We start from the raw sequence: 72,089 nt of genomic DNA, 5'->3' as shown, positions 1-72,089 counted from the left end.
TCCCCCTTCTATCCTCACATAAAAGAGGCTTTAAGACTATCCATGAACTCCTCCAGGAAATGAAGTCTAAGACTCTCCAACTTCTTCTTTGGGGATTTAGCCCTACTTGGGGCCACCCAGTACCTGTTGGTTTTGTTAGAGCCATGGAAGCCATTTAGGTATCCAAACAGAATTTTCATTCCCTGTTTTATGATCTCAACACACCATAAAATATGGGCTGACCACATCATTTGACGTGGCAGAAAGAAGTTGGCTCTTATCTGTACTAATGAATTTTCATTTAAGGAGATCAAACAGCATGAATTTGGATACCACACTTAGAAGTGAACTCAGACAGAACTAGGTTTAAAATTCTTTGCTTAACTAGAGAATTTTGGAGAACTTCCTTTATTTCATTTTTCTCAAATGTAAAATAAAAATGAGGAAAATGATGCTCAAAGTGCCTGGCCCATAGTGAGGGCTCAATATAGGCATAAAGATATAGTAACATTGTTAGTGTCATTCCTCTCTCGAGTTTACCTTTTCTTTCTAAGTATCTGCTGTTGCAGAGTCCAAGTTTCAAGTTCCAGTTAGACCTTTGTTCTTTATCCAATTTACTTTAAGGTGTCTTTAGTTCCTGATTTTCTTTTTTTTTTTTTAATCAATGCAGGAAATCTCCTCTATTTTCCTTTGGCTCCACATACCCACGTACTCCTTAGGCAAGGCCACTCTGATACTTCACATCTTAGTGATTACGAAAATAATAATTATGTAAAAAACAAAGTTTTTCCACAGAAGACATTTCCTGGATATGCTTTCCATACTAATTTTGCACACATACACGATGTTATGAACTTTATGTCATGGATAAAACTTGGTTCCATACATGATATATAACTGGGTCATAGGATTGACCCTTGAGTCAATCTGAAGAAAACTGTCAAGCTAGAGTTATGATGCTTGAATGGAACAGGGTGGTATTCCTCAACAATTTTAGTTACTGTTGTTAAGTAATACCAGTAAGAAATGAACATTTTTGATTTTTCAAATAAGCATGTAACACAACAATGCTTGACTTGTGGTTGAAATAAAGAGCTACCACTTATTGATACTTCATCAGTCAGCACATAGGCAGAAAACAGATGGGGCCTTCCAATCTGGGAATCTGCAAAGGGTAATTTAATGAAAGGTCTTTTGGGGGCATCTGGGTGGTTCCATCGGTTAAGTGTGTACTCTTGGTTTCAGCTCAGGTCAAGATCCAACAGGTTTGTGAGTTTGAGCCAAGCATCAGAATCCTTGCAGTCAGCAGAGAGCCCACTTCATACCCGCAGTCCCCCTCTTGCTCCCCTCCTCCGCTTGGGTGCACACGCACTCTCTCACTCTCTCTCAAAATTAACAGATAGACTTTAATAAAAGGTGTTTTGTAAGTTCTCAACAGGATGTAGGGACACCAAAAGGGATAGTGCTGAGGAGCTACAGGGTTCATAAGGGTGTAGATGGTCCATTACCATTCTCAGGCTTCAGGGTGGAAAGCGGGAGCCATCGCACAACCCAGAATGAAACGGCTGAAGGGACAAGACTATTTAACTTTAGCTACAGACTTGGTTTTGGGAAGCAATAGACCCACAGAGACACTAAAAGGAGGAAGCAAAAGAAATAAATACCTGACCTCACTCTGCTCCCTCCCTCCTATCTCCAGCAAGGGCCCCTTTTGGCTAAATCCAACCAAAAGGCAGAAACCAAGAGTGCCCTTTGTGAATAAGACTGAGTGAGAGTGGGTCTGAAGGAATATAATCAGTAAAATTGTAATTACTTTTAGTCAAAAATATTTTTCCAGAAATAAGCATATTAACTGCCTTACTTTAAAACTTTAAGTGATTAGCAAAACCTGATGGCATCTTATAGTAATAAGAAAAAAAATGAAAAAAGTAATCACTTCCTTGATGTTACATTAGACTATAACTATTAATGAAAATATGATAAAGATATACATATATATTATTTCATTAAACATATTAGGAAGGAAATTTAAAATATTAATTGGAGTATGTATTGAACACTAAATATAATGATGAAAATCTGTTTTTTTAACTGTATATTAAGGAGGTTAAAACACGTCAACACACTTAGTGTGACACTATCTTGATACTTCAATTTCTAAGGATTTCTAGATTATAGGATGTATAGACTATTTTGTTATCCAGTAGAGTTACTGAGTAAATCATACCATGATTCTGTTCTCTGCTCTCACAAACATAAACTTAATTAACTCCCACCTTATATTTCATTCACATTGGCTTCTTCATATTGGTGGACAAGTGGGTGGGAAATATAGGTTGGAAGCAAAGCATCGGAAGGAAGTTAAGCAAAGCCCACTCTTCACTATCCAAGCCCTATGCAAACTCTCCAGGCACTCTATAACTGTTTGCCTTGTATCGAACAGGGGAATAAAATCCCAGTCAGCCAAACAAACTAACAAATAAATGAAAATACAAAATAAATTTTAAAAAACAGAAAAAGGAATAAAAATTTGGAAAGGAAAAATCAAACATGAAAATACCTTATTCCATTTGATACAGATCATATTCATTGCAAACAAGCAGCAATGCTCTGACAAGAGAAGAGTTGGTGATTCATTCCATTCCCCTCCCTCAAGAGATGTTGCCCAGGGCTAATGGAATAACGTTATAGGATAACATGATGACTGAATCTAGAAAGCTTGCTACTCCATTACTTGGTAATAAACGTGTGGATCTTCTTTTCCCTAGTGCTTCCAGACACTGTAAATGACAGTAAGGGCAAAAATGATTTGAAAGTCTAGACATCTCCAAGTGGTTTATATAGATCACCTTTCAAGAGGTGACAGAATATCAGAGGAGTAAGATGGGGTAGGACAAAAAAAAAAAAATGGACAAAGAAGTAAACGCTGCTGCCATTATTTCTGCTTTGACAAAATTCTTTATATAATCTTAGAAATACACTGAGAAAGATCCTCAACAATGATTTTGTTGAGAAGGTATCCTTAGCCATCAAATAACAATCAACCATGACTGACACAGATACTGTCCCATGGTATGTGCTCAATTATGTTGAATTAATGGTGAATGGGACAGGCACTGAACAAGTGCTCTTGTTGTACTCATCCTATAGCTAAGGGAACTAAACACAGAGAGGACATGGTCTTTCCCATGTTATGCAGGTGTTATGTGCCAGGGTGGATGTACAAACCTAAGCAAACTATGTTGTTAACACAATATTGTGCTGTTTTTTTGTTTGTTTGTTTGAAAAGTGAATAAAGACATGGATGATCAAATCACAAGATGAACAAACGACTGTGGTCTTCACTACTAAAGATTTGTTGAATAAAGACAATTTATAGGTACTGATTTCTTTGGATGGTTGATAGGGTTGGTGTTAAATTGTAAATGTTGAAAAGGTAAGATAATGTGCTTAACTTCTGGATAAATGAGAATAGCAACCATTTATTTATTTAGTGGCCATTGTACACTAGGCATTATGCATATACCAAAATATGCTTCACCATCCCTTGGTTGCAAGCCATTTTCCGATTTTTCAGATGAAGAAACTGAGGTACATAGTTGTGGAGTAACTTGCCTCAGACCACACAGTTTGATGAAGACAAATATAACATCAAGCTTTAATAGAGTCCAAAGGCTTTGTGCATTTCTTGTAAGACACATCAGAGCCAATGCACTAACAGCGTGGTACCTGGACAGAGGCAGACAAGCCAAGTGGAATCAATTTGTATGACTCCTTGAGAAACGATCAAAGTACTCAGGAAAGGGGCAAGACTTGAACTTCTAAGGTGACCACCATGTAATAACTTGGCTATCCTAGTCTCAGTAGTAAAAAAAATAATGTCAAAAATAAGAATCAAATTCATTTTTAAAGTCACTGAAAGCTCCACAAAGTTCAAGGCAAAAGTTCTGCATTTGGCTTCAGGGTCAGCAATTCATAGGGCAGGAATGTCTCCATGGCCCCCTTTCGCTATTTCTCTGCCTCATTCACTTCTCCTTTTTAAAATAAGGTTATTCTTCTTGGAAAGATCTAAAACTTATGTTTTTGCATTTATTGTACTTAAATCTCAAGAGTTTTTACTATTGTTTAGAGATATTTAATTCTCAATTAAGGGATCTGGCAAAATGAATTTTTCCCTTTGCACTGAAACGAAGGATAAGTAGGTAAGTTGATACCAGCAATGAGTTGAAGAGAACCATTTCTCTTTCTTAATCAAGTTTTTTAAAAAAATGTATGTTAGATAACTTGTCCAACATATTTAAGGTCCACATATCTTTGTAGAGTGCTGACTCCCTTCCTCTGATGGACACTGCCACTCTGGGTGGGCTGCAAAGACATCCACGTTTGGGATTGTCTCCAGTGACTACAAACTTGATCAAAGGGCACTCCTGTCCCAGCTATGAAGGTCTCATTTCTTTGTGCTCATTCCTCATCCATACAAAAGCAGCCTTCTTGTTCTTGTGTTCTACAATGCTCAAGGCACTAAGAGCAACAATGCATCAGAATTCTGTGCTAGATACTTATAAGAGGGATGATGATTAATCCCCACCCTCAAAAAAGTCAAAGTTATTTAAAAGTGATTATGTCAAACTTATATATGACTAAGAGATTGGCCCATCAGTTAGTTCTAAAAGGTAATCATAGTAATAGTAGTAGTAATAGAAGTATAGCAATAGTAATAATAGAAACAGTGATAGATTACATTAAGGGCTTACATTGCAATATTACATGCATTCAGTCCTTTAATGCTATGCCCATGAAGGAAATAGCTAATTTGTGGTAGCCAAGAAAATGTGTCCTGCTGACTTCCAACTGCAGGAAGCTCCAGTGGCTGTACTTTCAAAATCATGGTCATCATTGTGTGGGTGCGGCTCCCTGTTGATAAGTGAACGCATGGGGAATATTAAGGAACCTACTTCTGGCGGGGGGGGGGGGGGTGGTAGGAGGCCTCTGATGACCAGCTTTGGCTTCAAGACTCCCTCATGCATTAGCTGAACCTTTCATAGATAGCACGGCCATCTACAACACTTCATTCAGTCTCAACTCTCTCATTTCTTCATGTCTGCATCACATCTTATGGTTTCTTGGTCTTTTTTTCCTCCTTCCCTTCCTGTCCTCACAGAGTGATTTACGGTCATACAATCCTTGCCCATTTTACCCAATCTTGGTGTATGCTTCTCAGAAGACCTGTACTAGCGCATCATTTTTCTTAGGTTATTACAGAGAGGCAAAGACAAGAGAGACTCCGTGTTTCAATAATGCTTGCCCAAGGCCACATATCCATTACGTTACAGAAACGGTATTTACTCACAGATTTCTGACTTAAGCACTCACATTTGTCACCACTCTGCAACCTGGGATAATTATAGTGAGAAGGGAAGCAGACAGGAGCACTCTTCGAATCCTAAGTGAGCTAATCATCAGCTCTATCAGGGGTAGGAAAGAACCTTACGCCATAACTTGTGGTTACTGGTGATCCGTGTCTTTGCAGGTAAATCCTTCAATTTAGTATTTGTATATTTCCACAATGAATCCTGCATCTATTTATATCCCCATACTTGTATATCCTATCCTCGGGAATAATATACTGAAAATTACTGAAATAGAGTACATATGTTGTTACATCACTGATTAAAAAGTTTATACTAAAGGACTAAATTAATATTTTGCATCTCTAGCAAACCATCTTTGCCTCATGCCACCAAATGATTTATATTGTGTCTTATGGAGTTAGTTCACAGGGGTCAGTTATATGTGGTATCAGTCAAGAATAGAATCCTTTGAACCAATTACCTGCCATGATACTTAGATTTTCTATCTATTCCTCTAAATGCATAAGCTTAACCTTAATATGAACTCAATCAAATGAGACCGGGCACATTCTGCTTAGCCTACCCCCATAGAATTAAATTTTCATTTTTTTTTTTTTTACCAGAGTAACTCTCATCCTTCCTGTCTTCCTTCCTTCCTCCCTTCTTTCTTTCCTCCCCCACCCATTCCCCCTCATACTCTTTCTCTCTCCATCATGGATATTACAGTCCTGTCTATGGGCATGTATATGGGTAGTAGCCAAAGTATCACAAAATGAGGTCATTGATTATTTAGCATTTTAACATGCAATAGATTTCTGCTAGCATTTTTTACTTTACCAGGTTGGAAATTCTAAATATACCCATTGTATCATGTAACTCAGCAGTTTTTCCTTGCAAATGAGACAAAGAAATACATTAGGACTCTTAGGCATGACACTGAATTTATGGCTTTTAAGTTATCTTCCAATACTTTCTATGAAAAACATCTCAGAAGATGTACTTCAGTACAATGATAACAGCAATAATATAACCACTCCTGTGTTGAGAGTTTCCCCAAATCAAAGAATGTTATTCACTACTCTGTGAGAACTATAATCTAAAGAGATGAAAAATAACAAGTATTTAATTCTTGAAGGTCAAGATGTGTAAAATTTCCAAGCTTACTCTTTCCTTTTGAGGGTCAAGAGGTGAGGTGATTTAGTCACACTTTATGTCACTAATTAAGCCTAAATGCCCTTAACTTCTCTCCATACTACCTTCCATTCTTCCTCTCTCTTTGGAGCTAAGCCTGATATTTATCCAGATACCTTTGTAAAATTCCCTCTCACTTGGTTCCATCAATTATGTTCAAATGACTCTTCATTCCACTTTAAGCATACTGAGGAGAATGCCATTTTGGAGCAAGCGAGATCTTTTGATCTATTTGGAGTCATTTGTGCATTTCACCTTCCTGGTGACCCTACCCACATCTCATGTGCACCTTCCCTTTTGTCGTTGACAGAATCTTTACTATCATTTATTTGGGAAGAATAAATATGTTCACTGACCTGTTTGAACTGTCAGATATTGCTTCTAACACTTGTAAAGATCTATGTTAGTATATTGACGGGAGGGGAAAAAAAGGATACTGTATGGTGGCTTGCTAGGTATTTTCGAAGATTAAAAGAGAGGGAAAAAAATCAGCTTTACTCCCCTGCAGTTCTCTTCTTACACATTCCATAACCCTTAATGAAAAGAAAGATGCAATGTTATTTGTCGTTGATATTACTTCAGATAAAGAAATGCCAGAATCTGAATTACATATATGACTACTGATTAAGCTGTTTACCATACAAAACTTACAGCAATACAGGAGAGGATTTGCTGGCCTCATTCAGAAAGACACTGCTTCATTATTTACAGTCAAATATCCCCCAAATTAAGAAAAAAAAATTAGTATGTTTAATGAGTCAATTTAGAGGCAAAAGTAAAAGACTGATTTGCAACAAGTTTTATTTACATGGGAAGTTACTTTCCTCTGAATTTTCATTGTACAAGTTGCATTTTAAAAGTGTTATATTAAGTGGGCACATTTTAAACATATACTAATTGGATCATATAAGTAAATAGTCTCAATACTGAAGTGTTTTAGTCAAAGAGGTTTTTTGGACTAGCGTGAGTGGTTTTAGGTTCCTTCAGCTCAAGCAATGGTGGTAGTTACTGCCTTCCCCTAGACATACAGAATTCAGGATGGTTAGAACTCTGGAGACTGAAGTTAAGAATAAACTGTTTTAAAACTAGCCTGATTATCTCAAATGAATTGCATGCTCTCTCCTTTCTCATGGATGCTTGCGTGTTTTATCTTCCTTCTCTTGTTCTTGCTTTAACTTGTACTCTTTCCTGGCTTCTCCTGTTTTCAGACAGCCCAACATAAATTCTGGGTCCAAAAAGACCTATCAAATCTACTGCCCACTACACACTGGCTCTTGGTATTAGACAGTGAAGGATGGGAATCATGTGATAACAATATATTCACTGCATCTGCTGTTTTCAACATCAGCTACAATTCAGGAGAATTCCCACAAAAAAGGAAATAGAGAGATGGACTGTTGAGCAAAAATAATTCTCATATAAAAGTGGCTTCAAATGGAAACTAATAATTCTATTAATTCCCTCTTTTATTTTTCCTGACTTTTTATTTAAAACAATAACATAACAAAATCTAATATACATTTCCTAATTCCATGCTTTCAAAAATGGAACATTCAACTTACCATAAAATTTTTTATCCATCACCCCCTGGAATTTTTTTCCCTTCCACTTATTCCTCACCCTCCATTAGTCTTGTTTATATCTATCCATCTTTTTCTTAACAAGTACAATAGGGAAGGAACTAATAAATTATCATATGACTTATAAAAGCTTTGATGAGGAAGAACTTCTACTTCCATAGATGATTACTATTTTAAATCATGTATGGATAGTTTAAAACCTAAAATACATTTTAAAATATGTATTTTACAAATCAGGCAATTGTTTTCACTCACTTGAGCAGAGTTTTATGAAATGTAAAGACAAAAATAACAATAATAATAAACAACTACTAGTGATCTGCTGGAAGTTTTTTTTTTTTTTTTTTTTTTTTTTTTTATCAGAATCACAAAAAGTTCAATTTGCACCATAACTTCCTCTAGAAAGATACTGAATTTTAGCACTAACCAGTCAAAATGGAACAAAAATATCACTTCCTCGTATGCCAGTGATGTGTAGACCAGAGTTTTAAAAGGCCTAAAGCTCTCTATGTTGTCTTTCCCATGTTTATGGAAAGATTAACCATCAGAATATCAAAGGATGCGTGAGCCAAGATCCCAGAGGTCTGAAAAAAGCTGGATCAGAATGCAAAGGGGCAAAACAAAACAAAACCATGAACTAGGATACCACTTTCCATTTATAAATACTGTTATATTATGCAGTACTAATCTCACCTAGTCTTCACAACTCTCCATGTAGATGTAATTATGCCTTTTTCTAAAATATCTCATTTAAAACATGAACAAGCTGAAATTTAAGGCCACACACCTAATGATGTAGATGAATTCTATCTGTTAAGTTGGAGAACCTGGTTAAGTATTTGTGCTACCTTATATACAGCCCTGCACTTGGTAAGTGCTCAATAAATACTTTTTAAGTTATGGAGCAAATCTTACTATATGACAAATTATGATAGAAGTTTTATATGTATCATTATCTCATGTAAACATTCACCTAGAATGGACTATTGTCCAATTTTTACAGAAGACAAAGCTTACTTTAGAGAAGTTAAACATATTGTTCAAGGCCACAAAGTGAGAAATATCAGAGGTAGAATTGTAGTTCCAACAATCTGATGCCTAAACTCAGGGTATTAACCATTATACTGTATTGTCTCCTGAAAAGCCTTCCAATTCCATGGTCTTTAAGCATGGCCCAATACAAATAACATGTAAGCCACACAGGAAATTTTAAATTTTCTAGAAATCGCATTAGAAGGGTAAATTGAGAGGTAAAAATTTTAATATCTTTAACTTTTTTCTAAAATCTATCATTTCCATATGTGATCTATATAAAATATTAATGAGGTATGCATTCTTTTTTGGGGTTGACTTTGAAAATATTTTATACCCATATCCCACCTCGATTGGGATTAGCCACACCTAAAGTGATCAACAGCCACCTGTGATTAGTGACTGACATAAGGATATTGTAGCTCTAAGCTTAGCATGAGAGTATGAGTGTTTGTGTGTGTGTTTTAGGCATGAATCACTCTTCTCCTCAAATAGTAACTTTACAATCTCAGGATTTTGTCATTACTTATATATTTAAAAACATGTAAGGCAACCAGAGTCAGTCAAGCTTTTTTTTCTTCCCCTTGAGCCTGAGTGATTTTGTTTCTGTAAAATCCTATCAACAGCTTTACCCTGATGCCCCATCTCTGCAGTATCTTAGCACACAACCAAGTACCTTCAGACAAGTTTTTGTTGCCTGCCTTCCCAGTGACAGCTTTTCTCTGTGAACCCCATATTAGATGAAGGCTGGAAGGAGTTTGACACCGGATGATGGCCTCCAGTAATAATCATTCTCCTTTCAATTCCCCATCAGGCCAACTCCAAGTTTTCTTGGAGACCAAAACTGACTTTGGTCTTTGAGAGAATGTTCACTTAGATTTATAAAACGATGACATGAGGGGATATTGGATGAAGGCTCCTTTTTTGTAAGAGATAACCCATGACTACTTCAGAACGATAAACGCTATGGCTACTATGCCATGTGCCAAAATGGGCTAAGCAGGCAAATAAGTAAAAGCTGAGAAGATTATTTAAATTATCCATAAAACATGATTTTCCAAATTTGAATTAAATGCCTGTCTCCAATCTTTCTTATACTAATTACTAAATAATGATTTTTTTTCATTAGTAATATATTTAAATAACTGAAGTTTTATTTTGTTTTGTTTTAAACCAAGTACTGTTTATGGGAGTATAGTTCAGGGGCATCTGGCTGGCTGACTCAGTAAGTGTCCAACTGCTGATTTCGGCTCAGGTCATGATCTCACAGTTCCTGGGATGGAGGCCTGTGTTGGGGTCTGTGCTGACCACAGAGTCTGGTTGGGATTCTCTCTCTCCCTCCCTCTTTCTGCCCCTCACCCACTCACACAGGAGCATGTGCACTCTCTCTCCCTTTCCAAATAAATAAAGAAATGTTTCAAAAATATATGCAAGTACAGTTCCTCTAGAGGGGGACTACAAGCATGGAACAGAGAGTTTTGTAAACCACATACAAGTTTCTTGTACAGCTCATACACAGCACAAGTAGCTGGGAGTCTTTTGTTTACTTTCTTCATTAATACTTGGCTACTAAGTCTTTTTTCTTATCAGCTACGTACCATACTAGGTAATGGATTTACAATGGTCAGGGTAGAGACATATGCTTTATTCTGATGGTTTTGTAATCTAGATAGAGGGGATAAAAACTTCTAAAATTATTACACAAATTGCTACAGAAAAACAACTGCAAGTGATTAAATAATTCCAAGGTCAGATAAGTGTTTTGAAGGGAAAATAATGCATTTTAAGAAGAGTTTATAACAATAAAATCCAACCAAGAATAAAGAACCCAGAAAAACATCCCCATAGAACAGACATTTGAGCACATGAATAATGAATATGTAGGAATTAACTTGGCAATAGAGAAAAGGATAAGAGAGATAAGAGAGAAGCAATTCCAAGCACAAACAAGAGGCCTAAGTAACAGAGCCCTGGGTTAAAAATATTTTAAAATGTGAAAGGATAAAGTGGGAAGTGATGTGACATTAAGGCTGGAGATGGAAGAGGATATTAGACCACCCAAGGAGGGTCTTGGAGTATATTAACATTTTTAACTTTAACGTATTTACTGATGTTACAATAGGTTTTTTTTCCTCTTTTTTGTTATTTCTGCTAATATGAAGGGTCTATGAATTTTATTTGTCCTGAAAAAAAGACTTTAATTAAAAATTAATTAAATGCATATTTTTGTAAGGTTGAGGTAAGGGTTCTTTCACTGGTTTATCTACTCATCTTAGGTAGCAAATGGAAGACATGATGCTGAGAACTGGGAATGTAGCCTTAAGGAAGATGAAGGACAGGATTACCTGAACTGATCTGCAGAAAGGGGTTCTCTGTGCACTTTGAACATTGTGTGACTTGGAAAGCAAGGCATATTATGTTGCCATCATAGGTCTTAAGAATTTCTTTTTTTTTTCTTTTTTTTTAATGTGTATTTCTTTTTCAGAAGGAGAGAGAGAGAGACAGACAGAGCATAAGCGGGAGAGGAGCAAAGAGAGAGGGAGACACAGAATCTGAAACAGGCTCTAGGCTCCAAGCTGTCAGCACACAGCCCAATGCAGGGCTCAAACCCACGGACCTCATATGACATGACCATGTCCATGACCTGAGCCAAAGTCAGACACCCAACCAACTAAACCCCCCAGGTGCCCCTAGAAGTCCTAAGAATTTCTTAATAGGCAGTTGGCTTTCTCTTCTCTCCAAAATGAGAACAAAGGCCCTTTATGATGCACAGAAGGTATATTTTCCGAGTTTCCCCTGTTAAAATACTATATATATATGTGTGTGTGTGTGTGTGTGTGTGTGTATATATGTGTGTGTATATATATGTATATATATATATGTATATTTTATTTTTTTTTAATGTTTTATTTATTTTTGAGACAGAGAGGGACAGAGAGAGAGGGAGACACAGAATACAAAGCAGGTTCCAGGCTCTGAGCTGTCAGCACAGAACCTGATGTGGGGCTTGAATTCACAAACCACGAGATCATGACCTGAGCTGAAGTCGGACACCCAACTGACCAAGACACGCAGGCAGCCCTACGTATATATATTCTTAAAGAATCACTTCATTTATATGGCTTAAAGTGTAGTACTGTGCTATATGCTTTAAACACATGGTTTTAATACAAGCCAATCTGTACAAAGTGTTGGCCATTACATAAAATTAAGCAGTAATATGTTCTAATAATTGACCCTGACTCAGTGGTACTAATTCCATCAGTACCATCCAGAATCAAATAAATAAATAAAAATCTTCCCATAGCTTAACATCACAGCAATTTTTTATATATAAGTTAAAATATCACTAAACCAGTTATGCTGTCTCTGTTGTTACTTTCCAGATTGAACTCAGAACAATTTCAAACCAATGCTGGTCAAAGTTTAAGACGGTTTAAGCACAAAAGGTATCTGTAAGATTTTTAAATAGGGCTTCAAGGGTGCCTCAGTTGGTTACGTGACCAACTTCAGCTGAGGTCATGATCTCATGGCTTATGATATCATGCCCCGCATAGGGCTCTGTGCTGACAGCTCAGAGCCTGCAGCCTGCTTTGGATACTCCATCTTTCTCTGCCCCTCGCCTGCTTGTTCTCTAATATAAACTAACATTAATTTTTCTTCTAAATTGGACTTCCTTGGGTTTTTTCAGAAAATCTGAATCTTACTCACCCATAGTGACAATTAAGGCGCATCCACTTTGTCACAAAATTCACTGGGATATTCAATGGCTAGAAGGCCATTTGTTGCATTCCAGAAATGGAGTGATAAAGAGGAAACTTTTCATGAGTCAACTGAAGAAAATGTCAGAAGGGTGGAACATTTTAGCAAATTGTTGAAGGATGACTATGCATTTGAAATGAGTCTCAGGAACTGGAGTTTAAAAACACAAGAAGGTGTTTCAGCCTCAGCAAACAGTGTGGGAGAAGCATGAATGCGTGAAAGGACAAGGTCTGTTCTTTATGCAAATAGAAGAATTATGTGCTACCTCTCAATTAAATGAAACATTTTGATTACCAGAAACATGTATTTTATGCAGAATGTGTAAGACTACAGTATGCTTTGGGAAGGACGGGAAAACTAAAATCTATCTAGAAGGTTCTAAATGGAGTTATTTCTGTCCAATCCCATGAAACATTTCCTAGTTGAGCTGTCCAGGAAAAAGGAGGCAGCATCTAGAGATTTCAGACACTGAAGATATTCAAGGAAAAGTGGGCCCAATGTCGATGAACAAAGATTTGTAAGTAGTAAGTATTACATAGAGTAAGAATCCATCCCAAACTGAGAACCTGTTATATTTTAATTTTTAAAGACAACTTTTTTCAGAGAGGGAGAGAGATTGATTCTTAAAATACTGTGTTGGTTTTAAATATAATTTTTTCCATTGCTTAAATTTTTAATAAACTCCACAATCCAAAGTAAGTGGGAGGCCAGCTGAAGTAGAGAAGTTTTAGAAATAGATACCTGATGTAGTTACCCACTATGAAAAACTCTGAAAATGGTATAGAGTTTTAGAAGCATGCTGCCATATTCCACCATTAAAAGAAAAAGGCAGATATGGCATAATAGAGACAAATTACTTAAGTTAGTAATACACTAAAGTACATAATATTTTTTATTTTAGGTCAAATTGCTCAAAAATACAGTGGCAGCAATGGTGAAGGATATCTTTCCCTAAGACTTAATCATTTTAAATTGGAAAATAAATAATTTTAGATGCTGTGACAGTTCATTGGTAATTATATAAAACATTGAAACATTATCCATTGCACAGTTCAAATGCAGTCATTAAAATAAATTTCATTATACTAACTCTTGATTCAGGAAACATTATTTAAAAATGTGTCTTTTCTACATAAACATTAAGCAGATTATGAAAGTCATAAGACTATTTTCCTACCTCAGAAGTAATAACTGGACTTCAGTAAATGAACCAAATGTACTGGGCACCATCAAAATAACTTTTCAAACTGTTTTATACAACAGCACAATGTATGAAAGAACAGCAAGTATACAGAAGGACAAATTGTGAGGAGCATCTATGTGAGGCTAAGGAATGTGGTCTCACACAACTCACACATCATGATGTTCTAATGAATGATTCTATTTTACAACATTTCTAGGTGTTATCTTGTTTTATAAGGGGAAATGTTTCCCAAACTCAAAAGTATTTTGAAAATCTTGAGGGGAAAACCTCACAGAACAGGCTTCTTCACTGCAAAACTTACAAAAGTCAGAGACGGTTAATAGGTATCATGGATCAACGAAGTAGAGTCTGGGATGTAACACACAGCATTTCTCAAACCTGTTTGAGCCCACAACACTTTTTTATTTTATTAGTAGTAATAATATAATTTTGTTTAACAGTTATTAGTCTCTCATTTAATAACTTATATTCAGAACACAATATGGGAAATACTCGAGAGATGGATATACGAAAATAACCATGGTCCAATCCAGTGTCGTGCCCAGTTTACAAGTATTTTCTACTGATAGAAGTTACCAGATATAGTTGAACCACTCTGACTCTAAAATTCCATATATTCCTGTACCTAGGAATAAAACTAACCAAAGGATAAAATATCTATACACTGGAAACTGTAGAAAGTTTATGAAAGAAATTCAAGCAGAGGCAAAGAAATGGAAAAACATTCCATGCTCATGGGTTGTAAGAAGAAATATTGTTAAAATGCCTACACTACCCAAAGCAATCTACATATTCAAAGCAATCCCTATCAACATAACACCAGCATTCTCCACAGAGCTAAAACAAACAATACTAAAATTTGTATGGAACCAGAAAGGACCAAAGCAATCTTGAAAAAGAGCACCAAAGCAGGAGACATCACCATCCCGACTTCAAGCTGCATTACAAAGCTGTAATCATCAAGACAGCATGGTACTGGCACAAGAACAGACACTCAGATCAAAGGAACAGAATAGAGAACCCAGAAATGGACCCACAAACGTATGGCCAACTAATCTTTGACAAAGCAGGAAAGAACATCCAATGGAATAAAGACAGTCTCTTCAGCAAATGGTGTTGGGAAAACTGGACAGTGACACGCAGAAGAATGAACCTGGACCATTTTCTTAAACGAGACAGAAACATAAACTCAAAATGGATGAAAGACCTAAACATAAGACAGGAAGTCATCAAAATCCTAGAGGAGAAAGCAGGCAACAAACTCTTTGACCTCAGCCACAGCAACTTCTTACTAGATTTGTCTCCAGAGACAAGGGAAACAAAAGCAAAAATGAACTATTGGGACATCATAAAGATAAAAAACTTCTGCACAGTGAAAGAAACAATCAGCCAAACTAAAAGGCAATCAACAGAATGGGAGAAGCTATTTGCAAATGACATATCAGATAAAGGTTTAGTATCAAAAACCTATAAAGAACTTATCAAACTCAACACACCAAAAACAAATAATCCAGTGAAGAAGTGGGCAAAAGACATGAATAGACATTTCTCCAAAGAAGACATCCAGATGGCTTACCGACACATGAAAACATGCTCAACATCACTCATCATCAGGGAAATACAAATCAAAACCACAATGAGATACCACCTCACACCTGTCAGAATGGCTAACGTTAACACCTCAGAAAACAACAGATGTTGGCAAAGATGTGGAGAAGGGAATTATTTTACACTGCTGGTGGGAACGCAAACTGGTGTAGCCACTCTGGAAAACAGTATGAATGTGCCTCAAAAAAATTAAAAACAGAACTACCCTACCACCCAGCAAGTGCACTACTAGGTATTTATCCAAAGGACACCAAAATGCTGATTCGAAGGGGCACAAGCATCCCAATATTTATAGAAGCACTATTGGCAAGAGCCCAAGTATGGAAAGAACTCAAATGTCCATCAAGTGATGAATGGATAAAGAAGTAGTAGTGTATCTATACAACGGAATACTACTTGGCAATCAGAAAGAATGAAATCTTGCCATTTCCAACAATGTGGATGGAAGTAGAATGTATTATGCCAAGTGAAATGTCAGTCAGAGAAGGACAAGTATCATATGATATAGGGGAAGGGAAGCAAAAAGAAGATAAAAACAGAGAGGAAGGCAAACTGTATGAGACTCTTAACTATAGAGAACAAACTGAGGGTTGTAGGAGGGTTGTGGGGTGTTGGGTGTTGGGATGGGATAAATGGGGAATGGGTATTAAGGAGGACATTTTTGGGGATGAGCACTGGGTGTAATATGTAAGTGATGAATCGCTAAATTTTACTACTGAAATCATTATTACACTGTATGTTAACTAACTTGTTTGGGGTTTTTTAAATGTTTTTTATTTATTTTTGAGAGAGGCAGAGTAAGAGCAGGGAAGGGGCAAACAGAGAGGGAAATACTGAATCCAAAGCAGGCTCCAGGCCCTGAGCTGTCAGCACAGAGCCCAACACAGGACTTGAACACATGAACTGTGAGATCATGACCTGAGCTAAAGTCTGACATTCAACCCACTAAGCCACCCAGGTGCCCCTAACTAATTTGGTTTTAAATTAAAAAAATGTTTTAATGAAAAAAAAGCGAAATAAAATAAAATTCCATATATTCCTCAATTCTTAGATTTACCTGTTTATCCTTCTCTGAGTTTCTCTGTCACTCCCAGATCTAATACCAAATTTAATCACAAAACTACATTGAATGTTTAACTAAAATAATTCCACAAATGTAATTTCTTCAAACAAGAGATCTACTTACCTGATTGGCTGGCCCTTTTGTTGGCCAAATCTGTTTTTCTGCAAATCCAAAGGAGACCACACATAAGTTAAGACTGATCCACGTAAATGCTGTAACACTGCATTTGAATTTCTTCCTTTCTCAGTTTGGGACAGTTGAATATCCTTTTAAAGTTTTTTTGGTTTTTTGGTTTTTTTTTTTTTTTAACAAAATAGCATGAAACAAAATCCAAGCAATGTCTATAATTCCTAGCACATAGTAGGCATTTAAAATTGGTAGCTGTAGTAATAGTCTGCAGGATCCCTTAAAAAACCAGTTTAAAAAGCCTTCCTACTTATTTATTTTTAACAGAGCAAATATTAATGCATGATTTGGGGAAGGGATGTGTGTCAAAAATACTTTCAGTGTAAGTTTGGGAAAGTGTTAGAAATAGCAATGAACTTATGCATGGGTGATGGGTAAAATTAGTTATGTCTGTGTAATTAGGTTGAGAAAGCTGGTATCTATCAAAATATTTCCTCCCATCTCAGCTGAGCACACTGCTATTTTTTTTTTTTGCAAACATACACAGTATATCTGCCATGGAAATCAGCATATATTCAGTATCTAAAAGAAATAAGGCCAGTTAGAATGTTATAAAGGTAATCAGGCATCAGCCTTAAAAAAAAATTTCAAAATGCTTGTCCTCTTTATGTTTCCATCACTGTTTAAAGGTGTTACTGAAGTAAGTGGGTAGAAAGAACTTCTGTTTTGGGGACATTAACAAAGTAAATAATTATTAGGAGAAAAGTAAAACTTAGAAGGAGATATAAGAGAAAAAGAGAGAGAAAATCATGCAGGCCAGAGGTCACAGGTAAAATGAGTCACTACAAGGTGAATAGTGGAAGTGATTTGGGACACACTTTGATTTGTGAGATGAAAAACTGATATCCAGGAAGAGATGGAACTAAGCAAACTGGCACAGGAGGCTCCGAGATCTGCACCTTGATGGTCAAACTCGAGTGTTTGTTGGGCACTCAAGGTACCAGATAGTCGTGAGTCTTTCCATTTCTTCATGTTCCTTTAGTCTCAAGCCACATATTTTCTTAATTGTTTCTCTTTCCCTTGTCTGTTCTACATTTCTCCGTAACACATAACCACATGGCTTACTATGATTTTTTTCTTATTTTAATTGACTATCTCCCCTCACCAGAATATAAACGCCATAAAAAAAATGTATTTTTTATTGCTACATCCTCACAGCCTAGAATCATGTATGGCAACCTTCAGAGTCCAATAATTATCCAATGAGTGAATAAATAAAGTGCAGAGTACAAAGGATCTGTTCTAACTAGAATAATACTAGTTAATGTGTTTTACCAGCCGCATAACATTAGATGAGTTACTACCTACCCCCAACTTAGTTTTCTTTCCTATAAAATCTAATTCCATCTGCCACAAAGATTATTATTAAGAAAGAGAGTCCTAGTTACCCACCAGATTGTTTAAATTAAGCAAGAAAATCAAGGGACGATGCAGCAAAGCCATTTGTGATTTTTTTTTTTTTTTACTAAGCTCTTTAAAGTTACATTTCATTTGATCTTAACCCAAAACAAACCAGTAAAAAAACATAAGAGAAACATACTGTCTCATTTGCCAGTTGAAGAAATGAGAGAGGAGCAGAAAAATTAACACCCTCAAACGATAAGGATAAAAAATTAGCAGTAAAGATACAACTTCATGTATTCCTGACTCAATATCCATGTTTTTAAACTGCTCTGATATACTGGGAACTTTTTTGTCAAGCACCATCAAAGCTAAAAGCCAAGACAGAGTGGCAGGATATCTTGGCTGGGAAATAATGATTGTGACTCTGATAAGCCTCTATCTGTCCTCCAAGACCAAATATAACATGATATGACAGCAGGCATCAGAGTATGCTGATGCTTCTGACCTGCTCTACTCTCCTCACCTCCAACCTGTAATCCTTCTTGGCTTCTAGTTCATTCTTTTCCAAATAATTTCCTATATCCTGCTATTTCCATCCTTAATTAATCTTCAATCTTCATTTTGGTGATGGAAAAATTCTTAGCACCCAGGAACATGTAATTCCAACCCTATCAATCCTGCTTCCAGCCTGCTAAGGCACTATGCGTATATTGTACATGGTTAGGAGTGAAGAAGATGTTTTCTTCTTGAGTGCTAACATAAAAATTCAAGGGACTAAGAGAATTTAGGAAGATAATTTGGGAGTAATCCAAGGCTAACTAGTCCCAGTATTTTGATATATGCAGGGAAACTGTGCAGCAATATGCGATTGTAACAGACAATATACAAGGATATATTTTCCCCAAAATTAATTATTAGAAAAGTCTGATCAGACATTAATTTCTTACCATATCCTAGTCATCGGGTAATTGTGGATTACAAAATTGTGTTCTTAATCTCAAACTTGGACAGGCAAGCGAGAATTTTATGATTTTTAAAAATAACAGGTAAACACAAATTGCTAATATAATATAGCAAATAGTTTGCTTATATTTTACCCCACTGCATCCAGGCCCATGGATCTCCTTTCTCCAAGTCCAGACGCAGCATCAGAATCCTTCCTATCATGGTGTTCGAAAAAGCAGCTACCTCACAATCAAATTGTTATAAAAGATGACATCTACCTTGAGATTTTGAGTTATAGGAATAAGGTTAACAAATACTAATTTAAATGACTGAACATGAAGTAACAAAAAATTTTATTTTTCCATCCTCTTCAATAGAAAAAAAAATCTATTAAGAAGCAACAGGTATAAGGGCACAGAGGATTAACATGCAATAGACATATATATGGGTAACACTGTTGAGCTAGAAGCTAAAAAAACGTGCATTCCAACACCGGAGGATACTGTAATTAACCATACTAGATTTTGTAGACACTTTTGGTGCCCTAACTCTATACCTGGGACCTCATCCTTAACACATCCTCTAGCCAGCTTCTTCATGTTAACACCTATTTCTCTTGGCTGCAAGACTGTCCAAATCATGGCAGGCACAAGTGCAAAAGTGCTGCCAAATTAACAATCCCTGGTAGTGGACAATGACACCAGTGAGATGCTATATAAATATTTTATCTCCTTCACTCCTCAGTTATGTTACCTTTGACTTATGTATTTAATACTTTTTTTCCCAGAGTTTCCCCAAAGCATTAAGTACCAGTCACATGCAGTGTCAGTTAGCTTGATAATAAACCCTCCTTTGGTTGCCTTGGCTTCTCTTTGTCATCTCATTCTCTCCTTACTGTTTCCTGAAATTACCTCCCGAATAAAATACTTGCATTTGATTTTCTGTATCTCAGTAGCCACTTTCCAGGGGGACCTAAACTAAGGTTAACCCTCTCTTTGCATTACCTTCCCATCTACATATACACACACACATAATCTATCAAATCCACACAATTCTACCTCCAAATTAACTAATAAATCTTACTTCAGCTCCGTATCCCCTACCATGTCTCAGAGTAGACCCTTATATTTGCCATAAGATTAACTTCAATAAAACGGAGTTTATCATGTCACCTGTCTGAGAACTTTTAACTCCCTGTTGCCTATAACTTGAATTGTAATTATGTCTGGCCTAAGACATTCATCACCTGTAATCTGGCCCTGAACTGGGACTGCCAGTTTTACCTTCCATGAATACGTCTCCTGTCACATGGACACGCCTTATGCATGCCAGGAAGTTTCAGAATTTACTGCCATTACTTTTCTCCACAGAGAATTCTGCCTTTATGCCTCTCCTGGAAACTCCAAGGATTTCTTCAAAACTTGTCTCCAATTTCCTCACATCGGTATAGATAGGCACGTAGTGTTCTATGTTTCCAAAGCATTCTCTCCATACCCTTATAACTGCATGTGCTGCATTACAAGGCCTTTTACAAGCTTCCCAGTTTACCTGGTTCACTAGATTGTCATCTTTTTTGTGAAGTGACCATATCCTGTTGATTTTGTAACCCCCTGCATTAGAACTATCTCATCACATAGGCAATGGTCAAAGAATGCAAAATATGCAGGATGAGTTTGGTTTTCCTAGTTCTTTTGTATCCAAACATTTCTCAGTAAAAAACTTTTGTGAGCAGTATAAAAATATATCATAGAATCCATAACATTCATCTGACATTGGTGGCCATTTTCCTTACATTTTATCTAGGGAGTAAAGAAAGAGCCTTCTTTTTATAAAGGATCCTCTCCAGTTTGAAAGATCCACCCTCCTACATGGACCTTTAGAGAAAGCTGGAAACAGCTAAAAGCAGCTTAACCTACTTCACAATTTTGCCTTCAGCCAGCCCTTCCTGAAATTACCACCAAATGGGAAAGCATTTGACTTAAATCAATATTAAATCAGGATATAAATTTGTACTCTCTAGTTTAACTAAATGTTCCTTTGTTAACATATTAGCAACCAACTTTAAGTTCTAACAAGCAGACTTTAGGGAACACTTGAGTTTTAGTGTAGAGATGAATGTAAGCACCAAATACTACAGGCTCACAGAACCTACTGACATAAAAATAACCAACTAGATTTACAAACAGACTTTTCAGAAAGGGTGAGGGTTATTTAGTTCCAAACCTACAAAGCCTGTTAAGGTATTTGTACATGTGAAATAGGTATAAAATGCTATTCAAAGATTCTCGCAATACCTTTGTTACATATTTTGCAGAACTAAAATTTGGAACTATGGAGATTTAAAAAGGCCCTTCAGAAAATTTCAATTCAGTTCAAGTCAAACCTGGTCAAATTGCTGAAATTTCAAAGCTGAGACACAAACCTAGAGTCATGGCTTTAATTAATGCCATGGACCTCTGTGGAATGGAAATACTGCCACCTAATTAAAGTGAGTTCTTACTCATTTTTTTGTAGACAGCTGAGATTTAGATTTTAGAAGCTGATTCTGAAGACTTCCTGACCTTTGGCAAAACATTCATTCAGTTTTGCACTCTGAGTTTTCAGGTGAGCTGAAATGATTATGGAACTTTGAGGTCATCTACAAAGCAGACTCATTGCCCAATGGAGTCTGCTTCACACAGTTCCATTTTTTAAAGAAATTTCCCCTTGAGTGGCAGGATCAGTGCACCCCAGACCTAGAGGGCTAGGATAACTACTCAATCATCGCACTCAACATACTTCTAGAAAGCAATACTAACAGCAGAACCAATTACCCACATTTTCATTTTTGCTTACAGCCAACTTTGTTAATACCTATTTCTCTTAAGCTAGCAATATTATAGTCAAATATCAATATATATTCTGTCTTATATGGCTTTTAGCTCATTCTATACACCACAGACATTTAATGATTGCATACTGTATTCTCAATCCTGGGATAGAAACATGAATAGCTTCCTGATATCAAGGGGTTTCTCTGCAATGGAGGAGACAACTAGGCATATGCTAAACACCATAATGAAGTATACATATATGCACTGTGAGTGTGAAACCACCCTGAGCAGTGTGTGAATGTGCACTATTCAAGACTGATTTAAGGAGAATGTTACAATTAACTCCGGCTTTAGATGGTGAGTTTATAGTTGGAGAAGGACAGTGGGCGAGTTATGCACAAGGGTGGTGAGTTATAAGAGAGCATAGGGTTTTTTCTAAAATGGTTAGTGATTTTATTACAGCTGTGTATAAGAAGGTTAAGAGCTGGAATGAAAAGAATCTGCTGCAATGAGGCCAAGAGTAGAGATAAGGCAACAGTGAAGAGTTATAAGATGAATAACACTTGATTATTTTGGTCTGAATTTAGATTAATTCAATGTTGAAATGAGGACATGGAAGACTGTGAAGGAATCACAGTAAGGATATTAGAATACTCTGAATGAAAAGGAAAGTCTCTTTAAATAAAAAAAAAAATTATAGGAACACCAGGGAGAAAAATGAGAGGAACAGTTTGAGAGAATTTAGAAAACACTATGGATGTGTAAATACTCATTTAAGGTAGATGGGAACGTAAATATAGGCAGTATTTAAACCAGCTTCTCAAAAATATAGTAACCATGGGCCCACAAAAAATGGCAGGACCTTTTAATTTTTATTTTACTGAACTCTAGGAACACTTCATAGTGAGAATTTTATTCTTTTTTTGTTGATCAATTAACTCCATCAAGTATGTCCACTGGAGCTAGGATTAAGATCCAGATTGTTCTAACCCCAAAATATCACTCTTAAACCAGCATATTGCTTCCTGTTTTTAAAATAGGTTAATTTAAAAATCAACATGTGATAGTTTTGCCATTGGGTATTTAGTGCTCAAGATAATTAAATTAGCATACCTTTCTCTCTACATCCAACAATGTACTTCACTTGTCAGGCAGAGAATGTAGATTTTTTTAATAGAGCACTATATTTCAGTTAGAAAAGTTTGCTTCTTGACTCAAGCGACCTAGTAATTATCTCCAAATGTCTCCCAAATCCCTGAGCCTCGTTATTTCTTTCATGAATTAAGAAAATAACCTAGGTCTCTTCTTACTCTATTTTTGACACAATTCAATGAGATGAGAAACAATGCCATATGAATCTGAAGAAAATTAAAAGACATTGAAATCAAGCTTCCCAATTTCAAACTCAAAAATGCACCTAGCAATTCGTGATATAAAATATTCCAAACACTGGCAAGAAATGTTTGTGGATGGTGGCATATAATTTCAAATGTGGTTTGGTAGAAACATGTCAAAAACACAAGCACAAATTTTTGCTTTTTTTTAAAGAAATATATATATTTTTTGTTTTTCTCCTCTTCACCAAATGTTTTTCATAATAGAGAATTAGCCAGCTTAGGCAATTGTATCATTTTAAAACCATATTCTACTCTTTGAGATACTCCAATTTAATCCCTTCATTTACAAAGATAACCAGAGAATGCCATATTTAAAAACTCACCTACTTCTCACATTCTGTATTTGCCATCCCATGAATCGTCTCCCAAGATTTTGTTTGACATTATGATGTGGGTTGACCACAGGGTATATATATGAAAAGGATCTTTACACTTTTGGCACATATTATAATCTAGGGTATAGACAATTACACTGTTCAATGATCCTTACAGGAACATCCTCAGGACAAATTCTTCTTCTTTTGGACAGGAATGTTACTCCCTCTTGGTCAATCTATGAATTTCATTCTTAGTAGAAAATGAAAACATCAAGATTCAATCTTTACCTTACTTATAACAGATATCCTTTCCTATTACTTAACATGCCATTTTAAGTCTCTTTCTGTCTCTCTCTATCTTTATAATTTTCCTTTTCAACTCTCTATTATTATTCTGAACCACATGATTTTGTCTCCTATTCTCTCAATTATCAACTATAAACTCTCAAGCCCTTTGGGAAGCAAAAGTTGTAAGTATTTACCTTCAATTTATAATTCGCTAAGAAAAGTAAAGTGAGTTTTATAACAATTAGCCTGCTTTCTATATTTCATTTTATATTTACAATCCAATAGATACATGTAAACCCTTATCTTAAGGATAGAAGAGAATGTTTCAGAAAGTCTAAGAGTTAGCTCTCTGTCTTTGAGGTTTTACCATGGTTATCAGGCAGTACCCAGTCACGGATTTATTTTTATTTATGTAACATGGAATCTGGAATGTTTGTTTCTTCAGTCTAAGGTTATATTTCTGTCCTTAAAATGATGTAAACTTATTTCTGCTGTTATTGCCCCTCCTATATCACCCTTTCCCTATATATGAAGACCTACAAGAAAATTTAAGATTATCTAGGGGAGAAAAATATAACTTTTCCTTTATCCTTTTAGGTTCTTGGTTGAGACATCCCTGTAATAAAAGACAGACTAGAGGAGAAAAGCAAACCAAAGTTTACTTACATGTATACCTCCTGCACACATGAGAGATACCCAGGAAATCTGAGTAACTCCCTGAAATGGCTCCAGCTGTCACCTAAAACAGCACCTCCAGCTAAAGACAAAAGATGTTGAGAGAAGGCTGGAAGCCAGTTAAGGGAGGTTACCAGGAAAGTCTGAGCAAACAAGGTAAGGTTGTTATGCAGATTTAAGTTGTAGCCTTCTCCACTGATAAGTTTCTGTGATTAAGTCATCCTCCTCTTCCCTGTATATAGAGGGAGACAACTTTACAAATGAAAATTTACCTTAAAATTACAAAGGTACTTTACAAAAGGGTAATTTCTACTCAGTTTTCAGAGCTTCTCCTGGGTCTGCTATTTCTTAAAAATAACTAGCTTTAAAATAATTCTTAAATCAAAAAGGCACATTTTTTTAGGGGGGGGGCATGCAAATTCTGCTCCCATTTGATCATTTCATTCTTTTACACTTCTTAATTTCTCTTCCATGATTTCACATTATCTCTTCTTTCTTTTGAGTGATTTTTGTCTAGCAGAAAATTCATTAATTCTCTCTTTAATCTAGTGTTCAATATTGCTATTGATTTTTTCCACTTTTTATGTCTAAAAACATTTCTGCATTTAAAAATCCATTTTGTCCTCACAGAAATGTCTTTTGCCTCACAAATTCTCCTCCCTAGAAAAAAAAATTTTGAGATATTCAAAGAATTACAATCTCTTGGAGGTTGTTGCATCATCATTAATTTTGGGGTGTGAATTTTGCTGATTGTTACAGTATCTAGTAATTTTTGGCTGTAAGCTTTCAGAGGAACTATTTTTCTGGGAATCCATTCATCCGGGTCATGGATGCACTCCTGCAGAATGGTCTCGCATTTGTCACTGCAAATGTTTTCATATTCTGAAATTAGATTTTATGTTTATTCTCACCTTGAGATGTCCAACACCACCTTGTTAGAGTACACTGAGATTCTTTTTCCTAAACCTCAGTCTCTTTTTCCATCTATGGCACTAGCTTTCCTCTAGTTTCTTTGCCACAAGCATGACCAGTGTGAATAGTCAACATGTTACAGAATCACATACTCCTCAAGGTCTGGGGCACTGATTTCTCTTCAAGGATGAGAGACAAGATCTCAGATCCATTTATGACAGGAGCAGGAATTACAGAAGTCTTTGCTACCCACACAGAGACCCTGAAAAAATTTCACCTTTCTAAAAGGATAATTGTTTTTTAAAAGAAAGGTAAAATTATGACTCACATGGATATAAAATAAACTCGTGTTAAATGCTGTATTTAACCCATTGTTTAATGAGTAAACGTGACATAAGTTACAGCAGGTTCTAAGGACAAATTAAAGAAGAAATCACTTATGTAGAATAAAGAAACTTTGGTATGAATTAACATAGGGATGCAAAATCAGTTTTGTTCTACCAGGTAGGGGGAGTCAATTTAAACCTCCCCTGAAAGAATAAACTTGCATGTCTATCGACAAGAATTATTTTGCATCGTTATCTGTTTTCAATTTATAGAACTGTAAAATAGCTCAAAGGCAATGAAAGATTTGGGTCAGATACCTCAGAAGAGTGTGTTTAAACAATGCGATTTTCTTTTGGAGGCAGTAATCTTTTTTTGTTTATTCCAAATGTTTTGTATCTTAAGTTTTAGTTTCTTCTAAGTTCTAGTTCCCTGAGACTTCTTGTTTTTAAGATTGAATGAATATATTTAAAACAAATTTTAATGTTTATTCATTTCTGAGATAGAGACAGAGTGCAAGTCAGGTAGGGGCAGAGAGAGAGTGAGAGAGAATATGGAGCAGGCTCCAGGCTCTGAGCATTCAGCACAGACCCCAACGTGAGGCTCAAACCCACAAACTGAGAGATCACGACCTGAGCCTAAGTTAGATGCTTAACCAACTGAGCCACCCAGGTGCCCCTCTAAAATTGACTGAATATTTTTAAAATGCATTTTATCTAGCATACCTGTGGACTTGTCACAAGAAAAGAGATATGTGAAGTCAGCTTAGTCCACCATATTGACTAACTTGACTTCTCTTCTCAAAACCCTTCATTTGCTTTTGTAGTAAAAGTTCCTCTCTGTCTTCCTCCTAATGTTTAGATTTGGTCTTCTACATCTTCACTGAATTTTCCCCCAGGGCTAACTTTGGCAAGGTCTTCTAGGTTTTTCATCTTGGTATTTGTTCAGTGTACATTCCTGTTTGTACTTTCCATGGCTTCCTCTATGCTGATGACCCGGAAATTGACACCTCAATCTATGCATTGTTTCGGCACTTCCAACTATGCAGTGCCTATCATCACACACACACCTAGGGGCAGTTGAAATCTGACAAGACCAATAGTGAACTCATTAAACACCCTCTACCCACTCCTCCAAAACACAGTTTTTGAATTTGTTCCTCCACTTCTATTTTCTCTATATCATGTTTTGATATTACAATATAATCATTCAAATTAGAATCCTAAAAATCATCCTCAATGTCTCCCCCCTCTACTTTAAAATCAACTGTTACATGTTAGTATCTTAGAATCCTATTTTAATTCCTTTATTAGTGTCATTTCTTAAGGGATATTTTCCATTTCTCTACTTCTTCTGGGAATGTATTAACTCACCATACTAGCTCTTATTTTTAACCTATAATCCACCATCTACTTGTTCAACGAAGACTTCTTTCTAAAATATGAATTTTAGCATATCAACATACAAAAAACTCATACAACTCAATACCAGAAACAAACAAACAAACAAAAAAAAAACCAAAACTATTTAAAAATAGGTAAAGGACTTGAATAGACTTTTTTCCAAAGAAGGCATACAAATGGCCAACAGGAACATGAAAATTCTCAACACATTACTAATCATCATGGAAATGTAAATCAAAACCACACTGAGGTAGCACTTCACACCTGTTAGGATGGCTATTACCAAAAAGAAAAGAAAAAGCAAATGCTAGGAGATTGTAGAGAGAAGGATATCCTATATAGTGCTGGGAGGATTGTGAACTCACACAGCTGCTATGGAAAACAGTATACAGGTTCCTCAAGACATTAAAAATAGAACTACCATATGATCCAGGAATCATGCTCTGGGTATATACCCATGGGAAACAAAACCATTATCCATGGGAAACAAAACCATGTCTCTACTCCCAGTTCACTGAAGCATTAGTAAAATAGGCAAAGAATGGATCAAGAATGTGTCACACATACACAGGAATTATTATTCAGTCTTAAAAATAAGGAAATTCTGCCACTTGCAGCAACATAGATGAATCTGGATGTCATTATGCTAAGTTAAACAGGACAAAGAGAGAAAGAAATACTGTGTGATATCACATTTGCAATCTAAATTTAAATAGTTGTACTCATAGAAACAAAGTAAAACTTTGTTTGCCAGAGCATAGGATGTGGTGGAAATAGGGAGAGATTGGTAAAGAGTAAAAACGTTTAATTGTTAGATGAATAGTTTCTGAGGATCTAATATATGACATGGTGACAAGTTGATAACATTTTATTGCAAATTGTTTTAAATGTTTATTTTTGAGAGATACATAGAGTATGAGCTGGGGGAAGGGCAGAGACAGAGCAAGACACAGAATCCGAAGCAGGTTCCAGCCTCTGAGCTGTCAGAACAAAGTCCGACATGGAGCTCGAACTCACCAACCGTGAGATCAAGACCTGAGCTGAAGTCCGACGCTTAACCAACTGAGCCACACAGGCGCCCCAGTAACATTTTATTGTGTAACTCATGTGTGCTACAAGTGTAGAACTTCAGTGTTCTCTCTCTCTCTCTCTCACACACACACACACACAAATAATTGAGTCTAGGCTTGTGTTAGTTAAATCACGGGGAAACCTTTCATAATGTTTATGTATCAAATCATCTCTCTGTATACACTACATACTCCGCAAATTTGTCTGCCAATTTAGCCCAAGGAAACTGAAAAAAGAAATATAGGTACAGTGTTGAGAAAAGCAACATACAACAGTTAGCCTGGTTAGGTGTAATTCAGCTCCACCCTTTTCCAGGTGTGTGAACTGTGACAAGTGACAAAAATGTTCAAACAACCACGTCCTCATTTGTTAACTAGATTAATAACAATATACTCTAGAACTTGAGTAAAGACTGAGTGGAATTTGGAAGCATGCTCCCAGGAAAAAGTAAATATATAAATAATGACCATCATTACAAGTGTTTATTTTAATTTCTATAGAAAAGTATGCTTATATTACATAAATAAACAATTTTATTACTTTATCTATTCTAAGTTCCTTTTTTATTATTTCCTCCTAGTCATGCTTCTGCCTTGCTCCCCATGGAGCATTTAATAACAGGGTTTATCAACCAGCTTTTTCCTCACATATGTAAAACTTCAGAGGTTTATATCATATACTTAATGCAGACATCAAGTTTTTCAATTTTACCTTTTCCAGTTTTACAACAGGGGCATTGTGTTATTGACTTTATATTCCCTTTTTCACTGAAAGATAATTTTTGGAAATTCAATAATCATCCGACTAGGTCTTAGACCTTTATCTTCTACTTTCATCTTTTATCTGCCTTATGAATATATTCCAGATTTAAAACGGCATGTTAACTTTGTGATATTCCTTGAAAAATACTTTGTTATTAAAAACAGATGAATAAAGTTTGATTATCTAATGACAACATGGTGGCTATAGTTGATAATAACATATTGCATAAATGAAATTTGCTAAGGGAGTAGACTAAGTGTTCTCATCAAAAAAAAAAAAAAAAGAAATTACTCGTGTTTTATGTATTCAACAAGAACACGGGAAAATGTATACATGCCTTTTTTCAATGTGCTTATTGTTTTAATAGTACTTCATTTTAGAATAGTTTTATCATACATAATACAAAGCTTGGGGGCGCCTGGGTGGCTTGGTCAGTTGAGTGTCCGACTTCGGCTCAGGCCATGATCTCATGGTCTGTGAGTTCGAGCCCCGTGTTGGGCTCTGTGCCGACAGCTCAGAGCCTGGAGCCTGTTTCAGATTCTGTGTCTCCCTCTCTCTCTGCCCCTACCCTGTTCATGCTCTGTCTCTCTATGTCTCTAAAATAAATAAACGTTAAAAAAAAATTAATACAAAGCTTATATTCAGTCAATGCTCTGCCTAAGGCTTTTATCAGTGATCACAAATTGGGGTGATGAATCATCCTAAGAAAAAGTGTGTGCACAAAACACATGTTACATTTTTATATACACATATCCACAGGGTACATATCAATATTCAAAAATCAATTAGCAAGCAACTCAAAAATGAAAGTTAAAATTGGGTTAAAAAGAACACAATCACAGGGGTAGCTGGGTGGGTCAGTTGGTTAAATGCCTAACACTTGATTTTGCCTTAGGTCATGATCTCATAGTTCCTAAGATTGACCCTGCATCGGGATCCACTCAGATACTGGGGAGCCTGCTTCGGATTCTCTCTTTCTGCTCCTCCCTCTCTCCCTGAGGGGAAGGGGCATACAAACACCTGTGTTTGTGCACTCTTTCTGTCTAGTAAATAAACCTTTAAAAATCACAATCAATAAAAGCACAAAATTACAATAAATAAAAGTACAATCACAAATCAGTAAGTAAAATATTTAGTAATAAGTTTAATAAAAGTATGTCTAACTTGTATACTAGCAGCTACAAATGCAGGAATGAGAGAAGTTAAGACCTAAACTAATGGAGTGATATACCATGTTCATAGAATGAAAGACTTAGTGATGTTAAAAAGGACAACTCTCTCTCAGTGCATAGTCAGTCAATGCCAGCATGATTTTAAAGTCAACTTGAGAATCTGATTCTAAAAATCTATATGAAAATTCAAAAGACCTAGAATAGTCGAAATAATTTAAATAAAAAGAATAACAGGGGCTCCTGGGTGGCTCAGTCGCTTGAACATCCAGGTTCGGCTCAGGTCATGATCTCATAGTTTTTGAGTTTGAGCCCCACGACGGGCTCTGTGCTGACAGCTCAGAGCCTGGAGCCTGTTTCGGATTCTGTGTCTCCCTCTTTCTATACTCCTCCCCTGCTCGTGCTCTGTCTCTCTCTCAAAAATAAATAAACATTAAAAAAATTAATAAAAATAAATAAATAAATAAAAGAATAACAATGTTGGAGGACTATTAATCCTGATGTGAAGACTTACTATAAAGTTAGAGTGATTAAAATATTTTGGTATTAGCACAATGACAGAAGATAAATCAGTGAAATAGAACTATGAGTCCAAAAACAATCTTATACAAAAATTTCAAAATAATAAAGAGACAGAAAATAGTCTTTTCAATTAATGGTGAAGTAACTGAATGTATATATGGAGTAAATCTCGACCCTTTTATAAAGCCTTGTACAAAAATTAATTCAAAATTCAAAACCCATACAATTTATAGAAGAAAATATAAAAGAAACTAATTGTGATATGGGCTAATCTAGTATTTCTTGAATTATAAAAAGGAACAAATCTCAAGAGAGAAATTCAAACTTCATCAAAATTTAAAGTTTTGCTGATGCACACACAATTAGAAAAGAAACAGGGCCACCTGGGTGTCTCAGTTGGCTAAGCATATGACTCTTGCTTTCAGCTCAGGTCATGAGCTTGAGCCCCACATCAGACTCTGTGCTGACGATGCAGGGCCTGCTTATGATTCTCTCTCTCTTCCTCTCTCTGCTCCTTCCCACCTCATGCACACATACCTGTTCTCTCTCAAAATAAATAAATAAACTTAAAAAAAAAAAAAAAGAAACATAAAGGTAATCCACAGACTGAGAAAAAAATGTATCTGACACAGGACATAAATGTAGAATATATAAATACCAGTCACAACTTAATAAATAATCCCATTTGAAAAGTAAACATAGATTAAAAATGTCCAGCCTAAGGATATGCTACAGAGAAATGAAAACATCTCCACAGAGAGACAGGTATTCAAATTTTAATGGCAGCATTATACTTAATTACCAAAAATATGTAAACAAGCAAAGAGCTATCAACTGGTGAATGAATAAATAAAATGTGGTATGTCCATAGAAAAGACTATTACTCACTAATAAAAATGTATCAACTTCTAGTATATGTAATGCGGATAAATCTCAAAATACTTAAGCAAAAGACACCAAATGTAAAAGACTATATACTGTTTTGATTCTATCATATCGCAGTTCTACAGAGGCAAAACTGAAGCACAGAAGAAAATATATTATCTTAAACCAAAGATCAACCTGAGTGTTTTAAATCTTAATATTTTTTGGTGGTTGCCTGACTATATTCACTGTTGAGAACGCATCAAACTATATACTTACAATGGGTAAATTTGGATGCATGTAAACATATTTTTATGAAACTTTAAAACACTTTTATTTATCTTGTCCTTAAAATACTTTGCACCAAAACCCTATTCATGACTTTAATCTTGAAACCTTTACCTTAGCATTCCTCAATTTTCTTCTGCATTTCTTAAAGTCAACTTGAGAATGGAAGCACCCTCTTCTCATTGCCCGTTCACCCTCAAGGATAATGTTGCTATTACTCCTTCCAGCTCTACCAGCAACATATTCTCTGAACTGGGCTAAGCCAGGTCATCTTTTTGAACAATTCTTTCCTTCCATTCCACATGACAAATGCTACACCAGTTCATTTCCAATCAACCTTCTAGTTCTAACTATCTAATGAATAGTGTTACAAGAATTCACCTTGCAACACTGTTACCTTAACGGAAGAACCATTCCAAGTTTGAAACAAGATACTTTGGAAATGAGGTTTTCTTCCTCTTCTATGACCTCATTGCATTAGCTTTCTTTCATTTTCAAGTATTGCCATATACCTGGATGCTAGTGCTATAGCTTAGGACTCTAAATACAAAAGGCATTGTACTTGTTCATCAGCTTGGTCAGCACATTCCCTGAACATAGGAGAGAAACAACTTTTGTCCTTTAGAAGCAGTTCTTAAAACAGTGAATGTGGTTACCCAAAGGACCAACAGCAAAAGTAGAATCTCCACTATAATAGGAAATGGGCAAAGCAACTCTTTTCAGAGAATACTATCTCAAAGACCATTTATACATAACAAATGCTGTTCAACTGGTCAGCTTAACCATGACTTTACTAATCTCATTTTCTGAAATCAAACAATTTCACTTATATTATTAATACTCAGTTTAAAAAATTACTATAATAATACACACATATCCCTATATTTCACATTTTTCTAATAAAGGAAGACCTTAAAAACAAAAAGACATCCCATAGTGAAGTGACCATATGTCCCTAAAGCAATTAAGATCATTTTCATTAACATGATGAAAGGTTGTTAATTAGCCATATTCAAGGTGTCATGCTGAGCACTGTGTCTTACAAAAAGTACACATGGGACAATGTTCATCACATCCATGTGTTCAATTAGTTTTTAGGGTCTTCTATGACCCACCTTTAGCAGCTTCCTCTCTGTACATGCCTTCATCTTTAGTACCACAACTTTTTTCCTCAATAGCTAACTTACCTTCCTTGTAACTTAACTAAGTTCTATATATTCTTCAAAGTACAAACTGCATGTTACCCTCTCCTCTGTAAAAAGCCCCCATTATTCCAATAAAAAGCAATTATATTTCTACTGAATAAGCAATTATGATACTTACAATTATGTTGCTTACCTTTTTCTAATTCAATGAATTATTAGTATAAATGCTTTTTAGCAGCTTTGTATCAAAAATCAATTAATATCCTAGTATGTGGAAGATATTTTATGATATACCTATCACTCCCATCAGTTTCAATCTATCAATTTGAGAGAAAAGATCATGTCTGTTTAATTTTATTCCTCATAGCACCAAGAAACATTACCTTAAATTTAGTAAATATTAGTTCAATAAATGAATCAAAGCTATACATACTTACTCTGAATATGATATTAAACAATAGCTTTGATTTTTTAAGTGAAGTTTCTCCTAAGACATTTTTTCACCTTTAGGATGTGGTCATTGATTTAACAAGTACTGATTGAGCACAGACTATGTGCTTCCTCATGGAAGTTTTGAGGATGTAGGTAAATATTAACTGTGATAAATATTATATATAATAAATTAGAAAGTGGCATTGCTATAAAAAATGAAAGCCACTAGGGAGGACCAGGAGTTCTTTGGGAGTCAGGTTGTAAATTAACGAAAAAGATAAACCTTGTTTAACAAAGTCCTAAATGTAGCCAGGTTAACTAAGAAAAACAGAAGGCATAAATTACTAATATCAGAAACGAAAAGAAGTGGCATCATTACCATACCTATGGACATTAAAAGGATAATAAAGGAATAATTAATTTTATGTTCACGATTTGATAACCTAGATTAAATGAACCAATTTCTTCAAAGACACAATTTGTGAAAAGTCACACAAGAAATAGACAATCAGGGGACCCTAGGTGGCCCAGTCAGTTAAGCATCTGACTCTTGATTTCAGCACAGGTGATGATCTCACAGTTCATGAGATGGAGCCCCGCAATGGGCTCTGCACTGACAGCCCAGAGCCTGCTTGGGATTCTCTCTTTCCCCCTCTCTCTCTGCCTCCCCCAGCTTGCTCATGCTCTTTCTCTTTCTCTGGAAATACATAAACTTCAAAAAAAAAAAAAAAAAAGAGAGAGAGAGAGACAATCAGAATAGTTATGGATCTATTAAATAAGTTGAATCAATAATTAATAACCCTCCAAAACAGAAAGCAGGAGACCCATATGTATATACTGGTGAATTATACCTAACACTCATGGAAGAAATAATATTAAATCTCTATAATCTCTTTCAGAGGGTAGAAGCAGATGTATACATCTTAACTCATTCAATGAATTCAGGAATACCCTAATACCAATACCAGGCAAAGAATTCTTAAGAAAACTACATACCAATGTCCCTCATGGTAAATGTAAAAATCCTCAATAAAATATTAGTAAATTTAATCCAACAATGTATATAAAGAAATATATGCTGTGACCAAATGGTATTTCAGATATGCAAAGCTGATCCATCATTGAAAAAACAATTAATGTTATCCATCCCAGCAACCAGGAAAAAAAGAAAAATGACATGATTACATCAGTAGATGCAGCAAAAGCATTTGAAATAAATCCAGTATTCTTTCATGATAACAACTCCCAGTAACTTAGGTATAGAGGGGAACTTTTTCAGCTTTATAAAGAATACACACACACAGCCTACAGCTAACATCATACTTAACAGTGTAATACTTAAAGCTTTCTCTGTAAGGTGAGGTACAAGGCAAGGATATCACTGCTAATCACTCCTTTTCAACATTACACTGGAAATTCTAGCTAATATAACAGGCAAGAAAATAAAATAAAAGGTATTCTTACTGGGGAAAAGAAAAACTAAAGTTGTCTTTCTTTTAAATAATATTACCATCTAAACAGAAAATCTGAAAGGCTAGAGACACCCATGCATACAAATATACACATACACAGAAATTTTGGAATAAGCGATTAAAACAAGGTTTCAGGATACAAGGTTAATTTATAAAAGTTCATCACTTGCCTATATACCAGTAATGAACAAGTGAAATTTGTAAATTTTTAAATCTCCCTTGTGTTGGCACCCAGTTTGTGAAATATTTAGATATAAATATAGCAAAATATGTTCAAAATGGATATAAGAAACACCACAAACCTCTGAAGAACAAAATCAAAGAACACCGTAAAAAATAGAGAGATATTCCATGTTCATGGATAGGAAGACTCAATATTATCAAGATGTCAGTTCTTCACAACTTGATCTATAGATTACACGCAACCTCAATAAAAATTCCACAAAGTTTTCTATAGATAGTGACACAACAATTGTGAAGCATATATGGAGAGGAAAAAGACCCAGAGTAGACAACACAGTATTTAAGGAAAAAAGATAAAGTTAAAACACTGACACTCTCCAACTTTCATATATCCAATAATGCTACATTTATCAAAATACTGTGGTATTGGTGAAAGCATAGACAAAGAGATCAACGAAAGAGAATAAGAACACAAAAATAGACCTACATAAACATAGTCAACTGATCTTTAACAAAGGAGCAAAGGCAATACAATGGAGCAAAGATAGCCTCTTCAACAAATAGCAATGGATCAGGTGGACAGCCACATACAAAAAATGAACCTGGACAAAGACCTTACATCCTTCACAAAAATTAACTCAAAAGGATCACAAACCTAAATGGAAAACACAAAGCTATAAAACTCCTAGGAGATAAAATAGGAGGAAACCTAGAAAACCTTAGGAAGGGTGGTGAATTTTTAGATATAGCAACAAAGCATGACCCATGAAAGAAATAATAAGCTAAGCTTCATTAAAATTAAAAACTTCTGCTCTGTGAAAGACAATGTCAAGAGATGAGAAGACAAGCCATATCCTCAGAGAAGTATCTGGAAAAAGGACTATTATTTAAAATATACAAATAACTGTTAAAACAGTAAGAAAACCACAACCTGATTGAAAAACAGGTCAAAGATGTTAACAGACACCTCATCAAAGAAAATATACGACTGGAAAATAAGCATATAAAAAGATACTTCGCATCATATGTCATTGGTGAAATGCAAATTAAAACAATAATGAGGTAAAATCCACCCATCAGAATGGTCAAAATCCACAGTACTCACAACACCAAATGCTGGTGAGGATGTGGACCAAGCATGAGAAACTCTCATACACTCTTGATGGGGATGCAAAATGGTACAGCCACTTTCAAAGACAAGCTGGCAGAGGTTTCTTTTCTTTTCCTTTTCTTTTCTTTCTTTACACAAATAAACATACTTTTACCATATGACATAGAAACTGTGCTCCTGGGTACTTACCAAAAGGTGTTAAAACCTTACGTGCAAGCCTGTGCAAGCATATTTGTAACATTTTTATTTGGAACAGCCAAAATTTGGAAGCAACCAATATGTCCTTCTACAGGTGAATGGATAAACTGTGGTACATCCAGGCAATGGAGTATTATTCAACACTAAAAAGAAATGAATTATTTAGCCATGAAAGACATCAAGGAACTTTAAATGTATGGTACTAAGTAAAAGAAATCAGCCTGAAAAGGCCACATACTGTATGATTCCAACTACGCGATGTCGAGGAAAAGGAAAAACTATAAAGATGGTGAAAAGATGAGTGGTTGCCAGACATTAGGGAATGGAGGTAGGAAAAGGGATGAATAGGTAGAGCACAGAGGTTTTTAGAGCAGTGGAAATAGTCTACATAATACCACAGTAAGGAAACATATCATTACACATTTGTCCAAACTCGTAGAATATACAGCACCAAGAGTAAAACATAGTATCAACCGTGCCCTTTGGCTGATTACAATGGGTCAATGTAAATTCATCAGTTGTAACCAATATACCAATCTCGTGGCAGGGGGGGGGGGGGGGTTGGATATTGATAATATGGAAGGAGCAAATGGGAAATTTCTATTCCTTTCCTTTTTTCTGTGAGCCTAAATCTGCTCTAAAAACAAGTCTAAATTTTAGTGAAAGGTAATTAACAAGTCATTACTTGAGGTAGTTAGCCTAGAAGACATCTCAAAGAAGATGGGTACAGAATATGTGTATCATATAACAAACACATGTTTTATAAGGTTAAAATATCTTTGGAAGTATACATTAGAGGCTGATAACATAATTTCCCTCTGGGTAAAATAAAAAGGCGTATTTAGGGGATACACACTAGAAGGAGAATTTTATTCTGTATCCTTTTGTAACTTTTGAATTTTGAATCATGTGAATGCAATCTATTCAAAAATTAAATAAAAATATTTCTGTAGCAAAGTTGTGAAAAATTCCTCAAGTAGCTCAAAATACTAAGCAAGCATTTCACAAAACTAGGACATTGCGATAGTTATGACTAATTTTTATCAGTCAGCATTTGCTCCATAACAAACCACCCCACAACTTAGTGAGTTAAATCAACACCTATTTATGTAGCTCATGATTCTGTAAATCAGCAGATTAGGTTGAGAGCATAGAGACAGTTTTTCAGGTTTGGTCCTGGCTTAGCTGATTCCAGCTAGGCTTTTAGATTTGTGGTCACTTGGTGGGGTACCTGGGGGTGGATGGTCCACGATACGCCTAGGTAAGGATGGCTGCCATAAGGATGGGACCTCCCTCCATGTGGTCTCTCATCCCCTACCAGGCTTGCCTTGGCTTGTTTGCATGGCAGTTAAAGTAGTTCAAGAGCAGCCAGAATAGAAGCTGCAAGGTTTCTGGAGGCTTTACGTGAGAATTCTCACATGATTAGAACATCACAAAGTCAGCCAAGTTTATGTGGTAGGGAAGTAAGCTCCATCTCTTGACGGGAGGAGGCAATATATTGCCACAATGTCACAACCTTTTGTACCTATAAAATGATAACATATTACTGCTGAATTACTGTTACAGATGTAAGCCGTATCACTGTTTCCTAGCCACGTCTTAATATTTTCCTGAAGGGAGAACTACAGTTTACAATTAATCATCTGAAATGTGAATGTGATTTGAAAACATGTCTTTGTTTCTAACTTCAGACTATTGGGGATATATCTATGTCCCTTTGCAATAACCTTCTGTCATGAAAATTATCGTGGAAAAAACATCTAGAAGGGAAACTGTTTAACCTCTAACACGACATAGCTCTTATGTCATTATGTCCTCATATTCCATTTTCCAAGAATATTCACCTTTTCTTATTGTGTGTACATGTGAAAATGGGCACATGTATTAAATTTCAATCTGATCAATACAAAATACAGTCACAAGATGAATTTCCTACTTTCATATGCCATTTTCACAACACTGTTTTTAGGTTTCAGAATACACAAAGAAACATTCTCGTTCCTGATGTCCTCTAACACCTGCGAATTTTATGCAGCATATATTATTGTTGCTTTCCTCTATACATTCTTTGGTTCATCTCTCAATATATACTTTAACCAGATTGTACTTCATGAATTCTTCAAAAGGTCACATAGCTTATGGAGCTTTAACCAAGACTTAGAAGGAGCTCCACCATTCTACCACTTACTAGTTCTTTGCAGTTAGACTTCATTCACCTCTGTAAGGTTAGCTTATTTAGCTATGCAGTACAAATGTTTCTGTCTCCTTCATATCAATTTTGTAAAACTAAGAATAAGCACAAGCTGCTTCCCTCCTTTGCCACTACATTTGTGTTTTTCAACCGTTTGCCACCTCTTCTACCTCATGTCACGTAAGTCAAGAAGAGAGGATTAAGGGTCAGTTGCTCCACACAGGTAGACCCACAGCAATGATGCACACAATCCACTCTGCATCCACATCTGGATTACGGTTTCACATCGAGGGAATCCCAATCATGTGCTTATTCTGATAACTGGAATTTATGAAGATAAATGAATTATGTAGATAATTCTCATCTACATAAAGGAGAATAATGGTAATAACTGATGATAATATAACAACATAACATTTCAGTTTAATACTAATAACCATTATATCAAGAAAGCTCTATTCTTTATTATTTTGAGAGAGAGAGAGAGAGAGAGAAAGAGAGAGAGAAAGTGGGTAGGTGAGAGAGAGAATTCTAAGCAGACTCCACATTTAGTGTGGAACCAAACACAGGGCTTTATCTCACAACCCCAGGATCATGACCTGAGGCTGAAATCAAGAGTTCAAGAGTCGGTCCCTTAAGCAACTGAGCCACCCAGGTGCCCCAGGTAAGCTCTATTCTCATTCCCATTTTAGAGACACAACAATGAGTTTCAGAGTTGAACTGCCTGGGATTGCAATAGCTACTAAGAGATGGAACTAAATTTTAAAACCAATTCTACTACACTTCTGATGCTTTTTTTTTTAATATGAAATTTATTGTCAAATTGGTTTCCATACAACATCCAGTGCTCATCCCAACAGGTGCCCACCCACCTCCCATCAACCCTCAGTTTATTTTGAGTTTTTAAGAGTCTCTTGTGGTTTGGCTCTCTCCCTCTCTCTCTTTTTTTCCTTCCCCTCCCCCATGATCTTTTGTTAAGTTTCTCAGGATCCACATACGAGTGAAAACATATGGTATCTTTCTCTGTATGACTTATTTCACTTAGTTTAACACTCTCCAGTTCCATCCACGTTGCTACAAAAGGCCTTGCTCTTAACCATCACTCCATATTATAAAAATGAAAATAGTTATGAATTTTTCATTGATTTGCTGACATTAAAGCTGTCACTAATCATATGTATGATTTTTCAATAAAAACTTTAAAATTTTTTCTAGCATTGGGTGATATGCAGACCCAACAGAAAACATGAATTTGAGAAAAATGACTACAGCCTTCACTGGATCAGATATAAATTAGGTCTAATTACTTGAGTCGAGTAAGATTGGCGATGGGGACCTGCAGGGATGATAATGGGATTCAGTGGACATACGTTCTGGGCTCTGGAGAACGGGGTGATAGGTGGCAATTATCATTAGTGACTTTTGAATAAAGATGTTGGAGTCTTCTCACTCATTAGACCAAACAGTTCAATGGTCATTAGAAGTGGCTGTAAAAGGCACTGAAATACCATCAGAAAGGGGTAATGATTATCACTGTAGCAACGTATTATTTCCATAATGGTGGTGTGATTAAGAAATCAACATCAGACATTATTCTCCATCAGCTGTGGCTTTTAAAAGCTGATGGCAGTGGTCACAAATCAAGCTTGGAATGGTTTCTATACCTTTAGTGTAACTCATATGGCACAGGCCACTTTCTTTTCCAACTGTGACTTTAATTTGAATATTATCAGGGGCAGGTCAAAACAGATGTGCTATAAATCACTCCAGAAGTTTGGTCAGAGTTGGAGGCATACACACAACATTCACTATGAAAAAGAGACTGCAGTTTTACAGTCATGGTTTGTTACAAATCTCTCAGGAACAAGAACACAGATGCGGCTGTCACTTTTTTTTTTCTCATATGCACTAGTTGTAAATACAAGATGCGGGGCTTTGTTGAAGAGTAATACATCACATCATGAGGAGAACACCACCCAGACTCTATGTTAGGAGAAGGATTTGGGTAGAATACATAGTAAATTAAAAGATATAAAAACTATACTAGAGGACATTATGCTTAAAGAAACAAATTCTCATTATTTTGAATAAGACTTTGAATTCTTAAAGTCTGACCTAAATGACAATTATAATTGGATATTTACAATGAAAAATATGTAAAAAACCTACAAGCAATAAGTCAGTGATTATGCACTTGCTAAAAACATGTGCTCGGCATTTTTTTTTTAATTCCCTAATTAAATTCTAATTAGGATGTGCAGTGGAGTGTTAATTTTTGCTAGCTATACCTCCAGGGCATTTTTTACACCTTCAGAAGCCTAAGCTTATTCAGATACGTAAGAGATAATTATCAATAAAAAGGACCACTGAATTATTGGCTTGGAGAGTTGCTTATGTGCGGTTTCTATCTCTACCTCGACAGCCCAGGGGACCTGTGTGTGATGATGAACTGTAACACCGTCCTCCACTGCCTAATAGGTAAAGTATGACTCTTTCTGCATCGTCTAGCCCGGGCTTGCCTTCAAGAGCAAAAGAATCCTATGAAGATGCTTAGCAAATCTGAATATAAGGTGGACTCCCAGTCAAGAATATTCAAACTTTGGCTCCACATAACAACCAAGAGTGCTAACGTTCAATTAGTTGCTTCAGTCTCAGAATCCATGAAATCTGGTTTGACTTGAAAATGTTTGGTCACCTTATACATTTAGGTCCCACATTAGGTAATGAGTAAGACATGTATAAGGAAAACCAAAGCTCTGTCCTCAAGAAGCTTGGAGTCTAGAAAGGAAAGCAGGCATAGTCATAGTTATGATAATAATGCTATAGTACTAATAACATCAGCCTTAACAGTAATAATTGACCATCATTTCATTGTTGCTCTATCCTAGACATTTTACAGTTTCCTCATACACAGCCTTCTCTATCATCCCTTGCAACAATTTTCAGATGCAAGGTATGCAATAACTATATACTTGATTCATATGGAACTGAAAATCAGAAAAGTTAAGGAAACTGTCTGGAAGTAGCAGAGTCAGGATATCTGACTTCTTGTCCATTTTCTGGACAAAGACAGGTACATGATGAGACATCCTGAAACCATAATACATGTAGTGGTTAAGGAATGTGGGTGACAGAAGATTATGAGTGTGGGGGTATTAGTGGTGGTGGTGATGGGAGAACAGCACAGAGTAGAAGGTCTACAAAGCTGTATATGGAAGAGGAAAAAAGAACCAAGAATTACGGGCTCATGGTCATTGAGGGCAGGTGTTTTTGTTTGTTTTTTGAGAGGGTGCAAGTAAGCAATGGGCAGAGAGAGAGATAGAGAGAGAGACACAGAGAGAATACCATGAGGGGGAGAAAGAGAGAGAGAGAGAGAAACAGAGAGAACTCAGGCTTACCCGAAGGGGGGTTAATGTTTACCTGAAGCAGGACTCATGTATACCCTAAGAAAGCATAAGCTTAATGGAAGTGGGGCTTGAGCTCATCGATGCAGAACTCGAACTCTCAAAATTGTGAGATCATGATCTGAGCCAAAGTGAGATGTTTAACCAACTGAGTCATCCAGGTACCCTCTGGGGGCAGTTTCTAAGGAAGATTTTACTAGCAAGCACTTTTCATTAATAATTATCAATTTTGTGGTTTTTTAAACTTTTCTGCCTAAAAATGTTAACTGTGAGACTGGACACTATGAGAAATTGGAAGAAAATGCCTTCTTCCCCCTACTTTGCTATCCACTGGTACATCTCATTCATTTTAAACTATGACCATTATGCATATACTTTTTGTAACACTATTTGATTGATTTAATTTATTACCACAGTCTCTTGCCTTTGCCTTCAGAAATGATGTTCTACTTATAAGATCAGGTTTCCTTCAAAGACTTTCAGGTGGTTCTAGTTTCTCCACCTTCACTCACCCTTGCCCTACCCCATATCCTGAACCTAGATACTTTCTATCTGCTAATGCTGAGTTTTTCTCTTAGCCAGACATGTGCTGTTTAAGAAGTCAGGCAGCACAATTCTGACATCTAGAGTATGAATACATAACCTCTTCCTCTAAGGCACCAGAACCAATGTCACCTCCCATAAACTGGTTTCAGGGTCTATGGTCTAGACAAACTTTTAGTATACCTGTTCTTGGAAAATTACAATATTGGCCACCCATGATTGGATACTCAGTGGGTCTCTCTTGGATTAGGTAGGTCATCTCCTTGCATCACCATCTCAATAATGCAACTCAGGACTTAACTAGTGTTGGAGGTCTTGGGATATAATCACCTTTGCTGCCTTGACTTAGAGTCAATCTAGGTTTTGGGGGATGTTCTTGATAATGGATTTTTGGTCAAGTGACAACACTGCCAAAGACAACACTGTAAATTGTGAAGTATATGAAGAGGCCAAGACAGGAAGAATTCTGAGATACATTTCCCCACATCTTGGGTCATACAGCAAAAAAGGAAAGAAACAAAAACGCCTATTAAATCAAAGCATTTTTACAGTAATTCTCAGTGACTTCCTAACACAAATTAGTTAATAGTTATATCCCAGTTTTATAGATGATGGTTCTTAATCCCATAGATGTTAAGGGACTTACCCCAAGGCCTGTAGCTAAAAACTCATAGAGCCAGGATTTGAATTTGGTTATGAATCTGAGTCATGCTCTTGAATATTCTAAATCTACTTTTACCAGTATCATTTATCCAATACAAAATATAGTAAGAGAGTCCTTCCCAGATGACACTTCGATAGCTTTATGCACTTTATTTCTTTTCATAATTTTAATAAATCCTTCGGAAGGCTCATTTTAAAAGTCACACTTTCATTTTGCTCTCTGTGATATCAGTGGAGAGCAACTGTCAACAGATGTGAAAGTTTACACATCATTAAATTCTCCTCCACAACCCATCCTTAAAAATGCCCTGGTGTCAAAGGACCTCCTCTTTTCCATCTGAAAGGACTGGTTTTAGAACAGTTTTGCTCAAAGATTCTAACTTACTCAATTTTCTCCAATGTGTAATTAACCTGAACAATTCTGGAGATAAGGGCAACTGTGCAATCAATTACACCTGGGTTCCTCTTTGCATCTGTATACTATCTTCTCATCAACTGGGCTATCTGCCTTCTTTAAAAACCTTCACTGGGTCAATTAAAGACTATGGGACAGGTCATTCTTCAACAAACTTTATAGGAGAGCATATACTGTTTGGGAAAAACCAGGGGTGAAAATTCCTGCTAATCCAATTATCTGTCTGTTCCTCACTCTTTGCTATACACACACACACACACACACACACACACACACACACACACACCCCTTATAACATTACTGTATGTGAAAAGTACTTCTCTCCATTCCTTCCAACTCTAGAGATGGAAAATGATGCATCATCCTTAAAACCGTAACTCTGTTAGCAGACTCTTAAATTCTATCCTTATCCAAGAAAATTATTTTCTATTTAAATTCCATTTTAGTTTATGTATTCCACAAGATATATAGCATTTTTTATTGTATTGCACTAAATTTTCTAACTCTGTCTTCCATACTGTACTGTATGCTCTGAAATGCAGGGTCAGTGTCATTACCACCTAAGTATCACCATCACATAACACAATGCCTGACACATATTTGTTGATCAAAACATGGTTTCTTATTCAATTATGTATTCACCTTTTAAAAAAATTATTCAGCATTTACTATGGACCAATAATAGGAAGATTCCTTAGATGACCCATAATGATCCCTCCTTCTTGGAATCTATATCCTTATGTTATTCCTTGCCCTTGAGTAAAGGTTATACCTAGAGATTGACAAATAGGATACAGAAAAAGTGATAAGGTGTCTCTCCCATGTTTAAGTCACACAGTACTAAGTCTTCCATCTCCTTGGCACCCTCTCTCTCTTTCTGGCTTTGATGAAGCAAGGTGCCATGTTGGAAAGGTCCATATGGCAAAGGATGGTTGGCCATAATGGGCCAACAGCCTGCAAAGAGCTGAACATTGCCAACAACCTTGGTACTAAGTTTGGATCCAGATCTTTCCCCACTTGAGCCTTGAGATAAGACCACAATCCTCCTCAGTGTAGTCACTGGAGTTTAGTTTTGTAAGACTCGGAAACAGAGGATGCTGATATGACATCCCAGAATTCCTACACCAAAACATCTGTGAGATAATACATAGAAGGTGTATTAAAATAACAAGGTTTGGGGTAATTTGTCATGTAGTAATATATAACTAATGCATGCTAACACTGTATTAAGTGCTAGCAATGTAGTGATGAGCAAGCTTGCTCACTCGCTCTTACTGCTCGTATTCTAGTAATCAAAAAAAAAAAAAAAATGGTCTCATCTAAATTTAGAAATAGCCCAGTATTCTATTTGTGGGAAATCCTTTTTGAATGGTGTGTCAGATATTCATTGCTCTGTAGCAAGCTAAAAGTTAGTGTCTTAAACAATGACTGATTATTTCCTATGATATTCTCAATTAACTTAGTGGTTTCTCTGCTGGTTTTGCCTAGGCTTGATCATATAACCATGCTTACATGGCTCCGAAGTTCAAGAAGGCATCACTCACAGGTCTGGCAGTTGGTCGTGGTTATCAGCTAAGGTGCCTCAGATGATTCCATGTCAGTCTCCTATCCTTCAGTAACCTGGACAGGATTTCTTTCGTATTCCAAGAAGGCAAGACATAAGGTGTAAGTAGCGTTTAAGCCTCTGCTTGCAACGTGTTTGCTGATGTTCCCACTGCCCAAAGACAGTAATTTTGCCAAGCCAAGAGTAAATGTGAGGGAGAATATATAACTTTATGGCTACCCGAATTCATGATTCATTGGGAGTTATCACTGGAAGAATCTACAACAAATGGTACTGACATTTAGATTATAGAGTTGGTCTTAGAATATTATAGCTTAAAGGAATCTTATGGGACAAGTATTTCAATCCCCTCACCAGGTAAAATAAGGCAATAGGTATGATCAGACCCAATCAATTACCTGATTAAAGAACAGTGTTGACATTAAAATTCAGGGTTTTTTATGTTTTTATTTATTTTTGAGACAGAGAGCACAAGCAGGGGAGGGGCAGAGAAAAAGGGAGACACAGAATCAGAAGCAGTCTCCAGGCTCTGAGCTGTCCGCACAGAGCCCAACGTGGGGCTTGAACTCATGGACCAGGAGATCATGACCTGAGCTGAAGTTGGACGCTTAACCGACTGAGCCACCCAGGCGCCCTGAAATTCAGGTTGTTTTTAATCCAATCATATTCTCTTTGCCCTACAATGCACATTACTTGATTATCAACATTAAACCATTAAAAGAATTCTACAAATTCTTGTAGAGTGTGCCACTCTGGATTGCAGAATACTATTTCTAATTACCTGATGCCTCTTCCTTTTGCCTGGGGTATTTCAGTACAGAAATGTGTTAGCACTCTAGTAATCAGAACTATCTGAAATCATACCATAACATGCCAGTTATTTAAAGAGTCACCACTGTCAAACTAGTAAGTTTTCTCACAGTAGCAACTAGAATCCAGTAATTTACATCATTGTTTTTATAATGGTCCACTTCCAAGATAGTTAGCAAAATGTTACATCATATTCAACTAAACACCTGAATTTTCATCTTCTCCTGGATTATTTGTAGAGGTTGAAACTATTATTTCTTTTACTTTCCCTGCTAAGATAAACCTAGCCAGTCTATGGGTAAAGATCAGCACAAAGACTTTCATTATAGGTAAATGCTTCTGATTTTCAGGCCAGGATTATTATAATTCTCATTTTCTGGAGATTTTGCTCATGATGATTTTTTGGATGCTGTTCCTAGAGAATGCAGAAGGTGAATCTTCATGATAATACACCTGTCTTTATAAATTATTCCCGTTTTGATATCCATGCACATGATCCTATATAATCTCTAATGATAGGATTCATATTTAAGAAGTGAAGGGACAGCAGCTTTCTGCTTTTAGCTAATGCTATTCTATTTTTCTTATAGTCTGAATCATCAGATCATCCTGGTTGCAAGCCTGATTTTCCAATTTTACTTTTCTAGCTAGAAAAGTCATGATGATCATCATGAAAGAAATTCACCTGACATCTATATTTGACATTATTTTAAAGAAACTCACTAATCAACTGATGAGTTTTTTTAAATATAAATTTCCTTTCATTTTATGACAAGCGTTTGCTCTTTAGAGCTTATTCTTTCCTGTCTACTCTGTAACACATTTTGTAAATCTTGCAAATTTTCTTTTGAAATATAATATGCTCTTGTAAAGCTTCCATGAGGAAGCAAGAAAGAAGGATTTAATCAGAATTATTTTTACGTACTACTTCTATCACTTATTTGATGTTTGACTTTGAGCAAACGCTTTTACTTTTTTGAGGCTATACTTATCTACTTATACACACAGTGAAATATTCTCCCAAAGGAAATCAGTTTAAAAAAGGATATGTTCCCCTATAGTAAGTAGATTGCCAACGATAAAATTTCTGTAAGTGATAACTGCTTGAAATAACATTACTTTCTAATAACATTTATTGCTCTCTATTCTGACATTATTGATGGTCTTCTAAGGTGGAATGTGTCATGCTGTTTCAGAGGGATTGTATTTTATTTATCTTTATATCCCTAATTTAGTGCACCATATTAAAAGTTTTCCAAATAGTTTCATATAATTTTTGGTACAGAAAATCCCGATGAAGTAGGCAAGTATTATTACTGTCCTTTGTCAAATTAAGAAACTGACCTCAAAAAAGGGAGGAATTCAAGATTCTAAAATGAGTAGACTTGACCCTTGAAAACACAGAGGTAGGGGTACCTGCCTCCATGCAGTTGAAAATTCATGCATATGTTTTCACCCCTCAAAACGTTAACGACTAATAGCCTTATGTTGACCAGAGGCCTTACTGGTAACAGTTGATTAACACATATTTTCTATGTTATATGTATTATATATTCTTAAAATAAAGCTAGAGAAAAGAAAACGTTATTAATAAAATCATACAAAAGCAAAGTTACGTTGACAGTACTGTTCTCTATTTATTGAAAAACCCACATGTAAGGGTGCTTCCACCATTCAAATCTATATTGTTCAAGGGTCAACTGTAATCTTAAAAAGAGAAGCTGAAACCGTATCAGCCCCCAGGTTTCCTTATCTCATAGTACTTCTCAATATTTATTTCTGCTGAAGGATCCATAACCAAAGAGTGATGAGATGCACATCCGCAGAGGCTGTGAAGGGTGAAATCTAACATGACCAGCTCAGGTAAAAAATGGAAGATTATGTTTTAAATATGTAAAACTACTAGATCAAAAAAACTAGATTGAGGACACAGATTTAACTTACTTGCAATACTAATAATCATAAAATAGTTTTTAAGGGCTTAATACTCAAAATGAAAAGAACAAAGTGGGGTGGGTTCTAAAGGAATACTGGATAGCTTCCTGCCTCCTTAACCTAATAGGGTACCTTTCTGTTGACTACCTTGCTTCAAATAACATGCGCTATGTTCTCACTCATAAGCATAATAACTTTCCAGGGCTTACCAGACGTTTCACGGAAGATTAACAATTAAAAAAAAAAGTCAAGATCCATAAACAAATGAATCTCTTTGTCATAGCCTCAACAGGTTTTTTTTTTCTCCCTGTTTTGGTCCCTGTGCTCTGAAAGAGTTTTTAATATAAGCATCCAGAAAACGAGAACAAAATGTCATGAAAAGTAACAAAACAACAAAAAAGAAGTCTTAAAAATTAAAACTGCTAAAATTAAGACAAAAATAAGTTGTAAAACAAAGCCAACAAAGTCTTGTGACTTCATCATAAACATAAAATTTTGAGAACAGAATACAGACTAAAAATCTAAAATATATCTTACTATTAATTATCCCAAAAGAGAACCAAGAAAAAAACTGGATTCAAGAATTTAAAAAAAAAAAAAAAAAAAAGGATTTCCCTAGGGTCAAAGAACATTCGTCATCAGAATTAAAAGGCCTGTCTAGTAACTGAAGTGCTTCATGGCTAGACATTACTGCAAAATTTCAGAATCATAGGGAACAAAAGGAACATTTTAAATTATTCTGAGATGGAGGTTGGTGTGGAGTGAAACAGTAAGTCCCTTACAAAGAAACCAGAATGTTAGAGTGGAAAAAGGTGTTGAATGTTTTAACGATCTATAATGTACCACTTAGAATTATATGCTAATGTAAACTATCAAACATGTAAATTAAGAAAAAATATGTCTTCATATATATGCAGGCTTATGCACTCAGACACTTCCATTAGTACACCTTTCCTTAGGAAGTAATTTGAGAAGATGTTCAAGTAAAATAGAAAAAATATAGGGAATCTAGGAAATAATAGTTCCAACTACAAAAAAACAAAAAACAAAAAACAAAAAAACAACCACTAATAAAAGTAATTCCCAGGTTGAAAACTGCAGATCAAGCATAAAAAGTTATCAAACCAGAGTAAAGCAGAAGGTTACAGATATTTAACAACAATCTATATTGGATGGTATTTGGAATGTGACTGCATGTATCTTATGGTATCATTAATTTTCAAATTACAGACTCAACCTATAAGCAAACTGTTTACAAGGTAAATGTTACAGCAGAGTATAGAAATACAGCACAAGGTCACATATAGGAAATTAATTAGATTATGAAAGTATATACACAAAAGACAGGAGTTGGAAGGTGCAAAGAATCGATAACTATGGGAGATAGTAAGTGATCCTAATGTATTCATCTCATAAAGGGAATTTTCTATATTATTCTGAGAAAGAAGTAGATTGGACTGGAATAGTTAATCCCCTTACAAATACACTAGATTGCTAGAACATATAAAGGGGGGTACCAAACATATTAGCTATAGAAGGCAGATAGGATATGTGTTATTATAAACATACAAGGCTAAGCAACACAGGAACAAAAACTATAATGAATTTTTGGGGAGCCAAAAAAAATTAATTGAAGACTATCGTGTAGGTTCGATCTTTACTCTGAAAGCAGAATAATCAATTAGGAAAAATAATTAACATTAAGATATTTAGCCTAAGTATACTGGAGTTGATGTTGTCAGTGTCTTGCCCACATGCCTTTGGACTTTCCATATACTCCAGATAAAAGTTACCTGATTGTCTGTGCCTCAGGACTTTTACCAGGAGGTCATTCTGCCCACTGCTGGGGTAGGTCAGAAGTGCAAAGGAATTAACAACCACCCAAGAGCAGAACTCAACAATTACCTGATGCCAAAAGGTGCACACATATACCAGCTCTTTCCACCAGCAAGTAGGCGATTTGTGAGGTATGTGTTGCATATAGTTTTCCTGGATTTTTCCTAAAGGATTAATCTCTACTCCCCCATCAGGGTGACTGACTTAACAATACATTCTCTGATAGCTGCATGTCCTTCCCTGTGTCTCTTCCTCATTTCCTTTCACCTTTCTAATAAACTACTTGCATTTCACTCTTTGTCTCAGGATCTGCTTCTGGGAGAAATGTAAATTAATACATATTTGTAGGTATGAAATGAATCACTGGATATTAAAATGATTAATCCAAAGAGGATAAGAATAAGGTAAACAAACTGCTCTGCATTGTCAAGCCCTTAAGTGCTACTTGACTACTGACAAATGTTCCTATCTTGCTATATAGACAGATATTGACAGATGATCCAAATAGAGGATAGATAGCTAGATCGATGTCTATTCTCACACTTGTTAACTAATCCAACCAATTTATAAAAGTCACTGACAGAACTAAGCTAATCAATCCAAAATTTCCTCCAAATACCAATGCCAGTCAGGCAGGGCAGATCAGACACAATCCATTCACATTTGGTTTTCCTATACATGTGGTGCCCACACCAGTGAGATGAGAAATGGTGCCTGACAAAGTGCTGAGTCTACAACCCAGTTCATCCTGTAGATCTACCCTTCAAATGATCTCTTATTAAATTCCAGTTGTGGTCTCAGTACAAGCTCCTGCCAAAATCCAACTCAGTCCCTCTAACTTCATATAGTACCTAGAAAAACAGAACCATGCATTCTTCCTCAGTCAACTTTATATTCCCAAATTTCTTGCTGAGTGAGACAGGCACAGTTTGCTGACTGAGCCGTGTTCACCTAATTCTACTGATTTAGTGTATTCCACTTGCACTAATGTAATGCAAAGTATTTCCAAACACATGGAACTGTATGATTATATATTTTCCTCTGGAAAGCCTTTAACCAAGCATGTTTTATGTACTTCTCACTTAATTTGTCAACTTCAGAATAATACTTTTCTAATCAATATAAAAATATATTCTTGCTAAAAATGATTCTCCAAGAAGGTGACCCATTCCTCCAGGGTCCTCTTGTGGCTGTCACAACCTGACGTGCAACAATACATCTCTATAGGTATGTTATAACCTAGTTTGAAAACTATAGGTCACAATGTCGTTTTGAAAAAAATATCTCTTATTCTTTTGAACAAGGTTTGAGATGTGATCAACTTTATGCCTGGCTGTTGGATTTCAAGTTGTTATAAACACATGGGAATTTTCCAGAGACTGATAAAAGAAGGTCCGATTGTGGTGGGCTCCTGAATGAGTGCTCTGTAACCAGTGTCTTGATGTTACATGCAGACTAAGTTATTCAATGACAATCACCTTACAATAAAGCAATACTTTTAGCTTTTTACTCAAGTTACTTTTTAAGTCACACAGCAATGAAGTCATCCCATCAAGTGGCCTAATTTGCAATAAAAAATTTTTTATCCCTAACTTGATCATGGGTTCATTTGAGGATAAATTCTAGAAAGGCACATGTTTTATCTTTAGGGAACAGATATCCCTTAATGTTAGGCTCCTGGATTTTTATTGAAATTTTGTTAAGAAGAAGATATTAGGGTTGGTGTTCAGGATAAACAGAGACCCAGTCTTGAAGGATTTAGAGAACTAAGCACACAGGTTAATAATAATTAATAACAAAATAAACGTGATACTATAAAGGTAAAATAAAGAATATAGCATGTAACAATAACTAGTCTAAAAGATCAGAGAATTTTCCCCTGAGACATCAAGAATGAATAGTAATTACCCAAGTAAAGTGAAGAATGTTGCTGATGGTACGTGATGATGTTTTGAGGTAGGAGATTGGAAGGTGGCAGTGAAGAAGGAAGACCCTAGGCTCTCCTCATCCCACAAATACAATTAGATAACCAGTAAATCATCCTAAATACCCCAGAAATTGACATAAACATTGGAAGAACAAACTTCACAGCCAGGGGTAGAAAAGAGGTCATATCAAAGAAGGTAGGAAATGGGAAGACACAGTTTAGGAGGGAAACAGATCATGGCTACTGTGTTAAGGAGAGAACCATGGTTGCAGAGAAGGGCAAGAGACAGATTAACACACAGGGAAGCCCAAGGGGCAATCAAATCCCCATAGCAAGTGGCTTAGAAAGCACGAGGGGCCGAATTTTGCAGTTCTTGCAACCAGTGGGGTTTAAAGCCTGGAGTTTTAAAGGTCAGAGGGTTTGACTGGGATAGAGCCCAGAGGGCACTGCACTGCTCTTTGAGAGGAGGAAAGCAAATAACCTATGGACAAATAGCATGGAGACAGTGATCTGAAAAGCAACTGGGTTAGAGTGCAGGGGTTATTCACTCATCTTGGAGCATATCCGAGAGGCAGCATTCATGGAAAGGCTCCTCCAGTAATAAAGGAACTGCCATTTTCCTCCCCCATCACTCAGCACAATCACAGGGCTACGTGTAAGAACCAGTGCAGTACTGATCCCCACAACCTCACTTGGTTACACCAAGCCCTGCTACCTCCATGCTTTGGTGGACTTGCCCATCCAAGTCATGCTTTCCTTATTCTTAAAGCAGCAGGATCCTTCCCCCAGAAGACCAACCTAAATCCCTGCCAATCCCATGTCTCCTAAAAAGAGAGTGTTGCAGGGCTTCAATTCCAGTGGTGGTACCAACAGGTCTTATCAGACAAGCAGACGAGAGTATACCTAGCTAAAATGTGCCACATTCAGGCTAGGGACCAAACACTGCTTATAACAAGCAAAGGTAGCCTCTGCATACCACTGGCCAGGACAAACAGCAGAACACACAGCATGCACTGGAAATACTTTTGGAACCACCAGGCTTGGGGGAATGGGAAACACTACATGGCAGGGCACTACACGACCTCTTCTTCCTAAGGCCATTACCCTCAAAAACAGGAGATGTAGGTGACTTCTCTAATACACAGCAAAAAGCACAGACACTTACACAAAGTGAGTAGACAGAGAAATGTATCCCAAATGAAAAACAGGACAAGGCCACAGCCAGACATGTAAGTGAAACAGATATAAGTATCATACCTAATAGAGAATTTAAAGCAATAATGATAGGGATACACACCAGACTTGAGAAAAGAGTGGAGGACACTTGGAGAAAAGAGTGAGAAACTAACACAGAGGTAAGTAATAACATAGCAGACATAAAGGGCTCCTAATAAAAATGAGAAACGCACTGGATGGAATGAATAGCAGGCTGGAAGAAGCAGAGGAACAAATTAATGACCTTGAAAACAGTAATGGAAAATAATCAATCTGAAAAAAAAAGAAAAAACAAATGTGCAAAATGAGAATACACTTGGGAATTCAGTGACTCCATCAAACATAGTAACATTTGTATTACAGGAGTCCCAGAAGAAGAAAAAAGGTAAGAAAACAAGAGGAAAAATTTTTGAAGAAATATTATCTGCAAATCTACTTAATCTGGGGAAAGAAACATATATCTAGATCCAGGAGACATAAAAACCCCCAACAGAAAAAAAAATCCACATCAAGACATTGTACAACTAAATTTGCAAAATATAGTGACAAAGAAAAAATTCAAAAGCATTAAGACCAAACAAGACAATAATACATAAGGAAAACCCTGTAAGTCAAGTAAGGGATTTTTATTAGAAACTTTCCAAGCCAGAAGTGAGTAGCATGGTATATTCAAAGTGCTGAATGTAAAAAATATGGAGCCAAGAATATTATATCAAGGATATCACTCAGAATAGAAAGAGAGATAAATAGTTTCCCAGACAAACAAAAACTAGAAGTGTTCATGAGCACTAAAGCAGCCCTGCAAGAAATATTCAAGTGGGATGGGGGGGGGGGGGGGAGTGGCTCTTTGAGTGAAAAGGAGAAACCAAATGTTACAGTATAAAGGCAGGAAACACAAAAGCAGTAAAAATAAATGCCTATGTAAAAATCACTCACAGTACTCACAAAATAAGATTTAAAATAGGACAACATATACATAAATCTTGGGGAGGAGAGGAGTAAAGAACGGGTTCAAACTTAAACAATCATCAACTTAATATAGACAGCTATATACAGAAGAGGTATACAAACCTAATGATAGCCATGTATCAAAACCACCAATAACCATGCAAAGAAAACAAACAAATCCAAATAAGATTACTAAATAAGCAAAACATGAAAGAGAGAAGGATCAGAGAAAATCAACAAAATGAATAATAAAACATTAAAAAGTACATACTTGTAAATAATTACTTTGAATGTACATGGGCTAAAAACTCCAATCAAAAGACCTAGGGTGAAAGAATGGATACTAAAAAAAAAAAAAAAAAGACCCATCTATATGCTGACTACAACAGATTTATTTTAAAAAATTTTTTAATGTTTTGTTTATTTTTGAGAGAGAGGGAGAGAGAGAGCGAGCAAAGAGCAAGCAGGTGAGGGGCAGAAAGAGGGAGGGAGACACAGAATCTGAACCAGGCTCCAGGTTCTGAGCTGTCAGCACAAAGCCTAACACAGGGCTCAAACCCACAACTGTGAGATTATGGCCTGAGCCGAAGGTGGATACTCAACCAACTGAGCCATCCAGGCACCCCACAAGAGATTTTTTTTTAGACCTAAAGACACCTGCACATTGACAGTAAGGGGATGGAGACACATTTATCATGCAAATGGATTTCAAAAGAAACCTGGAGAGTCAACATTTATAACAGACTAAAAGGACTTTATTTTTTTTCAATATATGAAGTTTATTGTCAAATTGGTTTCCATACAACACCCAGTGCTCAACCCAAAAGGTGCACTCCTCAATACCCATCACCCACCCTCCACTCCCTCCCACCCCCCATCACCCTCAGTTTGTTCTCAGTTTTTAAGAGTCTCCTATGCTTTCGCTCTCTCACACTCTAACCTCTTTTTTTTTCCTTCCCCTCCCCCATGGGTTTCTGTTAAGTTTCTCAGGATACACTTAAGAGTGAACACCTATGGTATCTGTCTTTCTCTGTATGGCTTATTTCACTTAGTATCACACTCTCCAGTTCCATCCATGTTGCTACAAAGGACCATATTTCATTCTTACTCATTGCCACGTAGTACTCGATTGTGTACATAAACCACAATTTCTTTATCCATTCATCAGTTGATAGACATTTAGGCTCTTTCCATAATTTGGCTATTGTTGAAAGTGCTGCTATAAACATTGGGGTACATGTGCCCCTATGCATCAGTACTCCTGTATCCCTTGGGTAAATTCCTAGCAGTGCTATTGCTGGGTCATAGGGTAGGTCTATTTTTAATTTTCTGAGGAACCTCCACACTGTTTTCCAGAGTGGCTGCACCAATTTGCATTCCCACCAACAGTGCAAAAGGGTTCCCACTTCTCCACATCCTCGCCAGCATCTATAGTCTCCTGATTTGTTCATTTTGGCCACTCTGACTGGCGTGAGGTGATATCTGAGTGTGGTTTTGATTTGTATTTCCCTGATAAGGAGCAACGTTGAGCATCTCTTCACATGCCTGTTGGCCATCTGGATGTCTTCTTTAGAGAAGTGTCTATTCATGTTTTCTGCCCATTTCTTCACTGGGTTGTTTTTCGGGTGTGGAGTTTGGTGAGCTCTTTATAGATTTTGGATACTAGCCCTTTGTCCGATATGTCATTTGCAAATATCTTTTCCCATTCCGTTGGTTGCCTTTTAGTTTTGTTGGTTGTTTCCTTTGCTGTGCAGAAGCTTTTTATCTTCATAAGGTCCCAGTAACTCACTTTTGCTTTTAATTCCCTTGCCTTTGGGGATGTGTCGAGTAAGAGATTGCTACGGCTGAGGTCAGAGAGGTCTTTTCCTGCTTTCTCCTCTAGAGTTTTGATGGTTTCCTCTCTCACATTCAGGTCCTTTATCCATTTTGAGTTTATGTTTGTGAATGGTGTGAGAAAGTGGTCTAGTTTCAACCTTCTGCATGTTGCTTTCCAGTTCTCCCAGCACCATCCGTTAAAGAGACTATCTTTTTTCCATTGGATGTTCTTTCCTGCTTTGTCAAAGATGAGTTGGCCATATGTTTGTGGGTCTAGTTCTGGGGTTTCTATTCTATTCCATTGGTCTATGTGTCTGTTTTTGTGCCAATACCACACTGTCTTGATGATGACAGCTTTGTAGTAGAGGCTAAAGTCTGGGATTGTGAGGCCTCCTGCTTTGGTCTTCTTCAAAATTCCTTTGGCTATTCGGGGCCTTTTGTGGTTCCATATGAATTTTAGGGTTGCTTGTTCTAGTTTCAAGAAGAATGCTGGTGCAATTTTGATTGGGATTGCATTGAATGTGTAGATAGCTTTGGGTAGTATTGACATTTTGACAATATTTATTCTTCCAACCCATGAGCATGGAATGTTTTTCCATTTCTTTATATCTTCTTCAATTTCCTTCATAAGCTTTCTATAGTTTTCAGCATACAGATCTTGTACATCTTTGGTTAGATTTATCCCTAGGTATTTTATGCTTCTTGGTGCAATTGTGAATGGGATCAGTTTCTTTATTTGTCTTTCTGTTGCTTCATTATTAGTGTATACGAATGCAACTGATTTCTGTACATTGATTTTGTATCCTGCAACTTTGCTGAATTCATGTATCAGTTCTAGTAGACTTTTGGTGGAGTCTATTGGATTTTCCATATATAGTATCATGTTATCTGCAAAAAGTGAAAGCTTTACCTCATCTTTGCCAATTTTGATGCCTTTGATTTCCTTTTGTTGCCTGATTGCTGATGCTAGAACTTCCAACACTATGTTAAACAACAGCGGTGAGAGTGGACATCCCTGTCGTGTTCCTGATCTCAGGGAAAAAGCTTTCAGTTTTTCCCCATTGAGGATGATGTTAGCTGTGGGCTTTTCACAAATGGCTTTTATGATCTTTAAGTGTGTTCCTTCTATCCTGACTTTCTCAAGGGTTTTTATTAAGAAACGTCGTTGAATTTTGTCAAAGGCCTTTTCTGCATCGATTGACAGGATCATATGGTTCTTATCTTTTCTTTTATTAATATGATGTATCACATTGATTTATTTGGGAATGTTGAACCAGCTCTGCATCCCAGGAATGAATCCCACTTGATCATGGTGAATAATTCTTTTTATATGCTGTTGAATTCGATTTGCTAGTATCTTATTGAGAATTTTTGCATCCATATTCATCAGGGATATTGGCCGGTAGTTCTTTTTTGTTACTGGGTCTCTGTCTGGTTTAGGAATCAGAGTAATACTGGCTTCATAGAATGAATCTGGAAGTTTTCCTTCCCTTTCTACTTTTGGAATAGCCTGAGAAGGATAGATATTATCTCTGCTTTAAATGTCTGGTAGAACTCCCCTGGGAAGCCATCTGGTCCTGGACTCTTATTTGTTGGGAGATTTTTGATAACCGATTCAATTTCTTCGCTGGTTATGGGTCTGTTCAAGCTTTCTATTTCCTGCTGATTGAGTCTGGATGTGTGTGGGTGTTTAGGAATTTGTCCATTTCTTCCAGGTTGTCCAGTTTGTTGGCATATAATTTTTCATAGTATTCCCTGATAATTGTTTGTATCTCTGAGGGATTGGTTGTAATAATTCCATTTTCATTCATGATTTTATCTATTTGGGTCATCTCCCTTTTCTTTTTGAGAAGCCTGGCTAAAGGTTTATCAATTTATTTTTTCAAAAAACTAACTCTTGGTTTCGTTGATCTGCTCTACAGTTTTTTTAGATTCTATATTGTTAACTCTGCTCTGATCTTTATTATTTCTCTTCTTCTGCTGGATTTAGGCTGTCTTTGCTGTTCTGCTTCTCTCTCCTTTAGGTGTGCGGTTAGATTTTTGTATTTGGGATTTTTCTTGTTTCTTGAGATAGGCCTGGATTGCAATGTATTTTCCTCTCAGGACTGCCTTTGCTGCGTCCCAAACCATTTGGATTGTTGTATTTTCATTTTCATTTGTTTCCATATTTTTTTTAATTTCTTCTCTAATTGCCTGGTTGACCCATTCATTCTTTAGTAGGGTGTTCTTTAACCTCCATGCTTTTGGAGGTTTTCCAGACTTTTTCCTGTGGTTGATTTCAACCTTCATAGCATCGTGGTCTGAAAGGATGCATGGTATGATTTCAATTCTTGTATACTTATGAAGGGCTGTTTTCTGACCCAGTATATGATCTATCTTGGAGAATGTTCCATGTGCACTCGAGAAGAAAGTATATTCTGTTGCTTTGGGAGGCAGAGTTCTACATATATCTGTCAAGTCCATCTGATCCAATGCATCATTCAGGGCCCTTGTTCCTTTATTGACCGTGTGTCTAGATGATCTATCCATTTCTGTAAGTGGAGTGTTAAACTCCCCTGCAAATACCACATTCTTATCAATAAGGTTGCTTATGTTTGTGAGTAATTGTTTTATATATTTGGGGGCTCCCGTATTCGGCGCATAGACATTTATAATTATTAGCTCTTCCGGATGGATAGACCCTGTGATTCTTATGTAATGCCCTTCTTCATCTCTTCTTACAGCCTTTAATTTAAAGTCTAGTTTGTCTGACATAAGTATGGCTACTCCAGCTTTCTTTTGACTTCCGGTGGCATGATAAATAGTTCTCCATCCTCTCATTCTCAATCTGAAGGTGTCCTCAGGTCTAAAATGAGTCTCTTGTAGACAGCAAAGAGATGGGTCTTGTTTTTTTTTTTTTTTTTTTATCCATTCTGATACCCTATATCTTTTGGTTGGTGCATTTAGTCCATTTACATTCAGTGTTATTATAGAAAGATATGGGTTCAGAGTCATTGTGATGTCCGTAGGTTTCATGCTTGTAGCGATGTCTCTGGTACTTTGTCTCACAGGATCCCCCTTAGGATCTCTTGTAGGGCTGGTTTAGTGGTGACAAATTCCTTCAGTTTTTGTTTGGGAAGACCTTTATCTCTCCTTCTATTCTAAATGACAGACTTACTGGATAAAGGATTCTCGGCTGCATATTTTTTCTGTTCATCACATTGAAGATCTGCTGCCATTCCTTTCTGGCCTGCCAAGTTTCAGTAGAGAGATCGGTCACGAGTCTTATAGTCTCCCTTTATATGTTAGAGAACGTTTATCCCTAGCTGCTTTCAGAATATTCTCTTTATCCTTGTATTTTGCCCGTTTCACTATGATACGTCGTGCAGAAGATGGATTCAAGTTACGTCTGAAGGGAGTTCTCTGTGCCTCTTGGATTTCAAAGCCTTTTTTCCTTCCACAGATGAGGCAAGTTCTCAGCTATTATTTCTTCAAGTACACCTTCAGCACCTTTCCCTCTCTCTTCCTCCTCTGGAATACCAATTATGTGTATATTATTTCTCTTTAGTACATCACTTACTTCTCTCATTTTCCCCTCATATTCCTGGTTTTTTTTTTTTTATCTCTCTTTTTCTCAGCTTCTTTTTCCATAATTTTATCTTCTAGTTCACCTATTCTCTCCTCTGCCTCTTCAATCCGAGCCATGGTTGTCTCCATTTTATTTTGCAGCTCATTGATAGCATTTTTTAGCTCCTCCTGGCTGTTCCTTAGTCCCTTGATCTCTGTAGCAAGAGATTCTCTGCTGTCCTTTATACTGTTTTCAAGTCCAGCGATTAATTTTATGACTATTATTCTAAATTCACTTTCTTTTATATTGTTTAAATCGTTTTGATCAGTTCGTTAGCTGTTATTTCCTGGACGTTTTTTTGAGGGGAATTCTTCCATTTCGCCATTTTGGATAGTCCCTGGAGTTGTGCAGGACTACGGGGCACTTCCCCTGTGCTGTCTTGAATAACTTGCGCTGGTGGGTGGGCCGCAGTCAGACCTGATGTCTGCCCCCCAGCCCACCACTGGGGCCACAGTCAGACTGGTGTGTGCCTTCTCTTCCCCTCTCCTAGGGGCGGGATTCACTGTGGAATGGCATGGCCCGTCTGGGCTACTTGCACACTGCCAGGCTTGTGGTGCTGGGGATCTGGCGTATTACCTGGGGTGGATAGGCAAGGTGCATAGGGGCAGGAGGGGCAGGAGGGGCAGGCTCAGCTCGCTTTTCCTTCAGAGATCCGCTTCGGGAGGGGCCCTGCAGCAACAGGATGGAGTCAGACCCGCCAGAGGGATGGATCTGCAGAAGCAAGCGTTGGGTGTATGAGTGGTGCAATCAAGTTCCCTGGCAGGAACTGGTTCCCTTTGGGATTTTGGCTGGGGCATGGGTGAGGGAGATGGTGCTGGCGAGCACCTTTGTTCCCCGCCAAGCTGAGCTCTGTCATCCGGGGCTCAACAACTCTCCCTCCCATTGTCCTCCAGGCCTCCTGCTCTCCGAGCAGAGCTGTTAGCTTGTAACCTTCCAGATGTCAAGTCCCGCTTGCTGTCACAACACACTCCATCCGGCCCCTCCGTAAAAGGACTTTAAAACAAAGACTGTATCAAGAGACAAATAGAACACTATATAATAATATAGGCAACAATCCAACAAGAAGATATAACAATTGTAAATACTTACATATGCAAAATAGAGCACCCAAATACATAAAGCCATTAATAAAAAACAGAAAGGAACTAATAAATAACAATACAATAATAGTAGGGACTTTAACACCCCACTTTTATCAATGAACAGATCATCTAAGCAGAAAATCAACAAGGAAACAGTGACCTTGAATGACACACTGGAGCAGATGGACTTAACAGATATATTCAGAACATTCCATTCTAAAACAGAAAAATACACATTCTTTTCAAGTGCACATGGATACTCTCCAAAATAGATGATACATTAACCCACAAAATAAACCTCAATATATTCGACAACACTTAAGTCCTATCGTGCCTCTTTGATGACTACAAGTCCGTGAAACTAGAAGTCAACCAAAAGAAAAAATCTACAAGTATCACACATACATGGAAGTTAAATAACATGCCATTGAACAGTAAATGGGTCTAGCAGGAAATCAAAGAAGAAACAAAATAACATGAAAACAAATGAAATGAAAAAACAATGCTTCCAAAACTCTGGTATGCAACAAAAGCAATTCTAAGAGGGAAGTTTATAGCAATCTAGATCTACCTCAAGACTCAAGTAAAGTCTCAAGTTAGCAAACCGAAAGTACACCCAAAGGTGCTGAAAAAGAACAACAAATGAAGCCTAATGGCATGAGAAGGAGGAAAATAAAGATTAGAACAGAAATAAATGATAAAGAAACTAAAACAAAACAAAACAAAAACCAATAGATCAATGAAACCAGGAGCTCATTCTTTCAAAAAATCAGTAAAATTGATAAACCTCTAGCCAAGACTTACCCAAAAGAAAAAAAGGACACAAATAAAATCACAAATGATCGAGGAAAAAACAACAACCAATCCAAAAGAAATACAAAGAATCCTAAGAGATCATGAAACACCATATTTTAACAAATTAGACAGCCTAGAAGATAGGGGTAAATTCCTGGAAACATTAACTACCAAAACTAAGAAAACTTGAACAGATTGATAACCAGCAAAGAAATTTAGTTAGTAATCAAATAACTCCCAACAAACAGAAGTTCAAGGCCTGATGGCTTCACAAATTCTACTAAACATTTAAAGAAGAGTTAATACGTATTCTTCCCAAACTATTAAAAAATAGAAAAGGAAGGAAAATGTCCAAATTCATTCTATGAGGCCAGCAATAACCTGACACCCAAACCAGACAAAGACACCACTAAAAAAGAATAGACCAATACCCCTAATTAACACAGATGAAAAAATCATTAACAAAATACTAGAAAATGGAATCCAAAAATACATTAAAAAAAAACATTCACCATGATCAAGTGGGATTTATTCCTGGGTTGCAATGGTGGTTCAATATTTGTACATCAATCAGTGTGATTCATCACATGGGTAAGAGAAACAATAAGAAACATGATTATTTCAAAAGACATGGAAAAACCATGTGACAAAGTACAACATCCATTCATGATAAAAACCCTCAACAAAATAGGATTAGAGGGAAAATACTTAAACATAATAAAGGCAATCTATGAAAATCCCACATCTAACATCAACCTTAATGTGGAAAACCTGAGAACTTTTCACCTAGTATCAGGAATAAGAGAAGGACGTCCACTTGCAACACTTTCATTCAACATTGTACTGGAAGTCTTAGCCACGGTAATCAAACAACAAAAAAACATCCAAATCATTAAGGATGAATTATAATTTTGCTATTTTCAGATGACATGACACTATACATAGAAAACCCAAAGGATCCAACAAAAAATTTCTAGGACTGATACAGTAAATTTGGTAAAGTCACAAGATACACAATCAATGTGCAGTAATCAGTTGCATTTCTCTACACCAATAATGAATTAGCAAGAAGAGAAATTAAGAAAATAATCCCATTTACAACTACACCCAAAATTATAAGGTACGTAGGAGTAAATCTGACCAATGAGGTCAGAGGCCTGTACTCCAAGAAGTATAAAACACGGATAAAAGAAATTGAAGAAGACACACACAAAAAAAATGGAAACACATTCCAAGCTCATGGATTCAAAGAACAAACTGTTAAAATATATACTACACAAAGCAATCTGCACTGTTAATGCAAACCCTAGCAAAATACCAACAGCATTTTTCACACAACTAGAACAAACAATCCTAAAATTTGTATGGAACCATGTAAGACCAAAGCAATTGCCAAAGCAATCTTCAAAGACAAAAACAAAGTTCGAAATGTCACAATTCTGGACTTCAAGTTATAATCCAAAGCTACAGTAATCAAAACAGTATGATACTGGCACAAAAACAGACATAGATCAATGTAACAAAACACCCCCAAATAGACCTATCATTATGTAGTCAATTAATCTTTGACAAAGCAAGAAAGCATATCCCATGGCAAAAAGACTGTCTTTTCAATAAATGGTGTTGGCAACACTGGACTGCAACATGCAAAAGAATGATACTGGACCACTTTCTTACACCTTACACAAAAATAAATTCAAAAATGGATTAAAGATCTCAATGTGAGACCTGAAACCACAAAACTCCTACAAGAGAACATGGGAGGTAACTTCTTTCACATTGACCATAGCAACTTCTTTCTAGGTATGTCTCCTGAGGCCCTGAGGCAAGGGAAACGACAACAAAGATAAACTATTGGGACTCATCAAAATAAAAAACTTCCGCACAGTGAAGGAGTCAATAAAACTAAAAGAAAACCTATGGAATGGGAGAAGTATCTAATAAAGGGTTAGTATCCAAAATATGTATCAAGAACTTCTACAACTTAACACTCCAAAAACAAATAATCTAAATATAATATAGAGAGAAGATATGAACAGACATTTCTCCAAAGAAATCATCCCTATGGCCAACAGACACATGAAAAGATGCTCAGCACCATTATCATCAGGCAAGTGTAAATCAAACTACTATGAAATATCACCTCACATCTGTCAGAATGGCTAAAATCAGCAAGAAACAAGAATGAACAGGTAATGACCAAGATGTGGAGAAGGGGAATCCTCGAGCAGTGTTGGTGGGAATGCAAACTGGTGGAGCCACTTTGGAAAACAGTATGAAGCTTCCTGAAAAGGTTAAAAATTGAACTATCCTATGATACAGCAACTGCAATACTAGGTATTGACCCAAAGAATACACAAACACTAATACACAGAGATACATGCGTCCCTACATGTATAGAAGCATTATCTACAATAGCCAAATTATGGAATTAGCCCAAACAAGTGTCCATCAACTGATGGGTAAAGAACATACAATGGAAAATTAGCCATAAAAAAGAATGAAATCTTATCATTTGCAGTGACATGAATGGAGCTAGAGTATAATGCTAAGCAAAGTCGGTTACAGAAAGACAATTAACATGATTTCACTCATATGGAATGTAAGACAGACATCGAATGAGGAAATGAGAGAGAGGGAGGGGGAGGGGGAGAGGGAGGGGGAGAGGGAGAGGCAAATCAAGAAACATGCTCTTAATTACAGAGAACAAACTGATGGCCACCCAAAAGGAGGTGGGGGTGATGGGTTAAATAGGTGATGGAGTTTAAGGAATGCACTTGTGATGAGCACCAGGTGATGTATTCAAGTGTTGAATCACTATACTGTACATGGGAAACTAATATGACACTATATTAATAGGAAGGAAGGAAGGAAGGAAGGAAGGAAGGAAGGAAGGAAAGATTGAAGGGAGGGAGAAAGGGAATGAAAAACAAACAAACAAGGAAGAGAGCAAGAAATGTTTTGAGTCACAGCAACAACATGGGAAAAGGTCCTGAGACAGACTTGACGCCTAGAACAGGATAGAACAGGGGAGAACACAGAAAACTATCTGCTTTCAGTAGGAAAATACAAGGAAGGGCAATACCAGAACCACATGCCTTCATGGCACAGATCAACTGAACAATACCAGCCTTTTCTTTAGATCTATTATTCTCTGTTTCCCATGCCACAATCCACATGCTCCACTTTACATTCATTTTATGAACTTACTTGCCTAGACAACTGTATGAGTAACTACTGCTCTGGTATTTGAGTGCCATGAAAGAGGGATTTTTATTATTTTCTTCACTACTGTGTCCCCATTAGAGAATCCAGAAGATAATATAAGCCCCAAACTGCTACTGAATGGTATATACATAAAGTATTTGAGGAACAAATGTAGGTCCATATGGCTAGATACAGGAGAGAGGAAAATACCACAAGAGAAAAGATGGGGATTAATCAGATATGAGACCGCATTAAAGCTGTTTTACTTTATTGTAGGGCACGAGAAAGCCATCAAAACGTGTTCAACTGAGGAGTGAAGATCAGATTTGCAAAATAAAAATTCCAATCCACCAGGGAGAAGGAGATGGTAGATTTGGTGTGAACTTTATTTCCTATGTTTGGGGTGTTTTGTTTTGTTTTTTTAGTTTTCAATAAAATTGTGAGGTACCAATTGAGATATATCATCTGTCTCCAGATAGAGAAACTACAGTTTCTTAGGGCAACAGTGTCTTGCCCTAAGCCTCAGATCTAGTAGATTTCAAGAGTTAAACAAAAGTTTTATCCCCAACTACCTACATCCTCCCCTTAACAGCAAGTAGGGAGATAAGCTCTTTTCACAGTTTCTGTACTTATGTAAAAGATAAGACCTAGGCTTATGCACCTGCCTAAGAATGACTAACAAGATCTAACAGAATCTCAATAAACACTTGTTTATAGTTTAGCAGGAAGATAAGAAGACCTTGCTATCTGATTCCTTTGGGTGAATATGTGCTGATCAATATTTAAACAGACACCTTTACGAGAAGCATGACATTCTCCTCCATTAGAACCTTAAAATCCTGATTTCAAAATTCAAAGCTCTACCCACAGATTTCTGCATATTCATGTGTCCAACTGTGCACATCTTTTCAACATAGTCAAAATAAGGTTTTCTACTATAATAATACTGCATTTTAAAGATAGATGTGGTAAGGGGAAAAAAAACACAAATAGTCAAAAAGATTCCACTAAGGAAGCCCCCAAATAAACCTTCATTTTTGTCTTTCCTGTAATAGCACTTAAGACCAAAATATGTCTGTATGTATTTTCAAATATGATTCTTACAATACATCTATGATCCACTTGATATTGGGACCAGATATTACTGATCTTCTAAAATCATTGACTTATGTTGCCACATATTATAACATGTGAAAAGAAAACTATAACCTGATTTAAAAATAAATCCTACAAATAATTTTTGGTGTACCAATTTACTAACTATCGAGTGAAAAATGTTAAATATTTCCAAATCACAGAAATGTTATACTTTTTCATTCACATTTTAAATTAGAATATAACTGCATTATTACTTCAATCATATTTTTGAATAAATTAACTTGCTCTAAAGTCTATTAATAAATACTAATGAAAGCATGGCCCACAATTATTCTCATTTTTGTGCCTTCAGCCGTTTTTTCTTTCTGTGCATCTGGGGTGATACTTTCAAAACAATAATCAGATTTCATTATCCTCCTAGTAAATCCCTTTCAGGGAACACTTGTTGCTCTTAGAGCAAGTGTGGACATCTCATCATGGCTAGAATAATCTGGTTCAAGTCTATTTACAGCCTCTCCCTTAACACACTCCCCCCAACACCCTTACACAATGACCCAGCCACACTAGATGCCTTCCTTCTATGTCATCTCCAAGTTGGTGTCATTCCCAACACAAAGGGAATGAAAATATGAATTCTCTAGATCACCTTGCGAATCTTTGTCATGTTGGCTAGGAGAAGCCTTGCCTTTTCCCTGTCTTGCTGTGCATCAAGATGCACTGGTGACTATGTTTCCCCAATTCCCAAGTCAGTTGGCTTCTGGCTGAGTTTGGACAATGGAAGGAGGATCGGACTGGAAGGCAAAGGAACAAGATGACATGTGTAACATTTCTGACCTTGGGCCCATGTGCTGCTGGCTCCAGCCTCTACAGGCATGCCTAAGAGATTTCATCTACCCAGGGCCATACATTCCTGTTTCTGGCCACAAGGCCTACTTTCTCTGTTCATCTCATAACCCCATTTCTTAACTGTTAAAGCTGCCCAGTTTCTAATGAGTTGTTTTTAATGCTGCATATTCAAAGGTGGTGAGGGCCTGTTCTAAGAATCTTCTCTTCTGGAATTTCATTTTTTTAATATATTTTTTTTAATTTATTTATTTTGAGAGAGAAAGAGAGCATGAGCAAGGAGGGGCATAAAGAAAGGGAAACAGAAGATCTGAAGAGGCTCTGTGCTGCCAGCAGAGAGCCCAATGCAGGGCTTTAAGTCATGGACCAGGAGATCATGAGCTGAGCTGAAGCCGCACACTTAACCAATTAAGCCACCCAGGCACCCCCTCATCTGAAATTTCCAATGAATGATTAATCTTGTCTTGTTAAGGCAGAGAAGGAGATGTATTGCTTTTACTGCTCATAGTTTTCAAAATATCCAAAGATCACAGTCTATTTTTTTTTTTAACACTTATTTATTTTTGAGAGACAGAGGCAGAGCATGAGCAGGGGAGATGAAGAGAGAGAGATACAGAATCTGAAGCAGGCTCCAGGCTCTAAGCTGTTTGTTAGCACAAAGCCTGACACAGGGCTTGAACTCCCCTTGAACTGCAAGACCATGACCTGAGCTGCAGTCGGACGCTCAACTGACTGAGCCACCCAGGCGCCCCCAAAGATCACAGCTTTCTAACCACCATGAGTTCTTCCACTTGAATAGGCCTATTTCCTTCAAAAAAAATTTCTTCACAGGTTATGTCTAAGCTCTCTTTTGGTATTAAGCATTATATAATTAAAGCATCTAACTTTGGCCTTTGTTCAAAATTATGATTAAGAACTCAGTAAATGATGTCTGAATCATGTGGTTATCCTTAGGAGATAAAAGCTTCCTCAGGAGTAAATTGTGCACATGAAAAAAATACATAGATAACTCATTCTCCTAATGACCTTTTTGGGATATGTCCAACTCCAGTGCACTGCTTAGTGTTGCCATATCAAGATTTGGATTTCAATGTTGAGGCTTTGGTAATTTGTTTTGATTGTTTACTCCATGTCCAGATCCTAATTGTCTACAGAGACATCCGTAACGTAGTTAAGTCCTTAAGATTAATTTGCAAACATTTCCTTCCCTTCCAGATTCTTGGCTTCTTTCTGATACTCGACACGAATATGTTGACAGCTACTGGTGAACAAAATAGGCTTAATTTAAGTATTTAATTTATCAGGAACAGTTAATATCAAAGTTAAAAGTACGTTCTAATACAGGGATATCTTCAATATGCAAAATATGTATGGTGAAAAAGTCATTCATTTTTGAAAGTAACTTAGAGAGTGACAGGAGAAACAGCCCAGTGCAAATGCAGGTAGGGAACAGCCCCCTTGTTTTCTTTTCTGCTTCTATGTTTTGCTGTGCTGAAATCACAGTCCTTGGTTCTTCTGGCATTTGTTGTTTTGTTAAAGAGAGTTTGAGTGTCATAAAATGGGTCCCATCACTTCCAGAACATTTCCACTAGGCAACCCACTTAAACACCACTGATACTCTGAGAAAGTTGGTATTTTAATCTATTTTAAATGTTTTCCCCCTGTAAGTCATTTCATTAAGTTTCTCTTTTCTTCTCTTTTTAAGAGCAGAAACTGTCGTCCTTGACTGCCTGTCCTCCACGCCTATCATTCATCTTTCTGGTAAGACTCATTCCTTCCATATTCCCAGTTGCTATCTTGTCATTCCTATAATTCTTCATTGCATAGGCTCAAAATTAATGTAGAAATTCTGGCTTTGGCATTCTAAAAAATGCCTTTTTATACTGAGTTCTCTGTGCACCAATGAAAAAGTACACAGTCACCCACCCACCCACCCACACAGACACCCGTTTCAGAAATCAGTGGGTCTATTCAGTACATTTCTTCATTTTCCTTATCTATTCTCCAGATATACAAGTAAACAGTTTAAATCTTGCCAGTTAAAAAACTGAGTTGGTTGAGAGTTAAGTTGGCCTGGGAATGGAATTCTGCATAAACAGATAATCCTACCATTTCTTTCCTCCACACATCACAAATTTACTTGCCACCTTCCCTTGTGCTTTCTGATTGGTTGAATGTATCTACAGATTTCTGATCAAAATTTAGGTAAATTTCCTAATGTTGGTGAGCTTCTGCTATGACAAGTTAAATAAGAGACAGCTTTGTTTGACTCACCCTCCTTGGCCCCTAAATATTATTTGGAACCTCTTACCAGTTTATCTTCCACAGAACCTAAAGTTTGATAGAGGGACAAACACAGCATTTTATAGATGGATTTTGTACATATGTTTAATTATAGAGTGTATATACTTACACATTATCACTATGCATTGATAATTTGTCAGAAAACTGGGCAGAATGAAGGGAATCATCATAGAGATACCACTTTGGGTACAAAAGGCTCTAATTAATCCTTGATTTCTATTGCAGAAAACAGATTTGTCACAAATCTTAAAGGCATTCAGCACAAATATTGTCAGTCTAGACCTCTCAAGATAGATTTTTCTGGAATTAAAATGACAAAAGGGTTCCAACCCTGGAGAGAAAGCTGCCTTGTAGTGGCCAAGACCTAATGGCTTGTGCGCTTGTCCTTGCAATTGAATGAGTTAACTTATCTTGGTACCTTGTAGTATTACCTTTGGTCTTTTTTCCCCTACCCTGCTTATATCAAATGCTAACTTTTCTCTGTTGACCTTTATTGGAAACTAAATTCGGGGGATTAAATGAGAATGTCCAGGAAGTCAATTATTTTTATGATGGCAAGAAACTCTGGCACCTTCTCACTTAATGATATATTACATAGTATTATCTATTAGAAAATAATGGATTTTAGAGACCATCCAAGCCCATCCATTTAACTTTGCAATTCAGGAAATTGAGGCTAAAGACCTATAGGACTTCTAATTTTATACTGCTAATAAGCAGCATAGAGAGGCCCCAAACCAAAGATTGCTGATTCTTGAATTATTGCTTACTTTTCTACTCCATATAGATACATACATAAATAAAGGCAGCAGCAAGAGAGAAAAAATATCCTAAAATGGTTTTATCATCATATGGACAAAAGCTGGGTATAAAAATAAGTATCACAGTTTGTTTTCATAAGAACCCGTTTCAAAGTGAACTATTTTTGCTGTATCTTTAACACACACACACACACACACAATTTGAGGGATTTCTCCCAGGCCAGACCAAGATAAAATAAAGCAGGCTCTCTTTCAATAGCAAAGCACAACAAAGAAGTAGATTTGTGAATAAAAATGTTAACATCAAACATACCCACCAAAAAGTAATAACAATACAACAGATAATACAATTTACATGAGTAATTCATGAAGATTTCCTCCTGAGATTCTTATATGATCTTCCTCTCTCCTAAGTCTGATTTTTTTTTTTAATTTAAAGAAAAGTATAGTGATTGGTCACCTTGCCTCTGAGAACCAGATAAATATTTATGAAGAATGTGTATATGTATCTATATAGAGATAATGTACAGGGAGAGCAACACACATTCAGAATCAGAATGTCATTTCTGTAGAGTAAACCTATTGCATCAGGAACTATTGTCACTTTTTGTTTTTGTTTGTAATGTGGGCACATGAACTGCCTTATCATTTAACTCAATTTTGCAGCTTTTGTATTTCAGACATCTCAAAAAATCACCTGAAAGTTGTCCGCTCTCACAATAAAGAATACCTGTGGTATCATTTGCTCAGACAGTTCAACCACAAGGCATGTGGGCAGACTACAGAAAGATGTCGAGTTGGATTCCCCAATGCTGATCCTAACAAAAATTCTCCGCTTTCTTGTAAAGTTCCCACAAGAAATCTCATCTTGGCTTCTTGCTCCCTATCTGCTTCTACACAATGCCAGGTATATTAAAGTATTCCATTATTTATCTGTTGCCATCACCAGTCTCTCTCTTGCTACTTTGGTTTAACCTCCCACTCCTGTCCTAGTACCTGTCCCATACACTTGAGGTAAGAATGTAATTACCTTTCCCAATTTGACCTACTTCTCTTCAAGGAATATATATTAGTAACCATCCTAGTTATCCATCTATTTCTGTCTGCAATAACTTCCTGATCCGATCCAGCCCCATGTCCAAAACCAACTGCAGCATTTGTCTAGACTTTTGGGTAACTACTAGAATTGGCCATACCTCTACAAGAAAGAAATCAGACTGTTGAGTACACTTAGGTAGAATCATATTTTTCTGCATAATCAGGTTATACTAAGGAAAACAAAGTTTCAGGTACCACTAGAGCCATCTCAGCAGTACTTCCTCAAATTCTAGAGCACACCAAGATGTCTTAAGTACAAGCTGGTGCCAAGTGATGGCCAACGAGCCAAATGTAGTGAATATATGTTATGGCAAATTGTATTTTCCAAAAATGTCCATACTAATACAAATACTCCTATGTATATGTGTATACCATATACTCTTCTCAAAGTGTAACATTAAGATTCCTCCACTGGAAGATAGGGAAGATTTCTCCTTGAACTGAGTAGATGTTTCAACTGTTTCAATCAATAGAATGTGATTATTATAATACCAAAGTGATGATGAGTGACTTACAAGGCTAGTTCATGAAAGATGATATGGCTTCTGAGAGCTCTGTTCAGACATTCATCTTGAGCTGTCCTAGGCTGACATGGAGAAAGTCTGGGTGCTCAGTTACCATTTTGTTCGTGAGGCCATGTGGCAAGACTACTTAGAGATGCCTCAAGTTCATGTTGTGAGAACTTGATTTTCAATTTTCCCAGTCTGTGTACTAGTTAGACACACCTTCATATGATTCTAGCCCTAGCTTCCTGGCCACCTCAGTTACAGCTATGTAGAAGACAGAGGAGCTGACTTCACTGAGCCTTACCTGAATTACTATTTTGTGAGCAAAATAAACACTGTTGAACACTATTAAATTTGGGATTGGTTCATTATGAAGGCCTGTTAACTAAGATATATAGGTTCTTTGATATTCCAAATGTTTTCACAAATTTAATTAGCTACCAAGAAAATCTGTGTTTTACTTAAGAAACCCAACATCCAGTTATTTGAAAGGTAGAGAAATCAGAAAACACTGAGCCAGCATTCCTACATAGCAATTCTCAGTTGGAGAGGAGTAGGATCTGCCCCTTTTGATGGGACCTACATTTTCATATTTTCCACACTCCCCTCACTACAGCCAACTTATTCATCTACATTTTCTGCATAGCCACTTTTGGCATTCAAATTTGGACCCTTAAAATGGGGGGTATGACCCTTCCTTTACTTCACATAAGAATTAAAGGCAACAATATGGCCAATTTGCCTTAGGATATATATATATATATATACATAATGGACAATAACATGATTAAATGCTTCGGTCACAAGGGTGCCTAGCTAGTGCTGAAATTTACATTGAAAAAAAGGTTTTGTTTCGTCCGTTCATTTTTGTAGCCACAATAATCTCTTCATTAGTAGGTAGTTTGAAAATTGCTTCATTTTCCATGTTTAG

Source organism: Leopardus geoffroyi, chromosome E2 (genome assembly GCF_018350155.1).
Source record: "Leopardus geoffroyi isolate Oge1 chromosome E2, O.geoffroyi_Oge1_pat1.0, whole genome shotgun sequence".
Lineage (NCBI taxonomy): Eukaryota > Metazoa > Chordata > Mammalia > Carnivora > Felidae > Leopardus > Leopardus geoffroyi.
Note: the sequence above shows the minus strand (reverse complement) of the source record.